This window comes from Schistocerca gregaria, chromosome 7 (genome assembly GCF_023897955.1).
Source record: "Schistocerca gregaria isolate iqSchGreg1 chromosome 7, iqSchGreg1.2, whole genome shotgun sequence".
NCBI lineage: Eukaryota > Metazoa > Arthropoda > Insecta > Orthoptera > Acrididae > Schistocerca > Schistocerca gregaria.
This window is the reverse complement of record NC_064926.1, coordinates 441,738,637-441,810,725: the sequence shown is the minus strand read 5'-3', so window position 1 is coordinate 441,810,725 and position 72,089 is coordinate 441,738,637.

Here is a 72,089-nt window from a genome sequence, read left to right as displayed (position 1 = left end):
ATATCAGAAAATGTGTGCTTGTGTTAAATAAATGGTGAACTGAATACAAAATATTTTCTTCCCCTTGCGCACTCTGTCGTGAAAATAACTTGGAACTGTTTTTCGCACTACGCTAACGAACTGTCTGGTTATACAGGTCTGATTGATCGTAGAGAATGAAAATCCTGTTCACATAAAATGACATCTGCGTATATACGAGCCTTCTGAGTATTACTCTGAGCGATTTCACAAATTTTATCTGAAATATCACAAATGTTGCTTAACAGTATAAGGTCAACTGTGCCAGAAGATAATTTCTTTTTATGAAACCTGTTATCAATTGTAGTTCTCTATTGTAATCAACCTCCCCCCATGAACCATGGACCTTGCCGTTGGTGGGGAAGCTTGTGTGCCTCAGCGACACAGATATCCGCACCGTAGGTTCAACCAAAACGGAGGTGTATCTGTTGAGAGGCCAGACAAACGTGTGGTTCCTGAACAGAGGCAGCAGCCTTTTCAGTAGTTGCAGGGGCAACAGTCTGGATTATTGACTGATCTGTCCTTGTAACAATAACCAAACGGCCTTGCTGTGCTGGTACTGCGAACGGCTGAAAGCAAGGGGAAACTACGGCCGTAATTTTTCTCGAGGGCACACAGCTTTACTGTACGATTAAATGATGATGGCGTCCTCTTGAGTAAAATATTCCGGAGGTAAAATAGTCCTCCATTCGGATCTGCGGGCGGGGACTACTCAAGAGGATGACGTTATCAGGAGAACGAAAACAGGTGTTCTACGGATCGGATAATGCAGGAGTAGGTTTAATAATGAATAGGAAAATAGTAATGCGGGTAAGCTACTACAAACACCATAGTGAACGCATTATTGTGGCCAACATAGATACGAAGCCCACATCTACTACAGTAGTACTAGTTTATATGCCAACTAGCTCTGCAGATGACGAAGAAATTGATAAAATGTATGATCAAATAAAAAAAATCATTCAGATAGTAAAGGGAGACGAAAATTTAATAGTCATGGGTGACTGGAATTCGGTAGTAGGAAAAGGAAGAGAAGGAAACATAGTAGGTGAATATGCACTGGGGCAAAGAAATGAAAGAGGAAGCCGCCTGGCAGAATTTTGCACACAGCACAACTTAATCATAGGTAACACTTGGTTCAAGAATCATAAAAGAAGGCTGTATACATGAAAGAAGCCTGGAGATACTGACAGGTTTCAGATAGATTATATAATGGTAAGACAGAGATTTAGGAACCAGGTTTTAAATTGTAAGACATTTCCAGAACCGATGTGGAATCTGACCACAATCTATTGGTTATGACCTGTAGATTAAAACTGAAGAAACTGCAAGAAGGTGGGAATTTAAGGAGATGGGACATGGATAAACTAAAAGAACCAGAGGCTGTACAGAGTTTCAGGGAGATCATAAGGGAGCAATTGACAGGAATGGGGGAAAGAAATACAGTAGAAGGAGAATAGGTAGCTTTGAAAGACGAAGTAGTGAAGGCGGCAGAGCATCAAGTAGGCAAAAAGACGAGGGCTTGGGTAACAGAACAAATATTGAATTTAATTGATGAAAGGAGAAAATATAAAAATGCAGTTAATGAAGCAGGCAAAAAGAAATACAGACGTCTCAAAAATGAGACCGACAGTAAGTGCAAAATGGCTAAGCAGGGGTGACTAGAGAACAAATGTAAGGATGTAGAGGCTTATCTCACTAGGGGTAAGATAGATACTGCTTACAGGAAAATTAAACAGACCTTTGGAGATAAGAAACCACTTGTATGAACATCAAGAGCTCAGATGGAAACCCAGTTCTAAGCATAGAAGGGAAAGCAGAAAGGTGGAAGGATTATATAGAGGGTCTATACAAGGGCGGCGTACTCGAGGACAATATTATGGAAATGGAAGACGATGTAGATGAAGATGAAATGGGAGATACGATACTGCGTGAAGAGTTTGACAGAGCACTGAAAGACCTGAGTCGAACCAAGCCCCCGGAGTACACAACATTCCATTGGAACTACTGACGGCCTTGGGAGAGCCAGTCCTGACAAAACTCTACCATGTGGTGAGCAAGATGTATGAGACAGGCGAAATACCCTCAGACTTCAAGAAGAATATAATAATTCCAATCCCAAAGAAAGCAGGTGTTGACAGATGTGAAAATTACCGAACTATCAGTTTAATAAGTCACAGCTGCAAAATACTAACGCGAATTCTTTACAGACGAATGGAAAAACTAGTAGAATCCGACCTCGGGGGAAGATCAGTTTGGATTCCGTAGAAATGTTGGAACACATGAGACAATACTGATCCTAAGACTTATCTTAGAAGCTAAATTAAGGAAGGACAAACCTACGTTTCTAGCATTTGTGGACTTAGAGAAAGCTTTTGACAATGTTGACTGGAATACTCTCTTCCAAATTCTGAGGGTGGCAGGGGTAAAATACAGGGAGCGAAAGGCTATTTACAATTTGTACAGAAACCAGATGGTAGTTATAAGAGTCAAGGGACATGAAAGTGATGCAGTGGTTAGGAAGGGAGTGAGACAGGGTTGTAGCCTCTCTGCGATGTTATTCAATCTGTATATTGAGCAAGCAGTGAAGGAAACAAAAGAAAAATTCAGAGTAGATATTAAAATCCATGGAGAAGCAATAAAAACTTTGAGGCTCGCCGATGACATTGTAATTCTGTCAGAGACAGCAACGGACTTGGAAGAGCAGTAGAACGGAATGCATAGTGCCTTGAAGGGAGGATATAAGATGAACATCAACAATAGCAAAACGAGGATAATGGAATGTAGTCGAATTAAGTCGGGTGATGTTGAATGTATTAGATTAGGAAATGAAACACTTGAAGTCGTAAAGGAGTTTTGCTATTTGAGGAGCAAAATAGCTGATGATGGTCGAAGTAGAGTGGATATAAAATGTAGACTGGCAATGGCAAGGAAAGCTTTTCTGAAGAAGAGAAATTTGTTAATATGGAATATAGATTTAAGTGTCAGGAAGACATTTCTGAAAGTATTTGTGTGGAGTGTAACCATGTATGAAAGTGAAACATGGACGATAAATAGTTTGGACAAGAAGAGAATAGAATCTTTCGAAACGTGGTGCTACAGAAGGATGCTGAAGATTAGATGGGTAGATCACATAGCTAATGAGGAAGTATTGAATAGGGCTGGGTAGAAAAGAAGTATGTGGCACAACTTGACCAGAAGAAGGGATCGGTTGGTAGGACATGTTCTGAGGCATCAAGGGATCACCAATATAGTATTGGAGGGCAGCGTGGAGGGTAAAAATCGTAGAGGGAGACCAAGAGATGTCTACACTAAGCAGATTCAGAAGGATGTAGGTTGCTGTGGGTACTGGGAGATGAAGAGGCTTGCACAGGATAGAGTAGCATGGAGAGCTGCATCAAACCAGTCTCAGGAATGAAGACCACAACAAAAACAACAACATCGTAATCAAAGTGAATGTTGTTCGTTAGAATTAGATGCGGTCTGTTGAAATAATTACGAACTGTTATGATCATCATCCTTACGGGTTGTGACATTAGCCTGGACTGGCTTATCGCCGATGATAAAACTCTTGTTTGCTCATACTAACATCTGCATCCGTGCTGAAATCCTGAATGTGACTTCCATGCGACTTCCACGTAGATTCTGTGTTTTCTTTCCTGCGGTAATGGACATCGTCTTCCTGTAATTGCTAATTTTGGGTACTGACTGTAGGTTGTCATAATTATAATATATTATGTTATGTTATCATTTATTATACGATATTATATTATAGTTGCTTTGAAAGAGATAAACGGAATGATGATATATTGTATGATTTCAAAGCGGTCCGTAGCAATACTAGATCGAACAGAAGGGTGGGCAGTGAGCAGTATTCGTAGTTGGCTTTTGAGCAGTATTAGTTACACAATTCAAAGATTTAGTCTAAGGGAAAGCGCCTTGTTATTCAAAAAAATTTGCCTTGTGACGTATTGACAATCTAATATTTCTGGTATGTGTCACGGAAGGAAACAAACTCTGTGCTGAGATGGGTCTGAGTGTGGCGTCTGGTGTTTGATTGTTCGCATCTTTTATCTGAGGGAAATATAAGTTATTTGCTGAGGATTGATTTTGCTGTATGAATATGGTCTGCAAAACGGTCGGTGGGGAAGAGCATCTATCAGCACAAAGGGTAACTGAAGGAGAAGTGTTTGCACACGATGAAGCGGAAACGTGTGGTGTGAACGGAAGGTTTTCATCACAAAAGGCGTTGTCGTATTTTTGTGCTGACAGAAAGATTCTTTACTGTTAGTGTCATCATGCTTAATATGCGGCTTGATAACTTCACTAGTAACCGTTTTAGACAGCATGGGTGTTTCAACAGGGCGGTATTGTCGTTATTATCACTGAAAAGTAATTTAATTTCTGACATGGGAAAGTTAGCTTTGTTATCACATTTGGTAGGCACAATGCGTTCATTAATGTTTTCCGAGATTATCAAACTGCTGTCGCTAACTGTAGCGTCTCCGGAAAATCTAACAATTTCATGGCGCTTAATAGAGGTCATGGATAATTTCTCCGTAAAATATTGCTCTGTATTGTCGATGGAATTTTCAATAGGATGTGAAGTTTGCGACGTGCCAACGTCTCTAACAGAATTCATACTAGCGTCAACATGGGTTGTAAGACTAGTGAGCAACTGCTGTTCTACTTCCTGCCTTTGTACTGCTAATGACCGTAAAAAGTGATTGTTTTCCTCTGTGCCTTTACGGAGAAAGTCTTTGTATCGCTTTTCTGAGGTCTCAGTGTGAATTTAAAGACGTACATCTAACCGAGTGTCTTGTTGATCTATTCTGTCATTAACTGATTGGATTTCATCTGTAAGCTTTTTATAGGTTTGACTGCATTGATATCTTACAGCATTAATGTCATCTTTCTAATGTTTGGTGCTCTCTGCGTATTGAATGGCTATAGCTTTAATTTCATCGCAAAGACGTTTTTCACTGACCTTGATATCTGTATCTACCTGTCTGAAAAAGTTATCAGTCCTTTCTGTGTACATTTAAGCTCGCCACGTGTGCTGCAAATTTGTTCATTGATTTAGTGGTGGCGCCATCTTGTTTTTTCTTACGCTGGAAAATTGTTCATTCATATTATTAAATCGTTCATTGAACTGAGTGGTGTTGTCATCTTGGTTTTCTCGTGTGCTGGAAAATTTTTCATTGAACTGAATATTCAGTTTAACCTCCATTTGCATGAGATTTTAAAGCATCGATTCCGGGCGTCACCCGTATTGTGATTTGAGGTGTGGAGACATCATCTATTGCATGGACGTCTCATTTGTTGCATTATATGGATAATTACTGCTAATGGAATGTGACGGATTTTTATAAACAGGCTCAGTACTTTGCAACTGGTTCAACTGGCTCTGAGCACTATGGGACTTAACATCTATGGTGATCAGTTCCCTATAACTAAGAACTACTTAAACCTAACTAACATCACACAACACCCAGCCATCACGAGGCAGAGAAAATCCCTGCCGAGAATCGAACCCGGGAACCCGGACGTGAGAAGCGAGAACGCTACCGCACGACCACGAGATGCGGGCAGTACTTTGCACTACTCTGTCCTGTGACATACTATTGACATTCCGATTGACTGCAGAAGGACTGCGAAGTACATCGGTCTGATTCGGTAAAAAATCCTGATCTGACGCTTGCGTGTTAGCAATATCTACCTCAACTTCGTCCGCTATTCTGGAATCGACAGTGTGAGCAGATGGTAAATGAGGTGCAATCATACTGTCAGTAAACTGTACATAATTTTGGGAAACGGAATTTACGTTTTCTGTGGTGCTTTGCAGTAGTTGTACCGCAGAGTCGACACTATCATTCTCAACAATGTTGTCAATAATCGGAGAATCGTCAGTTTCGGTATCTTTAATTGTCAGATTACGCCCCGGAACCATGACACTTTTGCGCGGCATCCTAAACGAAATAGAGGGTGCAAAGCCAAAGACAAAAAATACTGAAAAATCAAATCAGTAGAAAACAAGGCGGAGCATAATAATGCCAATGAACTGTGGAAAAATTTTGTGCAAGTTAGTAAATTGCCTTGTGCCAAAAAAAAATCAAACTGCTATTATAGCTACAGAGTGGTTGAGAGAACAGATATATGAATACTTTAAATATCAAAGATTTCACAAAGCAACCGACTGGCAAAGCTGTCGCCAAGTGTAACCATCTTTAAAAAAGAAGCTGTGCGATTACACTGAAGGAATGTCTGATCTGTGGAATGGATACAACACTCGAATTTCAGTGTAGCGTGTTATAAGTGCCAGCGGTGAACTTACCCTGTGTTATTGTCAGCAAAAACTTTGTACGAATTGATGGGCAATGCAACAGCTAGTTCCAATAAAGAAATACAGTCACTGGAAAATACATTCAGCCCCTTAGGCACTGAATCCTTGGGTCCTATTAAACATGATAACTGTGGTCCCTGTGCACATAACAAATAAATTAAACTGTCTTACCTCAAAACCAGCAACTGTGGAACGCGATATATTCTGGACTCTCATAAAAAAAATTAAGTATACTAGCTACAGGCTCAACAGTGTGCAATGCTGGCCATAATACTTCGAAATGTACATGAAATTCTTTTGGCTGATTAAAGAAAACATAGCACAATTATATTGCAAGTTAAGTTTGTCTTTTAAAAACATCTACGAGTACAACTGAAGTTACACGAATATAACACATATACACTCCTGGAAATTGAAATAAGAACACCGTGAATTCATGGTCCCAGGAAGGGGAAACTTTATTAACACATTCCTGGGGTCAGATAAATCACATGATCACACTGACAGAACCACAGGCACATAGACACAGGCAACAGAGCATGCACAACGTCGGCACTATTACAGTGTATATCGACCTTTCGCAACAATGCAGGCTGCTATTCTCCCATGGAGACGATCGTAGTGATGCTGGATGTAGTCCTGTGGAACGGCTTTCCATGCCATTTCCACCTGGCGCCTCAGTTGGACCAGCGTTCATGAGGGCGTGCAGACCGCGTGAGACGACGCTTCATCCAGACCCAAACATGCTCAATGGGGGACAGATCTTGCTGGCCAGGGTTGTTGACGTACACTTTCTAGAGCACGTTGGGTGGCACGGGATACATGCGGACGTGCATTGTCCTGTTGGAACAGCAAGTTCCCTTGCCAGTCTAGAAATGGTAGAACGATGGGTTTGATGACGGTTTGGATGTACCGTGCACTATTCAGTGTCCCGTCGACGATCACCAGAGGTGTACGGTCAGTGTAGGAGATCGCTCCCCACACCATGATGCCGGGTGTTGGCCCTGTGTGCCTCGGTCGTGTGCAGTCCTGATTGTGGCGCTCACCTGCACGGCGCCAAACACGCCTACGACCATCATTGGCACCAAGGCAGAAGCGACTCTCATCGCTGAAGACGACACGTCTCCATTCGTCCCTCTATTCACGCCTGTCGCGACATCACTGGAGGCGGGCTGCACGATGTTGGGGCGTGAGCGGAAGACGGACTAACGGTGTGCGGGACCGTAGCCCAGCTTCATGGAGACGGTTGCGAATGGTCCTCGCCGATACCCCAGGAGCAACAGTGTCCCTAATTTGCTGGGAAGTGGCGGTGCGGTCCCCTACGGCACTGCGTAGGATCCTACGGTCTTGGCGTGCATCCGTGCTTCGCTGCGGTCCGGTCCCAGGTCGACGGGCACGTGCACCTTCCGCCGACCACTGGCGACAACATCGATGTACTGTGGAGACCTAACGCCCCACGTGTTGAGCAACTCGGCGGTACGTCCACCCGGCCTCCTGCATGCCCACTATACGCCCTCGCTCAAAGTCCGTCAACTGCACATACGGGTCACGTCCACGCTGTCGCGGCATGCTACCAGTGTTAAAGACTGCGATGGAGCTCCGTATGCCACGGCAAACTGGCTGACACTGACGGCAGCGGTGCACCAATGCTGCGCAGCTAGCGCCATTCGACGGCCAACACCGCGGTTCCTGGTGTGTCCGCTGCGCCGTGCGTGTGATCATTGCTTGTACAGCCCTCTCGCAGTGTCCGGAGCAAGTATGGTGGGTCTGACACACTGGTGTCAATGTGTTCTTTTTTCCATTTCCAGGAGTGTATTAATTGATCCACAAACAATGAGATTTATTCAGAAAGTATTATCTAACCGCAATAAACAAGCGTAAAATAGATTAATGTAGGTACTACGAGATCATGGAAGCAGAAGTCTTCATGCAAGCAAGTATAGCCTATCACTGGTCACGAATTTCTGCCATATCTTCGGCAGCATACGAATCTCACGGCAGAAGAATTGGCCTTCTTTGTAGGAGCTCCATGAATCGATCAAATTTTGCATTTGTTCGTATGACCAGACATGCTGGTCAGTCAAGCCATGTGCTTTTGATCAAAAGAGATGGTAGTCAAAGGCAGAAATGTCTGGAGAATAAGGTGGGGTTTTTAGGACATCCCATGTTCAACGTCTCCAAGTATGATTCGAAGGGTTTTGCTACATGGGATCGAGAATTTTCACGCTGCAAAACCACGTTTTCATGTCTATCGCTGTATTGTGGTCCTTTGTCTTTCAGTGCTCCACTCAAAAGCATCAACTGCTTTCGATAACGATCTGGTGTGATTACTTCTGTCGGTTTCAGTAGCTTAGAAAATCTTTTCTCTTCCTCCCTCACGTCGGTCTCCAAAGTGACGGTTCTTGAAGCGTCGAAACCATTGTCTGTACGTTCGTTCACTAATAGTTGCCTCGCCATAGGCCTTACCTAACATTTTCTAAGCCTCAGCCGCAGATTTCTTCATGTTAAAGTACAATTCTAAAACTTCCCACAACTGACGAGAAACGGGCTCTTAAGCTGACTTATTCATTCGAGAATAACTTTATGGTGGAATCACAAATCTTCTAATATACTTATAGCGCTATGTTTACAAATGTCTAAGCATATTGTACGACAGCTGAGCCACCACTGGCCGCTCCTGCCGTTTATTGCAAAACAGCGGAAGCAAAGCTGTGGACCCAATATTGTAATACAATGTGAAGAGAATTATGATACGTTTCTGGCATTAACAGTTGTGTTAAATGATGTGCAGTTACTATTTCAATCTTGACATGCAAGTCATGAGTGAAGAAAGATGACTGTTAACCAAATTAACGAAGACACCATAGCTAACATCGAAAGCTGTTACAAAGAACCGTTCTTTTTTTTTTGTCTAGTAAACCTGATAGACGTTGTAAACCGTGTTGACTTGCTTTATCTCCTATACCTAAATGCGTCATATGCCAAAGAGATTTTCTGTTGCATTGAAAGAAATGAAGGTAACACGGTTACTGTTCGTGCGCATCGAGACGCGTTTCTTTTCGGATCGAGGCAGCTGCGAACATAAAAGTGCTCAAACATGCGGAACATTATAATGTGTCCTGCTTATTTCATACGAGGCACTGGCCATCCGTCAGGACCGAAGGTTCGTTATGCACCCATGTCAAAGGCTTAGTTTTAACTGCTCGTTCACGGAAGAACGGCCGGTTTTATGGACCAATTTCTTTAATCCTCTTACATGGAAGCCCATTTTCTCAAGAGAGATAACAGGATTAAGTCGTCAACAAGCTTTACTTCCCTTCTCTTCACTGCTGTGTCGGACCAGTTTCCCAAATTTGCAGCTTAAAAGTGGGGTCAGGCCCCGGCTGAAAATAAGAAGATTGCAACAGCAAAAAGCTTCTTCTTACTTTAGTAGAGGACCGAATTCTTTCGAAACATTGCTTGGTCTACAATGGCAGGGCTTGTGAACTTCGTTCAGCAGGGACTGTATGGATCGGCACACAAGAGTAAGTGACTACTTGTCTTATTTTTTACTCATTGCAGTGTTCAAAAGGGGAAAAATTATAGAACATTTTACTCATCTATCCTACATGTGCACGCAGTTAACTAATATTTGAAAGTTTATTTGTCGAGAGCCACTAGGAATGCTGCTCCGAGATTTTAAAAACTAATTTCAACCATAGTGGTTAAAACAGATATGAAAATGCCTCATGCAGTAAGATATGAAGGTTGACGAAAAAACTGACATTAATTTTAAAGTAACAAAATAAAAGAGTGCGAGACAGACAGGAACAGCAGTTTCTAGAGCATAATATGACACACCGTAATTCCATTAGTGACATTAGTTAAATTACTGTGACCGTATCACTACACAAACAATATTTTAAATATTACTACTGAAGCACCTACTCTACGTATTACACGTCCTCCCTGCTGTCATTATTTCGTTAACAGTGTTCCCAAAAGAATGACAGCGAATGTTGTCTATTCCTGCAACAATTTGCAGAGAGTGGAAGTGTGTGATATATTGCTGTCCTTCGTTTATAAAGGATCAACTGATTTCTACTAGCTCCAGATTTCGACTTTGGTCTGAACTTCTTCCATCATAATGTACTTCATTTCTCGCCGTAATAAGAAAATTAAAGCGTTTGACAAGCTTTCTGTCTCAGGTGTCTCATTCTACAGCGTAGAACCTCTGTGAATAAATATCTTTGTTCGCGTTGGGTGTTTCTTTTAAACGTTTACTTCTTACGTGTGTGACGATATGCGTGTAATAATAGGCAAACAATCTTCAGGAATATCGCATTGAGTCGTCAATGAACTAGTTTCTCACACAGGCAGGTAATTTATGGTGGTGTACTTTGTTGTACTAGAGTTCATTCGTATTTATAGTAGTTATATAACAACGGGTCTAGGGCCCAATCCTTGAAGGAAAGAGGAACAACAAGACAACATCTCTGTAGTCAGACTGCTTCACCAGTTCATGACGGAAAGCCCAGTGTAAATGTTGAAAACCCTGATAATGGAAATTTTCCCCCCTAATTACGTATCGCAAATAAAAACCGAAATACAGTCAGTCGACAGATTTTTACTCATAAACTACATATTGCAGTCATGGCCATAACATTATACAAGTTTTTCGGCTGATTTTTATAAGAAATGTTGCATGCTCGGTTAATTTGATACCCATACAACTTCTTAAGTTTTAGGTTTTGGATTTCATATCTTTCTTGAATGAACGTTTTTAAAATTTGGCTTTTCATTTAAACGTATAAAAATGACCCTTTCTTACAAAACAGACGACAGTTCTAAATCCATGTATCTTCTCCTGTACCATGTCCAATCCCCAACCTTTCAATTGTACCGCCCCTCACCCCCATCCCCCACCATAAAATCACCACCTGTCCAGTATTTTAAAGTCATAGAAAATATCGATATAGACGAATGTGAAGGCTTAAGTTGTAGACAGATATCCCAGGTATATTATTTTATACAGTTTCATGTATTTAACTGTACAGCAGACACACTGGCTTTTATGTATGGTATGCTTTTTTATGTTTTATAGATCTGAAGCTAGCTTCCAGTGGCAGACACCGGTCATGATTGTTATCAGCTGTGACTAAGGTAAATAAACAGTTACTACACTCTTAATTTCCAGGTATCTGTTTAAAGGATGTAAACCTAGGTCCACTTACTCTTGGCACCATTCAAACAAGACGTGGATAACTGTTTGTATCTACTTAACATCATTGTTAACATTTTCTACCTTTTTTCTGCAGTTGCTGCTTTAATTGAGCTTGATGATATAGATAAGACAAAATCCGTCTTTTGAAACTGGAAGTTTTATTTGTATCTCTCGAACATGTTTCGCTTATTAATGCTGAACATCATCACTGTCTATAACACAATTACAATTATTTAATTACACATATCCTGCTAGAAGATTTGTAGCTCATTTAAATTACCTGTTTAAAAATAAACTGTTGCGCTGTTTTGTACTTACATTCTTTTTTATGTTACAAAACACTGAATTTTTCTTATCTCTATGATAACGTATACTTTAACAATATTCTGAGTTACCTTTCACAAAGATTTATGGTTGTCATTCATCTGCTTGCCACCAGAACGCTATAATAATGTCTGTCACATGTATGCCCTATATATATACGATGAACATTCCTTACCATCATTGGCAAATTATTTGTACACTATCCCTAAAAGTCGTTTCTCTCTGAAGTACAACTAGTTTGTATTCCTATATTTGCAAATAGTCATTTCTTGCAATTTCACATGTTATTCAATAGCTGACTTTCGCTGGCCAGCTTACATAAATATCAGCAAAATTACACGTTAAATTTCCAAAAAATTCCTACAGGAATGCCATTATTTTCCTTTGCAATTGAAATTTTTGTGCTGTATTTCCTGCACTGAAGTAAATTTTATTTTTCTTTATTTCACAGATCCTTCGAATTTTTTGTGTCAGCAGCACAAGGTCGACGATATAAAGTCAGTACGTAGTAAAAATATTTCTGTTTCTGATAAATCAGATATGTGTACAGTATTTAACAATAATTTTCTGAGTATTGCTGGTGAATTAAATAAAAATTAGGATTCTACAGAGAATCATATAGCTCTCTTGGCAAATGCCTTTTCGAGATTGATGTCTGAAATAGTCCTCTGTGATACAGACAAGGGGGAGATTGAGTGAATAATTAAAACACTGAGGACTAAGGACTCTCATGGATATGATAGAGTGGCTAGCATAATATGAAAGTATTGTGGTGCACATGTTAGCCCTGTATTTAGCCATATCTGTAATTTTTCCTTCAGGAATGATCAGTTTCCTGAACGATTAAAGTACTCAGTAGCAAATCCGCTTTATAGAAAGACAGAGAGGGATAAACGTAGACAATTTTAGACCTATTTCTATGCCATCAGTGTTTGCTAAGGTTATTGAACATCCTGTGCATGTAAGAAAAATTTATAATTTTATGTCACGCAACTTGCTATCAAATGTACAGTTCGGGTTTATAAATCGTTTAACAACTGAAAATGTTATATTCTCTTTTCTCTGTGATGTACTGGATGGGTTAAACAAAAGGCTTCGAACGCTAGGGATTTTTTATTTATTTAACTAAGGCATTTGATTGTGTTGATCACAAAATATTGCTCCAGAAGTTGGACCATTACGGAATAAGGGGAGTAGCTCACAACTGGCTTACTTCTTACTTTAGCAACAGATAGCAGAAGGTCATTATTCACAGTATTTGGAATCGCTGTGATGTGGGGTCTGAATGGGGTACAGTCAAACTGGTGGACAGGGGGGGGGGGGGGGGGGCGTGTCCCAGGGATCAGTGTTGGGGCTACTCCTGTTCCTTATTTATATAAATGATATGCCCTCTAGTGTTACAGGTAATTCTGAAATATTTCTGTTTGCTAGTAGAAAATAAACTTACGCTAAATGACAGAAAGATTCAGTTTTTACACTTTCTAACATACTATTCAACAAAAATGCGAAGTTTTAATATGACAGAATGGGCACATGACTAGTGAAACTGAACAGTTCATATTTCTAGGTTTTCACATAGATAGTAAACTGTTGTGGGATCTCGTTCTAAGACTGAATGCTACCATTTTTACTTTTCGAACAGTATCTGAAGTAAGTGATCGTTCCAAAACTTTCAGTTCAACAATATTTTGCAATGATCACAGTATACAACTAATTTACTGAAAGAGCTTAAAGTATGTCTTCCTTCACCAGTCAATCAGGCCTAATTGATTTCTTAGTTTCCAACATTTACATCTGTGCCGCGAGGAGCGTTCTCGCGGTTTGAGGCGTCGTGTCACGGACTGTGCGGCCACTGCCGCCAGAGGTTCGAGTTCTCCCTCGGGCATGGCTGTGTGTGTTGTTCTTAGCGTACGTTAGTTTAAATTTGTTTAAGTAGTGTGTAAGTCTAGGGACCGATGACCTAAGCAGTTTGGCTCCTTAGGAAATCACACACATTTGAACACATACACAAATCTGTGAGATCATATTCTCATGAAATTTGCATTTGCTTTTCGATATATCGTATATGTGACCAGGCAGATGTGCAGTTGTGTAGATCCGCAGCTTTCATAAGTTTTGTATATGTTTACTTGATCTCTAGAATTATGTTCAATCCCTAATGATGTAGTGTTACCACTTACATTGCATTCAAATGGCTCTGAGCACTATGGGACTCAACTGTTGTGGTCAACAGTCCCCTAGAACTTAGAACTACTTAAACCTAACTAACCTAAGGACATCACACACATCCATGCCCAAGGCAGGATTCGAACCTGATACTGTAGCAGTTGCACGGTTCCGGACTGCGCGCCTAGAACCGCAAGACCACCGCGGCCGGCACTTACATTGCGTTTGAGTTTCGTATAGCAGGTGTAATTTCGAGTTTTAGTTACTCTAATAGTAAATTCAGGCAGATTATAGCGCAGTCGTTAGGCATTTGTACAGGTTAGTTCATACATTCTTTGCGTGTTTCCCTTGCGTTATCTAGGCACGGACTCGTGTTTCAGTAACTGCTGTTCAACATCGATTAGAATGGACAGGGACTGTGATTGCTGTGTTTGGATGAGGGCTGAATTGGCATCCCTTCTCTCACAGCTGCAGGCGGTGCTGACTTCGGTCACAATGCTTGAGGCTGTTGCCAGTGGGCACCACCGTGAGAAGCCGGGTATCACGGGGATGTCAACCTCGTTCCGTCTGTCCCCTGTTCGGTCTGCCACTGTAGTTTCCCCATTTGCTGCCTGCAGTGGGGCTGAGCCTTCACCTGTGGTTGATTGGGAGGTCGTTCCAAGGTGTGGAAGTCAGTGAAAGAAGTCCCCAGAGGCTGATCAGAAAGCCTCCTGGGTGTGTCTGACAAACAGATTTCAGGTACTGTCTCTGGCTGAGCCAGATGCAACTGCCTTCCTTGTTTCAGAGGATGATACTCAGCCTTCAAGGTCCGGGCAATCGCAGAGGGTGGGCTTATTGGTAGTTGGGAGCTCCAACGTTAGGTGCGTAATGGGTCCCTTAGGGATATGGTGGCTAAGGAGTGAAAGAAATCCAGTGTGCACTCCGTGTGCTTTTTGGGTGGAGTGATTCCTGATGTGGAAAGGGTCCCTCCGGGTGCTATGAAGAGCACAGGGTGCCTTGACTTGCGCCATAGGTTGGTGGGGTTTCGGGATCCGCTGAATAGGTCAGGAATTCACTACACTCAGCTGGCGGCTACACGAGTAGCGGTGGCTGTCTGGCGTGGACTGGGTGGTTTTTTAGGTTAGAAGGCCTCGGTATAGTACGGGGTTGGCTACAATTTCAAAGGGTGCATGGCAAATACAGGACGTGCTTGGATCAAGGAACAGTCGGAATTGTAGTTGTAAATTGTTGTAGTTGTGCTGGGAAAGTCCCTGAGCTTCAAGCGCTAATAGAAAGCACAGAAGCTGAAATCGTTATAGGTACAGAAAGCTGACTAAAGCCTGAAATACGTTCTGCAGAAATGTTTGCGAAGTCTCAGACGGTGGTCAGGAAAGATAGATTAGGAGGTAGCGGTTTATCTTGTAGTGAAGTCGAAGTAGATACTCCGTGCGAATTGGTGTGGGTGGAGGTTATACTTAACGGCCGAACTAAGTTAATAATTGTCTCCTTCTACCGACCCTCAGACTCCGATGATATAGTTGCTGATCAGTTCAGAGAAAATTTAAGTCTCGTAACAAATAAATACCCCACTCATACGGTTATAGTTGGTGGGGACTTCAACCTTCCCTCGATATGTTGGCAAACATACTAGTTCAAAACCGGTGGTAGGCAGAAAAAATCCTCCGAGATTGTCCTAAATGATTTCTCCGAAAATTATTTCGAGCAGTTAGTCCACGAACCCACGCGAATTGTAAATGGTTGCGAAAACACACTTGACCTCTTAGCCACAAACAACCCAGAGCTAAAAGAGAAAATCATGACTGATACAGGGATTAGTGATCACAAGGTCGTTGTAGCTAGGCTCAATACCGTTTCTTCCAAATCCACCAGAAACAAACGCAAAATAATTTTATTTAAAAAAGCGGATAAAGTGTCACTAGAAGCCTTCGTAAGAGACAATCTCCATTCCTTCCGAACTGACTATGCAAATATAGGCGAGATGTGGCTCAAATTCAAAGATATAGTAACAACAGCAATTGAGAGATTCATACCTCATAAATTGGTAAGAGATGGAACTGATCCCCCATGCTACACAAGACAGTTCCGAACGCTGTTGCAGAGGCAACGAGAAAAGCATGCGAGGTTCAGAAGAACCTCGAAATCCCGAAGATTGGATAAAATTTACAGACGCGCGAAATTTGGCACGGACTTTAATGCGAGATGCCTTTAATAGGTTCCACAACGAAACATTGTCTCGAAATTTTGTAGAAAATCCGAAGAAATTCTGGTCATATGTGAAGTACGCAAGCGGCAAGACGCAGTCAATACCTTCACTGCGCAGTGCCGATGGTACTGTTACCGACGACTGTGCCGCTAAGGCGGAGTTATTGAATGCAGTTTTCCGAAATTCCTTTACCAGGGAAGACGAATGGAATATTCCAGAATTTGAAACACGAACAGCTGCTAGCATGAGTTTCTTAGAAGTTGATACCGTAGGGGTTTCGAAGCAACTCAAATCGCTTGATACGGTCAAGTGTTCAGGTTCAGATTATACAGGTTCCTTTCAGATTACGCTGATACAACAGCTCCCTACTTAGCAATCATATAAATCAGCTTGCTCACCGATAGATCTGTACCTACAGACTGGAAAATTGCGCAGGTCGCACCAGTGTTGGGTAATAGGAGTAATCCATCGAACTACAGACCTGTATCATTGACGTCATTGCAGTAGGGTTTTGGAGCATATCCTGCATTCAAACATTATGAATCACTTCGAAGGGAGCGATCTGTTGATATGTAATCAGCATGGCTTCAGAAAACATCGTTCTTGTGCAATGCAGCTAGCTCTTTATTCGCACTTAGTAATGGCCAGTATAGACAGGGGACCTCAAGTTGATTCCGTTTTTCTAGATTTCCGGAAAGCTTTTGACACCGTTCCTCACAAGCGACTTCTAATCAAGCTGCGGACCTATGGGGTATGGTCTCAGTTGTGCGACTGGATTCGTGATTTCCTGTCAGGAAGGTCGCAGTTCGTAGTAATAGACGGCAAATCATCGAGTAAAACTGAAGTGATATCAGGTGTTCCCCAGGGAAGCGTCCTGGGACCTCTGCTGTTCCTGATCTATGTAAATGACCTGGGTGACAATCTGAGCAGTTCTCTTAGATTGTTCGTAGATGATGCTGTAATTTACCGTCTAGTAAGGTCATCCGAAGACCAGTATCAGTTGCAAAGCGATTTAGAAAAGATTGCTGTATGGTGTGTCAGGTGGCAGTTGACGCTAAATAACGAAAAGTGTGAGGTAATCCACATGAGTTCCAAAAGAAATCCGTTGGAATTCGATTACTCGATAAATAGTACAATTCTCAAGGCTGTCAATTCAACTAAGTACTTAGGTGTTAAAATTACGACCAACTTCAGTTGGAAAGACCACATAGAGAATACTGTGGCGAAGGCGAGCCAAAGGTTGCGTTTCATTGGCGGGACACTTAAAAGATGCAACAAGTCCACTAAAGACACAGCTTACACTACACTCGTTCGTCCTCTGTTAGAATATTGCTGCGCGGTGTGGGATCCTTACCAGGTGTGATTGACGGAGGACATCGAAAGGCTGCAAAAAAGGCAGCTCGTTTTGTATTATCACGTAATAGGGGAGAGAGTGTGGCAGATATGATACGCGAGTTGGGATGGAAGTCATTAAAGCAAAGACGTTTTTCGTCGCGGAGAGATCTATTTACGAAATTTCAGTCACCAACTGTCTCTTTCGAATGCGAAAATATTTTGTTGAGCCTAACCTACATACGTAGGAATGATCATCAAAATAAAATAAGACAAATCAGAGCTCGAACAGAAAGGTTTACTCGTTCGTTTTTCCCGCTCGCTGTTCGGGAGTGGAATGGTAGAGAGATAGTGTGATTGTGGTTCGATGAACCCTCTACCAAGCACTGAAATGTGTTGCAGAGTAATCATGTAGATGTAGATACGCAGAGCCTGTTATGACGCGAGCTGTGACATTCATTGGCGCCTTTTCTGCTAGCGCCACCTCGCGACGCGGCCTGTAGTGTAAGAACGGAGCCAAAGTTGCGGTAGTACCTACCTTGGGCTTGTACGTGATGGACACACCTAACATTTATAATGTCATTTCTCTTGGACGCCTATGTGCTACTTACGAAAATTTTGTAAGGCCTGCGTGTTACAGACAACTGTTAATATCATCATTGTTTGCCTTGTTATTGTAACCTGTATGTGCCCTAAGGTATGTAACTAAATATTTATATGTATACAGGTTATATAAGTGGAATCCAAGCCCACTTTTTTAGTGTTTTATGTCCTCCCTAGATCCGATGATGGCGGCTTTAGTTTCGCCGAATCCGATAATCACGGAATAAAAAGAATTCCTGTGATCTTGGCTACCAGTCTATTGTTTTACATGTTGTTGTTGTTGTGGTCTTCAGTCCTGAGACTGGTTTGATGCAGTTCTCCATGCTACTCTATCCTGTGCAAACTTCTTCATCTCCCAGTAACTATTGCAACCTACAGCTCTCTGAATCTGCTTAGTGTATTCATCTCTTGGTGTCCCACATTTCAATAGCTTCTATTCTCTTCTTGTCCAAACGGTTTATCGTCCATGTTTCACTTCCATACATGGCTACACTCCATACAAATACTTTCCGAAACGACTTCCTGCGCTGCAGTCTGGAACCGCGTGACCGCTACGGTCGCAGGTTCGAATCCTGCCTTGGCCATGGATGTGTGTGATGTCCTTAGGTTAGTTAGGTGTAAGTTGTTCTTAGGTCTAGGGGACTGATGTCCTCAGAAGTTTAGTCCCATAGTGCTCAGAGCCATTTGAACCATTTGAACGACCTGCTGACACTTAAATCTATACTCGATGTTAACAAATTTCTCTTCTTCAGAAACGATTTCCTTGCCATTACCAGTCTAAACTTTATATCCTCTCTACTTAAAAAGCAAACAGTGAGTGACCTCTGTTGCCCACTGGTTTGTATATAGTGCAACGTGAAAAAGGAAAGAATCTTAGAAATGAGTATTCAAAGCAGTCGGGTGATTATAGCCCAGGAACAACAACTTTAACTACAAAAAAGCACAATAATGTGAAATAGTTCAAAAGTGGTTCAAATGTGTCTGAGGACTATGGGACTTAACATCTGAGGTCATCAGTCCCCTAGAACTTAGAACTACTTAAACCTAACTAACCTAAGGACATCACACACATCCATGCCCGAGGCAGAATTCGAACCTGCAACCGTGGCGGTCGTTCGGTTCCAAACCATAGCGCCTAGAACCGCACGGCCACACTAGCCCGCCTGTGACATAGTTATCGATAGAAAAAAAACATGAATTTACAAACACCAGACATTACATTTAAATTAGTAATAGCAAGAAAATTACTGTCGGCTCACGGTGGATCAAGAAAAATAGCAGGGTTAAACTAAAAGATTAAAAATGAGAAGACAATATAGGTAAATTTATTGGGCGTTGCGAAGCACTGGAACAACATCACGCATTGCCGCTACGCTGTACAAGCAAATAGCACATTCTGTGCGGTCGCTTCCACGCCTCAACAGCTGCGGCGGTGTCGCCGGCTCTTGCCGCGGGCGGCCATGTATTATGGAGGCGCAGGGATCGAGGCCTCGCATTGTCCTCCGCCGCTGCCGTCGGCTCGCGGGCCATGATTTATGGAGGCCCCAGGCAGCGCGCCGACGCCGAAACATTCATTACTCGCCCGCCGACAACGGCTCGAGCGAGCGAACGACGCTTTCTGCTCTTTAGCGCCCTCCTTCCCGCGTTCACGAGATATAATCTGTGTAGTGGCTCCAGCCAACTTCTAGTAAGGCACCGTCGGTTTTATTGGCGCCGTATGCAGCACTATGTAGTTAATTATTCCACTGACTAGGATGCAATTAGCGGTTAACTGTTCCAACCTGCATAGTCTGTAGGGGAAGATACCGCAACAGAAAGAACTGATGGCAGAGCAATCCACGGCAGAGGGAACAAACCAATTGATGCGTTCTCGACGTTATTGATTAATGGCGTGCTTCCGGATGTTCAAATAAGTTATTTCCATTTTCTGCACATTATGTCGAAGACCACAAAGCTGTCCTCTTCAGAAGTTTCTAGTTGTGCTTTTAACGCTATTTTACACTATGCAGTGCCAGCCGGAGTGGCCGAGCGGTTCTAGGCGCTTCAGTCTGGAACCGCGCCACCGATACGGTCGCAGGTTCGAATCCTGCCTCGGGCATGGATGTGTGGTGATGTCCTTAGGTTAGTTACGTTTAAGTAGTTCTAAGTCCTAGGGGACTGATGACCTCAGATGTTAAGTCCCATAGTGCTCAGAGCCATTTGAATGAGCCACACTATGCAGTTTCAAGTGTAAACTCGCAGCAGCGCCCGAGGCGTACATGTATTGTAGATTGACTACACTGCACATATGGGACATTCGTGGCGCGAATACTGTAACAGCAAAGTAAAGTTAGTTGGTTGATTTGGGGAAGGGAACCAAACAACGAGGTCATCAATCCCATCGGATTAGGGAAGGATGGGGAAGGAAAGTCGGCCGTACGCTTTCAAAGAAATGATCCTGGCATTTTCCTGGAATGATTTGCGGAAATCACGCTAATCTAAATCAAGATGGCTGAAGGCGGGTTTGCACCGTCGTCCTGCCGAATGCGAGTCTAGTGTACTAACCACTGCGCCACCTCACTCGATAGCAATGTAAGGTCGTTGTTCATTCGTAAGAAAAATGTCTAAGTAGTCATCGTTTCTATTTATTACATAATTGCTGTCTCTTTTGTATCTCAGTTATGTCATTGCTGTCCTGAATTATGGGCTGAACTGTTCCTTTTAAGACTTGCTCGCACAACATATTTTTATCGAAATTTCTTTTTATACAGCATTTTGCACTTGGAGGACGCAGTCGCTTTTTCACATATTTATTGCCGTGACAGCGGCTGTAACCGTTAAGAGACGGGCAGAAGATCGAATACGACGGCGAAAAGCCAGACGCAGTTGCGTTCGAACCCAGCTGTGAAGAAGGGTTGAAGTCTGGAACTTAATATAAACCCTATTAATGAAGGAGATGAGGCCAGAAGATCGACAGGAATTTCTGAACTTCGAGAATGGACGTGGCTTGTTTTGGCTAGCTGCTGTCGATGATAGAGGAAAGAATTTGCTCAAGCGACACAGTACTTTTTGGTGGCAATTTTACCTACCCGGGGGTAAGAATAAAATCATGTGTGTAGAGATATGACGATAGGACTATTTCCAACAGCGGGATGCTGAAATAAAGCAAAACTTTTCGCCATTTGAACTCTACGTATACTAATAGAAAATCACACACGTGAAGTTGTACTACAGATGTACATTATTATTATACAGCGGGTTTTGAGGATCATACAGGCTCCTTTCCTCATTATGCATCTTGATTAGGACGCTGAAGCTTGTTTGTTGCAGTCCCTTTCTAGAATACCAAACAGTTAGCACATAGAACGCTTTTTACTGCAAAGAAAAGGAAAAGTCTGCCTGCCAAAGTTATCGTACATGTTTGATTACTACATTTATGCAAAAATTTGCTCACTGTAAAATGTGCATATGCTTCAGTATGTTACTTAAAGTATGCTACTGGCCACAGATGCCAACAGTAAGCGAAAAAAATTAACGATAACAGGCAATAAGAAAACTCGGATTACCCCCTTCTGCGCGTACGATCACTACTGATGTCAAGTCATGTTTCAGTATTTTTGACTGTGTCCAACTCTGACATGTTGAATCTATATGAAAATGATACTAACTTCCAACATTTATACACTCCTGGAAATTGAAATAAGAACACCGTGAATTCATTGTCCCAGGAAGGGGAAACTTTATTGACACATTCCTGGGGTCAGATACATCACATGATCACAATGACAGAACCACAGGCACATAGACACAGGCAATAGAGCATGCACAATGTCGGCACTAGTACAGTGTATATCCACCTTTCGCAGCAATGCAGGCTGCTATTCTCCCATGGAGACGATCGTAGAGATGCTGGATGTAGTCCCGTGGAACGGCTTGCCATGCCATTTCCACCTGGCGCCTCAGTTGGACCAGCGTTCGTGCTGGACGTGCAGACCACGTGAAACGACGCTTCATCCAGTCCCAAACATGCTCAATGGGGGACAGATCCGGTGATCTTGCTGGCCAGGGTAGTTGACTTACACCTTCTAGAGCACGTTGGGTGGCACGGGATACATGCGGACGTGCATTGTCCTGTTGGAACAGCAAGTTCCCTTGCTGGTCTAGGAATGGTAGAATGATGGGTTCGATGACGGTTTGGATGTACCATGCACTATTCAGTGTCCCCTCGACGATCACCAGAGGTGTACGGCCAGTGTAGGAGATCACTCCCCACACCATGATGCCGGGTGTTGGCCCTGTGTGCCTCGGTCGTATGCAGTCCTGATTGTGGCGCTCACCTGCACGGCGCCAAACACGCATACGACCATCATTGGCACCAAGGCAGAAGCGACTCTCATCGCTGAAGACGACACGTCTCCATTCGTCCCTCCATTCACGCCTGTCGCGACACCACTGGGACGTGAGCGGAAGACGGCCTAACAATGTGCGGGACCGTAGCCCAGCTTCATGGAGACGGTTGCGAATGGTCCTCGCCGATACCCTACGAGCAACAGTGTCCCTAATTTGCTGGGAAGTGGCGGTTCGGTCCCCTACGGCACTGCGTAGGATCCTACGGTCTTGGCGTGCATCCGTGCGTCGCTGCGGTCCGGTCCCAGGTCGACGGGCACGTGCACCTTCCGCCGACCACTGGCGACAACAATGATGTACTGTGGAGACCTCACGCCCCACGTGTTGAGCAATTCGGCGGTACGTCCACCCGGCCTCCCGCATGCCCACTATACGCCCTGGCTCAAAGTCCGTCAACTGCACATACGGTTCACGTCCACGCTGTCGCGGCATGCTACCAGTGTTAAAGACTGCGATGGAGCTCCGTATGCCACGGCAAACTGGCTGACACTGACGGCGGCGGTGCACAAACGCTGCGCAGCTAGCGCCATTTGACGGCCAACAGCGCGGTTCCTGGTGTGTCCGCTGTGCCGTGCGTGTGATCACTGCTTGTACAGCCCTCTCGCAGTGTCCGGAGCAAGTATGGTGGGTCTGACACACCGGTGTCAATGTGTTCTTTTTTCCATTTCCAGGAGTGTGCTCATCTTCTCTACCCCCTTGGTTGCATGGCGTTCAGACACGTACAGAACATCTGTCTGTCCGTAATGTCCCAAATATTCTGAACACAGAAGAAGTTCACTTATCTCATTTTCCAAAATTCGTAATTTTCAGATGCAGCAAACTAACGTTAGATATATTGTGATTCTCTTCTGTCCTCATTTCTTTCAAGGCTGCCCGTCTTCCACCCGACTCTGCTTATAAAGGGCTCATCTGGTATTTTGCCTCGTGCGTTTCTATTCCCTTTACACTTTCTGTAAGCAGCCCAGCTAATTTTCTTTTGACCCTCTCTGTCTACTCAGCTGGCAATGGTTAGTGTATCTCCATCCTCCCAATTGTAGTAATGGGTACAGCACAGATTTCAGCTTTGATGCAGTCAGCACCAATATACTCAACTGTTTACATGACTCACAGTTATATTAATCCGTGAGAAACGTGTTCCATGCTCACCTTACTGTGAAGCGACGTCAGAATGATGTGTCACTCGATGCAGCACTGAAACTCGATAGCAGTCAACCCATTAAGCCGGGAGTGACGTCAGTTTTTGCTGTATGTGAGCGGGTGCTCGGATTTCACGACATATTCAGAAAAAGCAGCTTACATTTATGGCCAGCAAGAATATAAATATGAGTTCTGCTTGTTTCACTTGAATCAATTTTAGCTGTGCTCTTAGCTCTGTGTCTACCTGCAACCTCATAAACCTCGCCATATTCCGAAATGGGACAAATATTTGTGACAAGCAAGAGTACAAATGTCATTGCTGATCGTTTGGCTTGCAGCAGTTAATTTTTTCTTCTTTTGGTCAGAACAAACACACCCTCTCCGGAGAGACAGCGCATTTACATGCACAAAACATACTTCTATTACATTAATACAAAAAGTCCCAGAATCTGTTACAAATGAAGAGATTAAGAAATGGCATAATAATACTAAGTCGAACATGAGACTAGCTTCCCCATGTCAACCAGGGCGTTCATGCGGAGGATAATCTCCACAAAACCCACTCATGTGTGCTGTTACTTCAATTTCACCCAGGTCTTTTTGAATACTATAAGTCGTTAGCCCGGTATTCCTGATATTCCTGCCGGCCGCTGTGGCCGAGCGGTTCTAGCCGCATCACTGCGGAACCGCACTGCTGCTACTGTCGCAGGTTCGAATCCTGCCTCGGGCATGGATGTGTGATGTCCTTAGGTTAGTTAGGTTTAAGTAGTTCTACGTCTAGGGGACTGATGACCTCAGATGTTAAGTCCCATAGTGCTTGGAGCCACTTGAACCATTTGGACCTGTTCTTCCTACTAAAAGCACCTGATCATTATCACCAAAATTTTTGCTTAATCCTCAGTGCTAATCACCAATCTAAGTTTGGTACTAGATTACGAGATGACTGTGACTAGATACCGTGTATGCCAGGAACGGCCCCCTGGGTGAACGTAACGTGTCTGGTACAAATAGAATACAGAACTCCTATATGAGACCTGAAGACCTAGAATGACAATGTTGATTAGTTGGTCAAGACTTGGAGATAGGCTGGCAGTATCCCCATTTCATTGCCGAACAAGCGTGTCCTGGAGGGCATTAGCGGTCCCTGGTGGAAGTATTAGAGCTGAAATACGTAGAGTACCACTCCTATTCAGGGTGTCTCATGTTGCAAGTACTCTTCCATTCAGCGAGCTTTATGGAGTCGCCCATCATCATTCGTGAGAGGCCACACAGATCCACATGACCAAGTAAATGTGCACAGACTGTCGCAGTATTCGAAAACTTTCTGTGAAAGATACCCAAATGTTGGTCACCGCGGTTGGCATAGGGAGCACCCTGCTTTGAACAGCTGGTGCCCGCCCGTGCATTTAGTAACGATACTTTTATTGCGTACTTATATCAGTCATTGCCTTTCCTTCTCGTACTCTACAATGATCTAGGAGTTTTGAAACGGGACTTTTTGTCCTGAATGAAGTCCTATAAAAATACCAACGATGTAAAGCGACTGCCTGCGTACTCTGAATAAAATCACTGAAATTGAAAGGAGGCTACTGGGGCACACTTATATGTGGCACCCGAATATTGTAATTACACTAATCTAAACTAAAATGAAACTACTATATTATAAATGATGTATGTCTCTGATGGGCCGCAGAGCCAAAAATCCTGCTTCTGGTCTATGATTGGAGTGTTGGAGAAATAGAGAGCTTGGCGCACAGCAGTAGATAACTGACTGTGAGCGAAAGAGGATGGACTAGACCATTTTTGTATTGTGCTCTGTGAAGTCATCAAGTGTCAGATTATAATGTAGGAATTACGAGTACATGTATTATTGGAAATACAAATGCGGAAGTAGAAGTCTCTTCGCAACCACGGTAAAGATGTTAAATATTTATAACTCTCGTTTTGCCAGCGCGTTAGTGTAGAACAGTTGACTGATCATTGGCAGTTGTTCAGTAACTCCAGAATATACGTAAACAGATGTGATCTAAAGGCTCGTTAGATGTTTCCCTTTTGGAATGTTCCTAAGATTTGTTAGCACAGGTATATGTAATTTGACAATTTGTCTATATGCTTTTTTGATAAGTTTAGATAATACTTGATGTATAACTCTCATTGTTAGTGACTCAATTAATAGAAAGGATGTAATTTTTCCGAGTAATGTAATTTCAATTGCCAGATGTTTTGGAAAGCCAAACATAACTTCGAATACAATTTCACTATTGAAAAGATCAGTGTTAGTAATTCACCTAATTCAGTACCGCCTCGCAGTCCAGGTCATACGTTTTTCAAAGACATTGAATTTTTCTCAAATGTTCTCATTTATCAGCCAAAGGAGTTTCACCTACATTTCAAAGTAATACGGCCAGTACTGCACACCGCTGAGCCTGTAGCTAATGTATTTTATTCTACTTCATGAGAGACCAAAACATACCGCGATCCGCCGTTCCGGCCTTAGAAGTAAGACAATTTATTTCTTTGTTTTGTGCACAGGGACCAAACCTACAAGTTTTGAACAGGGCCAGAGGATTCAGTGCCTAAGGGGCAGAATGTAATTTGCAGTAATTGTATTTAGTTTTTGTTATTGGGAGTAACATTGCCCAATCACTTCGTATAAAGTTTTTGCCAACAATAACACAGAGAAAGTACACCACTTGCACTTACAACACGATAACTCCAGTTTTGTACGCTTTCTCAGTTGAGGCATTCATACAACGTAATAAACAAAATCGATAAAGAACACTATCCATTCATTCAATGAATCCCAAAGAAAATTTTTAAAGAACGTTACAAAATGTAGAGTGGCTGAGATATTTGATACAATAGCCAGACGTCTCACCACGTCGTCAACTGTTCGATTCCACAACTTACACTACTGTCCATTAAAATTGATACAACACGAAGATGACGTGTTACAGACGCGAAATTTATACGACAGGAAGAAGATGCTTTTCAGAACATTCACACAAGGTTGGCGCCGGTGGCGACACCTACAACGTGCTGACATGAGGAAAGTTTCCAACCAATTTCTCGTACACAAACAGCAGTTGACCGGCGTTGCCTGCTGAAACGTTGTTGTGATGCCTCGTGAAAGGAGGAGAAATGCCTACCATCACGTTTCCGACTTTGATAATGGTCGGATTGTAGCCTATCGCGATTGCGGTTTATCGTATCGCGACATAGCTGCTCGCGTTGGTCGAGATCCAATGACTGTTAGCACAATATGGAATCGGTGGCTTCAGGAGGGTAATGCGAAACGCCGTGCTGAATCCCAATGGTCTCGTATCACTAGAAGTGGAGATAACAGGCATCTTATCCGCATGGCTGTAACGGATCGTGCAGCCAGGTCTCGATCCCTGAGTCAACAGATGGGGACATTTGCAAGACAACAACCATCTGCACGAACAGTTCGACACGTTTGCAGCAGCATGGGCTATCAACTAGACCATTTCTGCGGTTACCCTTGACGCTACGTCACAGGCACGAGCGCCTGTGATGGTGTACTCAACGACGAACCTAGGTGCACGAATGGCAAAACGTCAGCCATGTTTAAAATCTTGAAATCATTTTTTTCTGTTTACAGCATCATGATGGTCCCATCCGTGTTTGGCGACATCGCGCTGAACGCACATTGGAAGCGTATATTCGTCATCGCCATATTGGCGTATCACCCGGTGTGATGGTATGGGGTGCCACTGGTTACACGTCTCGGTCACCTCTTGTTCGCATTGACCGCACTTTGTACAGTGAACGTTACACTTCAGATGTTTTACGACCCGTGGCCATACCCTTCATTCGATCCCTGCGAAACCCTACATCTCAGCAGGATAATGCACACCCGCATGTTGCAGGTTCTGTACGGGCCTCTCTGGATACAGAAAATGTTCGACTGTTGCCCTGGAGAGCACATTCTCCAAATCTCTCACCATCTGAAAACGTCTGGTCAATGGTGGCCGAGCAACTGGCTCGTCACAATACGCCAGTCACTATTCTTGATGAACTGTGGTATCGTGTTGAAGCTGCATGTGCAGCTGTACCTGTACACGCCAACCACGCTCTTTTTGACTCAATGGCGAGGCGTAGCAAGGCCGTTATTACGGCCAGAGGTGGTTGTTCTGGGTGCTGATTTCTCAGGAGCTAGGCCCCAAATTTCGTGAAAATGTAATCACATGTCAGTTCTAGTATAATATACATAGCTGCACAATAGCAACGGTTTCACCTAATAAAATTATAAACAGCCGACCAGTTGCAATGGGTAAAGAAATTCTTTACCTTGGTTTCGACAAACATAAATTTGTGTTCTTCAAGGGGTAGCAATTTTACATTAGCAAGGACAATTGTCGGCATAGATCCACGTTGTGAGCTCTGCAAGATCCACGAGCTATTTTATATTTACGTGACAATCAGTAATTCTAGGGCTATATTTTGTTTTTGACACGTGGATCTATACCGACAATTGTAAAAACGGCGATGGTACATTAGTCCTTACTAATGTAAAATTGGTACCTTCTGAAGAAGCCAAATTTATAATTGTCTAAATCTAGGTAAAGAATTTCTTTATCTATTGCAACTGGTCGGCTGTTTATAATTTTATTACGAGTGTAATATATTTTTCCAATGAAAACCAGTTTGTCATCTACATTTCTTTTTGGTGTAGCAATTTTAATGGCCAGTAGTGTATTATAATTTCAAAGCTGCAAGAGAAAACGCTTTAATTTTCTCATGTTGGGGAATCAGAAGGAGCGATATGGTTTACATGGTAAAAATATCCTGAAACAAAGGTCGCATAAATGTTTCTTTTGTTATAAAATATGTTCATTTTGAGCTGAAACGTTATGTCAGGTGTCATGTTAAATGGCTTTAAGCAACTTGTGCACGTGGCTATGTAAATGGAGCGCTTACAAGTACATAGCCATGTGTACAAGGTACTTTTTGGTTTTAGGAGTTTTATTTACGACAAACCTTTGTATAATTTGCTATACTTTAGCCACCAACTCAAAATGAACATGTTTTATAGCAAAAGTTTTTGAATACCTGGAGTTGACAGCAAAGTCTGCCGAAACCGGTTGTTGTAAGTAAGGAAATATTTATTCGATCTTGGCCTTAGAAAGTTTATACCATTAAATTCGAAACTCAATATGTGGATAATCTGTATTCTACTGACTTTTGCATAGAATTAACTTTTTACGAATATCACTCATAGAATATTGTAAACACAGAAAATACTGCCAAATTGAAACATATTGTAGTTAAAATTACAGGTTTCCGCCAAATATGGACTTTCTTACTTTCTTCCTGTTTGTAAAAAGCTTTGAAAAACATACCATAAATCCAGATATATTTACTTCAACGTTTTGAAAATATTTCGCAAGTTACCCGTTTTCATATACTGTAATATAGTAGTACAAACGTTGTTACGCAAACAACTGTCGTTATTTTCGAATGAGTTCACAATGAAAGTCACATGATGTGGGTGCGCTGGACACGAACAGCATAAGGGAACACTTACCACAATGAAAAATGTACAGTGGCTTTGACCTACTATGGAGTGAGAAACAGAAAGCAAAGCATAATTACTCCGTACTTTTCATTGCGTCTTCCGAATTTAACTTGCTATGACAGTAATGTTACAAATCAATTGTAACTCATCGTATCACGAATGATCTCAAGAGTGCCACGTGACGTAACGAGAGCGTGGGCGGTCGAGCAAGGACGAAACCAAAGAATGAGTCGAGACCAATAAGTATTTTGATGACGAAATAAGCGCTGCTGTTAACATTATTTCGGTATCAGTTTTGTCACGAAGTATTTAAAAATTCAACCGTGAACTAAAGCATTAAGCTAATCTCAAATAGAGAGAAACCTTGTGACTGTTATTCCTGTCATACAGAGAAATCGAAATCAGTAAACATATTTTGGCTGCTGTCATTTTGTGAGGAAGTAACAATTTGTTAAACATACTGAATTTTGAAAAAAGGCGCTTCTTGGTTCTGGCGGTTTTAATGGAGCCAGGACAGGGATCCTTTGTAACGAAAGCGAAGCGGCCAGTTTGAATGGCCCAGCAGGCGATAACTAGCCGTTAGCCCGCCCATCAGGTTGGCATCAACACCACATTCTGACATTGTAGGTATACCAGGTGGCAGTGGCATTTCCGCAGTGGTAAGACCGTTTCCCATCAGCTCACCGAAGTTAAGGGCTGTCAGGCTAGGCTAGCACTTGAGTGAGTGATCGACCGGGTCTGCAAATCGCTGTTGGCGTGCGGGGCTCTCTCAGTCCTAGTGTAGCTGTGAAGAGCTACTCTACTGAGAAGCAGCGGCTCGTAACGAAAACTGACAACGGCCTGGAGGGTGATCTGCTGACCTCCATATCCGCATCCACTGACGCATATCCAGGCGGTCGTTCGATATTGTTGGGCCTTCCGAAATCTGTTCGGACTCAAGCGTAGTAATGTGAAGCGCAGGCCTGTTAACAAAACCTTGAGCACCACTCCATTCTGTCAGATGGTCTGAGAGCAGCTGCTTCATACGCAACTAGGTCTTCGCTGAAGGCATTCATCCAAATGCTGTTCATTACTTTAGTAATGTCACGCAATGTTGATGGCCATTTCATTCACTTGGCGACCTGGAGTATTTCACGATACAGCAGCAAAGCAGCAGCTGCAGCAATCAGATAGGAGTCATGAAAATCTTCCCCTCTCCACCCCGAGCCCCAGCCTCATCCTTTTCTTGCCTAAATCTGTTATCGTCCAGCCATCTCTGTCTAAATATTCTCATTTAAGTGAGTGTTGCACTAGTTCTCTACTTGTACTCCATGTCGCTCTGTGACTGAACTTATGTCATTGGAGACTGCTCTCGGTGAATTTTACCTGGTTCTAATTTCGAAAAATACCACAGTTTTCTTTTTTCTAAGTCATTTATTTATTAGTGCTTTGATTCCTATCACCTTTCCCCAGTATACATACAAATCAGTAGTCCGCTGCAAGTAGGGACACACCGAGCTAGGTGGGGTACTCGTTAGCACACTGGACTCGCATTCGGGAGGACCATAGTTCAAACCCACATCCGGCCATTCTGATTTAGGTATCCCATAGATTCCCCAAATAGCTTCAGGAAAATGCCGACATCGTTCCTTTGAAAGGGCGTAGTCGACTTCCTTCCCCACTCTTCCCTAACCCGGTGGGACAGATGACCTCGCTGTTTGGTCCCCTACCTTGAATCAACCAACCATGTAGGGACAAATTCGATGACTTCCCATGGTCTGATACTGAATAGGAAATCAGTCTGAAATCCTGGCGGGTTCTTAAAAATTATCTCGCCCTCAAAGTTGGGCAAGTTCCTTCATTTTCACCGCCTGCGGAATGAGGTTTCTGCCAGACAGTTAAAGTGTGGTGGCAATGGCAGAAAGTTCTATATGGCCTTCACTGTTCTTTGGGCGTTTCTGTTGAAAATGGCAGCTCAGCCTCAGCGATTGAGGAAACCATAATCAGTCAGCAGGTAGCAAGGGGTCGGCATGCCTATTGCAGCGACAGGGCTGTATTTGCATTGCGAGCCGAACCAGTCCGAGCACCACGATCCTGCTGACGTAGTGGAAAAACAGGGCTTCGGCAGGATCGGCTGGATGATTTCCAAACCCTCGAGCCACGGACTGGAAATAGTAGTTTAGCGCAAAAAATGAGCTTGTAACTAGTACAAGTACCAGTCAATTCTAGCACAGATATTCGCAGTCTGGGTGCGCCTACTACATCTTCACTTACATCTACATACATATTGGTACTCCAAAAGCCACCGTAGAGTGTGTGGCGGAGAGTACCTTGTACCTCTTCTAGTCATTTCGTTTCCTATTTCACTCGCAAATAGAGCGAGGGAAAAACGACTGTTTACATACCTCCGTCATAGTCCTTACTTCTCTTATGTTTGTAGTCCTTATGCGAAATGTACGTTGGCGGCAATAGAAACGTTCTGTGGTCAGTTTGAAATGCTGTCTCCGTAATATTTGCCTGTTCATCTTACCTACTGGTAACAAATCTAGCAGCCTGTCTCTGAATTACTTAGATGTCTCCCTTTAATCCGCCCTGGGAGGGAACCTAAACACTCAAGCAGTACTCGAGATCGGGTGGAACCATTGGTCTGTAGCTGTCTTCTTTACAGGTAAAACTAATTTCCCTAAAATGTTCCACAATAAATCGACGCCGACCATTCCCCTCCCTACTTCATCCCTTACATGTTCGTTCAATTTCATGTCGCTTTGCAACACTACTCATACATGCTTAACCTACGTTGCTGAGTCAAGCAGCACATTACTAATACTGTCTACGAACATTGCTGGATTATTTTTCCCATTTATACTAACATTATTCTACAATTTGAGCTTGCTGCCATTCGTTACATGAACTAGAAATTTTCTGTAAGTCATCCTGTATTCTCCTACATCCAGTCAACTACGGCACCCTACCGTCCACCGGGGCGTCATCAGCAAACAGTAGCAGATTGCTGCTCACCCATTCTGCAGATCTTTAATGAATAGAGAGGATAGCAGTTGGTCTGTCACACTTCCATGGGACATTCCTGACGAGACCCTTCTCTCTGATAAGCACTTGTCGTCGCTGACAACGTACTAGGTTCTCCTACTTAAGAAGTCTTCGAAGCACTCTAATATCTGGGAACTTACTCTGTCGGGGCCTTTGTTAACAATCTGCAGTGGGACTCCGTGTCAAACGCTTTTCGGAAATCTAGGAATATGGAATCTACCTGTTGTCCACGGGTCACAGAATATCATGGGAGAAAAGAACAAGCTGAGTTACGCACGAGTGATACTTTCCCAATACATGCTTATCTGTGATTGATTGATTAACTGAGAGGGTTTATGGGACCAAACGGCGAGGGCATCTGTCCCGCGATTCCGAAGTTACTCACAAAAGAAAGAGAGTCAGCTAAAAGTGGACGGATCCAGTCAGGGGAGTCAAATTATCAAACAATGAAGTTGAAACACATACAGTAAAAGGCATACAAGATGAGGCCATGGGGGAGAGATGTCCCAACCACAATTACCCTGCCCCTGCTCCAGGAATAAAGCAAAACCATATATCTAGAAATGAAAACCACTTTCCCATCGGAAATGGGGACCAGTTAAACCATCCGTGAATCGTCTGTTAATATTAAATTGAAAGAATCTCGAAGACTGTACTTAGCACAAAGGACCAAACGATGGGGATCCGGAAAACTGCACTTAGCATAAAGGGCCAAAATAAGGGGACATTCCACCAAGATGTGGCGTATCGTCAGTCTGTCTCCACAACCACATTATGGGGGTGGTTTGCTACACAAGAGGAAACAGTGGGCGAGTTTGGTATGACCAACGTGTAGACGACATGAAATAGTGGATTCCTTCCAAGAGGAGTGGAAGGAAGAGCGCCAAACTTCACTAGACTCCTTGATTGTGCAGAGTTTATTAGTATGAACAGTACTGAACCCGATATGGTTCCACGTTTGGGAAAAGAGAGATTTGAGGCAGATCCGCATATCTACAGCTGGAATCATGAACGGAAAGGGGGGGTATCTATATATTCTCTAGCCAAACAGTCAGCCAGTTCATTCCTTGGGATGCGAACATGACTTGAGACCCAGAGAAAGACAAGTGGGCAGGTGGCACAGCCAAGGGCACAGAGAAAGTCATAGATAGCACAAACTAAAAGGTGACGAGAGAAGCATCGGTCAATAGCCTGCAGGCTGCTCATTGAGTCTGAAAAAATTAAAACACTGTGGAGGGAGGCCTGAGAAACACAATGGAGGGCTCTGTGAATAGCTAGAAGCTCTGCTGTGAACACACTACATGGTACCATCAATCAATGGTTTTCTAAGCCAGTAGGAGATGTGAAAGCGTATCCCACCTTATCGATTGTCTTAGAACCATCAGTATCGAAGATGGTAGCACACTGGAACTCTGCAAAGGTGGCCCATACAAGACGCCAAAAAACCGTAGGGCACCATCCAATGAGGGGGGGGGGGGGGGAGTTTGGGTGGAAATACATGGGGTACATCCAATGAGGGGAGATGGAGATTCCAACAGGGGGAAGTGTGATGGATGCCAGCTGGGAATCCCACCCAGGTCGGTTGTCAGGAGGGAGACATCCCTCATTGGCTAACAGGAGAGGGTACATAGGATGGTCAGGGAAATGGCGAATTGCGATTGCATAAACACCAGTAGATGGACCCATCATATTTATAGAGGGGGAATCTCGGCTTCTGTGAGGATACTGTCAGTGGGACTAGTGCAAAAGGCACCAACAGCCAGACACATCTCACAATGGCGAACAAGATAAAGCAGCTGCAAAGTGGAAGGAGCTGCAGAGCAATAAACCTGACGGCCATAATCTAGTCTGGACGAGACCAGAGCTCAGTAAAGGTGGAGAAGAGTGGTTTGGTCTACACCCTAAGATGTGTGGGCCAGGAGGCAGAGAGCATTAAGCTTCTGCATGCATGTTGTCTTTAGGTGGCAAATATGGGGCAGCCATATCAGCTTTTTATATAAAAAAAATATAAGGTCCAAGAAACGGGACTGTTCTACAACATTAAGTAGATGGTTTCCTAAACAAAGTTCTGGATGGAGGCGTGCTGTGGGTCACCGACAAAAATGCAGAACCTGCGTGTTAGAGGGAGGAAAGTGGAAGTCATGGGAGGTGGCCCACGCAGAGGCTCGTTGGATGGCGCCTTGGAGTCGGTGCTCAGAGGATGGTACCGAGTGGGAACTGCACCAGAAGCAAAAATCGTCCATATACAATTCTGGGGTAACCAGAGGCCCAGCATAGGTTGCAAGCCCATTGATGGCTTTGAGGAAGTGGTTGATAGCCCAGAACACTCTGGGATACCATTCTCCTGAATCTGAGGGTTACAGAGTGAAGTGCTAACTCGAACCCAGAAGAGCCAGTGAGATAAAAACTCGCTGATAAAATCGGTAGGGGGCCACAGAAGCCCCAGTCATGGAGGGTAACTAAAATATGATGGCGCCAAGCTATGCCATATGCCTTATGTCGGTCAAAGAACACTGCGAGAAGGTGACAGCAGTTTGTAAAAGCCTGTCTGATGGCTGTTTCCAGTATGAGTAAATGGTCAGTTGGAGATGGCCTTGTCCAGAAGCTACATTGCTATGGGGACGGAAAGCCCCTAGGTTCGAGTACCCAACGTGATCTGAAGCTAACCATCCTTTCGAGCAGTTTATACTTTCGTGAGGCTAAACGAGTGGTAACTGTCGAGAGACATTAGGTTCTTTCCAGGCTTTAGGTCGGGGATAACTACACTGTCTCGCCATTGTGACGGAAAGTCCCAGTGAGCCAAATGTGGTTGAAGACCCTGATGAGATGTTGCCTGTGGGGAACGTCCAAGTGTTGGATCATCTGGTTGTGCATGGAATCCGGACCTGGAGCCATGTCTCATGAAGATGTAAGAGCGTGCAATAACTCCTATTCAGTGAAAGGTTCATTATAGGATAGTGTGGTGCAGTAGAAACAGAGGGGGACCTGTTCAATTCTGCATTTTTACCAGAAATAGATAGCAGGAGAGGAAGAGGACGCAGATGCCATTGCAAAGTGTGTCGCGAGGTGTTCTTCAAAGACTAATGTATCAGTGCACAGGGAACCTTGAAGGTTAAGGCCCTGGACAGTTGATTGTCGCTGGTGGTCCAGAAGAGTATGGAGCTTCGACCAAACCTGCGCTGAAGAGGCATATGTCCCCAGGGAGGAAACATAGCGTTCCCAACATTTCCTTTAACTCTGCTTAATAAGGTAACGAGCCTTACCATGAAGAGGCCTAAAAGCAAGGAGGTTGTTCTGTGAAGGATGTTGTTTAAATCACTACAGCGCCCATTGGCGGTCCTGGACAGCGCATGCTACATCCTTGTCCAGCGTAGTACCGGTCAACAACAAGGGGGACCTGTGGATAGGGGCACAGCAGTCCCAGCAGCACGAACAATAGTGGCAGAGATGCTTTGCCTGACCGCATCAATGGAATTAGAGAGGGAGGTATCAAACTACACAGAAAACATATATAAAGTCCAACTGGTCCTGCAGTATGCTCAACATGGGGATCTGTCTGCCCGGTGGCTGTAGGGGAGCGATAGAATTTCTAGGAAGTGGTCACTGTCATGAGGATCATCTTGGGCTCACCAACGTAGGGAAGCCAAGACAGCAGGGGAGGAGAGCGATAGCACTAAAAGTGCCATGACCAGTACTGGAGTGGGTCGGGAAACCATCATTGAGGAGACACAAATTGACTTCCTTAACAAGTTGGTCAATTAAGAGACCCCACCCATTGAGTGGGTCGGAAAACCATCATTGAGGAGACACAAATTGACTTCCTTAACAAGTTAGTCAATTAAGAGACCCCTACCCATTGAAGTTGCACTCTCACACAGTAGGTGATGGACACTGAAGTCCCCAGGGAGGGGAAATGGGTACAGGAATTGGTGGATTAAGGTAGACAGTTGAACATAAGGAAGTGGCCTACCTGGAGGAAGGTAAATATTGAAACTTGTTATTGCCAGAGTCATGTGAATTCTAACCGCTATTGCTTCCAGGTTAGTATGTAGGGTATCCAGTCACTAATAACATTGGAGCGAACCAAAGTGCAGACCCCACCAGATACTACCCTGGGGCATGGTTCTGACAGAACGCCCAATAACCATGAAATGGTGGAGAGTGGTCATCACAGAAATGTGTTTCTCGAAGAACAAGAAAGAATGCAGAATAGGTGGAGACAAAATGTTATATTTCCAGTAGGTGAGAATAGTATACATTGCTATCTTACTGGATTATCATGTGGTGAGAGTCCAGGTTAGACATAAAGAAGCTGAGAGGAGATCACGTCACTCAGTCAGTGGTCGTCACAGAGAAGGATGGGGCCACATCTGTAAATAAGATGTCAGACTCAGATTGTGAAAGGGGGGGGGATATGGCACCTCCGGGTGCACCATAGTGGGAGGGGGTTTGTATTGGGAGTTATGTTTCTTTTTCTTCTTCTCTTTCAGAGGTGGGAGAGTGAAGGGCACAAAGGGAGTACAGGTGTCTTGAGCCATAAGAGAGCGGGCATTCTTGGGGTGTCTCATGGCTGAGTGGTGGTAGGAGCTTTTTGGCCTTGAAGGAGCTGGGAAGAGGGATCCTGGGGGTGTGGGGTTGGGAGGAAGCCCGATCACCAGCAGAAGCCACAGAAGGGGGGCACTTCTTGAGCTGGGGAGGGGGAGTGGCTCCCAGACAAGGAGGTCAAGCAAACCACAGAGAAGGGGAAGGGGAGAGCGTTATGGGGCTGGGATAAGGAAGAGGTAGGAGCAGAAAAGGGTGTAACACAGGCAAAAGTGGAAGATAGTGACACTGTATGGAGTCTCTCATACTTTTGGCGAGCTTCAGTATAAGACAGACGATCCAGGGACATACTTTTGGATCTTCTCTCTTGTAAGCCAGGCAATTCAGCGAGTGAGGGGAGTGGTGGTCATGACAATTGTAACACACAGACACAAGAGCTTCCCTCATGGGCCGGGTGTCCACAGTCTCCACACAGAGAGTCCGCTGTATAATTGGAAAACATATGCCCAAAATGCAAGTACCTCATGGGTGGTGGGATGTACAGCTTCACATCATATCAGTAACACAAAACCTTGACTTTCTCTGGGAGGGTATGCCTTCAAAAGCCAGAATGAAGGCGCTGGTGTTGGTGCAATTGTCTTTGTGACCCTTCTGCACACGTCAAACAAAATGAACTCTGTGTTGCTCCAGATTAGCCTGGAGTTCCTCATCAGTTTGCGGGAAGAGGTCCCTATGAAAATCAATCTCTGGACCATATTCAGAGACCGGTGGAAAGTAATAGACACTGGGACATTGCCAAAACGATCACAAACACGAAGAGCTGCAGATTGAGCAGCAGAAGACGCTTTGATCAACAGGGAGCCTGACTGCATCTTGCTAAGAGACTCCAACGAACTTGTCCTCGATATTCGCCACAAAAACAGTGGTTTTGTGGTAGTGATTGTGTCCCCACAGACGAGGTAGAGAGGAAAGTGTATCCTCCCAAGACAGCAAGCATGGCCCTCCTCCCAGGGTGTAGCCAGGTAAGGGAAGGCTGCCGGGTCATACAAAGCAGCATTCAGTGATCCCTCGCCGTTCAAAGATACAGCTGTTTGGAAATGGCCAGATTTTTTTCTGCTGGATGCGCTTCATTTTCCAAGCATCTGCCCTGATACCACACATTCTGACTGCGGGCTTTCCCCGTGGGAGGAACCCAGCCTGGTGTGATGGCTGTTGCCAGAGTTGCAATGCTCCAAGAAGACAAGCAACCACTCCTTGGCGTACATGGAGAGGGAATAGCTCGGTTATAACTAGTGTGATCCCTGTGTTGTCAGGGGGCTTTGCCAGATGGGTACATAACAGCCATACCAAACAGACTGACTACACATGCTGGTAACCTAGCAGGGTGGAAGGGGCCTACAGTGGGGAAGGCAAAGGGGAAGGAATGGGGGAAGAGGAATCCACACTGTAGACACTAGGGAGGGAATTCTTCCCCAAATACTTCACTCTAGAACCAGAAAATTTAGAAGTGGAGGTCAAGCCTCAAATGGGGACCTAATCGCCAAACAGGATGAAAGAACGGGCAAAAGCAAAAAAATTGGAAGCAGTGCAGTGGTTATCCAGGTCGATATAAAACAGAACACCGAGATGGGGAAGGAAAGGACAACGGAGAAGGATCGGGGATACAGAGGGAGGGCACAGTGAAGGAAATGCAGCCACAGAGGGAAGAATTGGCTACAGTAGCTGAGGACCATGTGTGCGCCATGCACGAATTCACGAAAGAACTGTAAGCCCCGAACTGTAAGCCCCCTGATGGGTATTAATCTGTGGGCAAAAGCTTCCCGTCTCTAAAAATTTATTATATTCGAAATGAGAATATTCTCAAGATTTCTGCAGAAAATCGATATTAAAGATATTGATCTGTAACTTTGCGTGTCCGTTCTCATACTCTTCCTACATGCACGAATTATGCAAACTAAAGAAGCGGCTCATGTCGTAAAGTACTCTTCGTAAAACCGAAATGAGATTATCTCTATCAGGATACTTATTTACCTTTCAGGTCTTTTAATTGCTTCTCTACGCCAGGGCCCCTTATATGGGAGACGTTCCGCAATTAAGTTTCGTCATTGTTTTTAAAGAGAAGATAGTACACCAGCTGACACAACCACACTCCATGTGAATCCACAGTCGTTGCTGGTTCAGCGACGGATGGGACATCAGCGAAGGAGGGATGATACATGGTCAGAGAGCGGAAAAAGTGCGAATAACAGCAGACGGCCGTACCCGAGATTATTCTAGTACACATCACGACGGTAGAGGACGTATACTCACAACGTGGTCGCCTATGGAAGTGGGTGCTGTTACGCACTGTGAATGGGCACATGGGACTAGTGTGTCCATCATTCATGACGGACTGTTGACTGTGTAAGCTGAAAAGGTCATGAACCATAAAATTTTGGTCACCACCGTTGCAAGTTCAGAGAAGGCGCGGGGTAGCAGAGCGGTCTCGGGCGCCTTGTGACGGTCCGTGTGGCTTTCCCCGTCGGAGGTTCGAATCCTCGCTGGGGCATGGGTGAGCCTGTGTCGTCCTTAGCGTAAGTTAAAGTTAGGTTAAGTAGTATGTAAGCTCAGGGACCGATGACCTGAGCAGTTTGGTCCAACAAGACCTTACCACCAAGAAAAATTCAGAGAAGGAAGGCAGGGTGTGTAGGATGAGGGTCGAAGTGGGTTTCTCTCGACATTCACGAATACAAACAACATTTCTTGAGTAAAGGACATGGTGTTATTTGACACGAGTCTAGTACATTGGATATTGCTCATGCTCAGGCCCGTCACAGTATCCGTGACTTGCTGAGTTACCGAAACTTGTCTGCAAGAGGGATGCCGAGAAACCTGGCCCTGGATCACAAAAGTGCAAGAATGGGAATCAGCCTCTGTCACCTGATGGGGTATTGGCAAGAGGGGAATTAATTCCTGTTCAGAATCCATTGCCACTTCAGTGACTTTGAAGTATTGCAGTTCACCAGAGAAAATGGTTCAAATGGTTCATTATGGTACTTCAAATCTGAGGTCATCAGTCCCCTAGACTCAGAACTGCTTAAACCTGACTAACCTAAAGACATCACACACAGCCATGCCCGAGGCAGGATTCGAACCTGCTACCGTAGCAGTCGCTCGGTTCCAGACTGTAGCGCCTAGAACCGCTCGGCCACCCCGACCGGCGAAGACGTTATGCTCTTGGACTATACCGCTAAACCACGTACAGCAAGTCCCACACAGGAACAGAATCTTCGCTTTGAGTGGGAGACTGGATCATCTGGGCTATAGCCCTGATCTTGCCCCAGCAGATTTTCACCTGTTCGGTGCATTGTAAGCTGCACTCTAGGGACGTCACTTCAAAACCAGTGGTGTGGTGAGACATGCTTGCGACTGTTCCTTGCATCGCAGGCCAACGAGTATTACCAGAGTTGTTTCTTCAAACTGATTGCAAACGAGGACGAATGTCACAATTTCGCTGGCAACTAGATTGAAAAGTGGTGCCTATAGTTAACGATGTTATGGTGCATTTGTTTCTCGCATTAACGCTTTGGTGTGAAAAGTGACGACAAAATTTACATTCCGAACATCCCTTGTACTACCTCCTCCATAGGGGAGTCAATGCGATGGTCAAAAACAGTATATTTAATTAATTAAATTTAATTAATTAAATTAAATGCGAAACTTAAAAATTTAGCTTACCTTTTGCTATCTTTGACTACATCACCAGACTGGTCAACCAATAACTCGATGGAAGCCTTCGACCTGCTTAGGATTTTATGTAGTGCCAGAATTTTCTTCGGTTCTCAGTATGATCTCTTGCTGAAGTGTGATGGCGGTGGTTGTATGTTTCGCACATCGAGCTTTTACAGATGCGCCACTCTCCATTACATTTTGCCTCTTATCAATTGCAAATCTTCTTTTGAATCGAGAATTGAAAAATTTTTGCTTCCTCAGCATTTTCCGAATTTTTGTTATCAAGACTGTACTATGATGAGATAACTACGCTAGGCGCCAGAGTGATATTGATCAACACTCAGCCACCACGAGTTTGGGCCTACACCCTAACTTCTGGCGCTTAGTCCTCCTCCATGCTTTTCTATTAATGGACCGCCATCAGGATCACTCCTGCACCACCAGACTCCTGTTCTAGGCCTGAGTGAAGGGGAGGGGGGAAGGGGGGGGGGGGGTTGCAGCAGACTGTGAGCAGGGCAGTACAACCGAGCGCCCTATTATGCTGACGCGGGCATCATAGCGCCACACACCTCCTCTCTGCAGTGGCGCGTTCGAACCCTGCAACCTCTAATCCCCTGCAAGAATTACGCCAGACGGTCGCGCAGCGGGCGCCTACCGCAACCAGCCACGGTAAGTGGACTCCTGAGCGTCAGCATACCTGGAGAGGCCGTGGCGTGTACGTCATACCAGGTGACACTGTAGGTCTTACGGCTGCGAGCAGCCTCCTCCGGCTTGGAGCGCGTAACTATTTCGGACGAGTTTAATAATTCTTGACTGCACTTTCAAATACATGCAAGCTCTCGATAGCACAAGGCAATATTGATACTTTTAGTGAGTACCTATTCAATTACATATCGATTCCCTGTGGGCCCTGCACGGAGCCAAGAGCTCGCCAAGTGTGGCGGACAAGCCGACTACTATGAAGTGTCAGGCTCGTTGCGGGCCCCGTATACCTCGTGGGTCCCAGTAGCTGGATGCTGACATCACGGCCAACCTCTTGCTCGACAGCTGGCCACCACAGCAGCACTCTACGGGACATCGACGAAAAGCGCCAAGGGAGGCGTTGCCGGTGTGTTGCAGCACTACGAGTGTGGTAGCTCGAATCTCAATAAAATGTCTGACTTTCCGGTACTACCAGCGGCCAGCAAATTCACCATGACTTACCGCCGCAATCCAAGCCTGCACAATAGTGGTCCTGTACCCAGGCCACTACTGTTAATTTATTTTGACGAAGTAATCCTCACTGGCACATGCTACTATAGCCACCTGCTACTTCAATTAATGTTAAGTATTAGGATTTTCCAAATAACAATTTTGCAGAGTGAGATTTTCACTCTGCAGCGGAGTGTGCGATGATATGAAACTTCCTGTCAGGTTAAAACTGTGTGCCCGACCGAGACTCGAACTCGGGACCTTTGCCTTTCGCGGGCAAGTGCTCTAACATCTTTTTTTTTATCTCATTTTGTTCGTTATTGTTCGTGGCGGACGTCACCTGACGCCCATTGAAGTTCGTTATTGATCCATTCACTCAGTTTTTTTATTACAGAGGGCAGCTAACCCTCTGACCGAACACGCTGAGCTACCGTTCCGGCAAAATTAAATATAGCACTCGAGGGTAGATATGAAACAACGAACACTCGTTCCGCAGTTGCTCACGCTAACCGTGGGACCACGGCGCTCATACCATCTGAGCTACCGAAGCACGACCCACTCCTGGTCCTCAAAGCTGTACTTCTGCCAGTATCTCGTCTCCTACCTTCCAAACTTTACAGAAGCTCTCTTGCGCACACTCCGCTGCAGGGTGAAAATCTCATTCTGGAAACATCCCCCAGGCTGTGGCTAAGCCATGTCTCCGCAATATCCTTTCTTTCAGGAGTGCTAGTTCTGCAAGGTTCACAGGACAGCTTCTGCAAAGTTTGGAAGGTAAGAGACGAGATACTGGCAGAAGTAAAGCTGTGAGGACGGGGCCCGAGTCGTGCTTTGGTAGCTCAGATGGTAGAGCACTTGCCCGCGAAATTCAAAGGTCCGGAGTGCGAGTCTCGGTCGGGCGCACAGTTTTAATCTGCCAGGAAGTTTCAATAATTTTGCACACAATTTACGTCTGCAAGAGATGTGTGCAGAGAAGAGTTTTAACACATGCCTAAACTTTGATAATATTTCGATATATTTTGCATACTTCACATATGGAGAAATTGCGAAAATATGCAGGTTCGAGTATCCAGAATTTTAACTTCAATTATCATTTGATCCTAATTCTTCACTTTCCATTAATTTTTTAAAACTACATGATCCGTTAAGATGTTCTTGCCTGCCTGGAAGTTCTACGTTGCCTCCGTCTCATTGAACATAATGCTTGAAGGTGTCTGTAGAATACCGAACGACGTGGAGCAATGGTTAGCACACAGGCCTCGCATTCGGAGGGCGACGGTTCAAACGCGCCTCCGGCCTTCCTGAATTGTTTTCCGTGCTTTCTCTAAATGTCTTCAGGCAAACGCTGGGATGGTTCCTTTGAAAGGGTGTAAGGATTTTGTTTCACACAGAAAATTGAAATTTTGGTAATATTTTGGTTGTGACACGGAAAAGTAAAACTTCAGTAGCATCTGAATAAAAGTGGTAATATCTCTGCCGCGGAAGAGGTTGCATTGCGAGAGAGTGATACAAGCTTTACTAGTGGGGGAGTGCAGTCTTGGAGGGAGACAGAGAGAGAGAGAGAGAGCGAGAGAGAGAGAGAGAGAGAGAGAGAGAGACGAATCGTCGAATTTTATCTTGTGGTCTGGTCTAGTTAGACGTGTTTAGGCCGTGCTGTGTGCCGGAAATAACTTTCTTATATTATTTTTCATTTATGGAGAGATATTTTGCAAATTTTTTTTAAGAGCGCTTTTGCCGATACGTCCATGCGCAGTGATTAGTTTGGTCAGGGATTAAGAAATGGAGATTTTCATGACGATGTAGCAATGTGTGATATACTGACTCTTCCTCAACGATGGACAGAATACGTGTTTGTAAGAGAGTACAGAGAATTTGATCAGATTTTACTTCTATTATTCTCTCTCTCTCTCTCTCTCTCTCTCTCTCTCTCTCTCTCCATCTCTCTGTCTCTCTCTCTCCCCCTCCCCAAACCTGCATTCCACGTACAAGCAAACATTCTACCAACTAGCAAAAATACAAGGAATCTGACTTCGAGAATAATTTGAAATATAAATAACCACCAAAAATGTCCTGCCTGAAAAGTACGTCTCTGTTGAAATGTTAATTATATCGCAAGTAAATTTTATATGGCCGACCTGTTTGCGCAATGAATAAATGCTGCAAACTATGGCTGCTGCTGCTATGCTGGTTAAAAACTAAAAATTCAAACTACTAGCAACGCGATGTGCAATGTGTACTTTAAACTATAGAGACATCTACAAATCTCATTATTGCAACGATCATGGTCAGTTAAAAGTTACGTCACTGAGAAACTCAACAAAGCCAAATAATATATGTGAAGCTTGAAATGAAGAGACGAATGCCGATTGATGGAAAAACAATAAATTAATGTATTAAAAAAACTTTACCTCAATAAGGCAAAATATTTTAACACGTGAAATATTAGAAATTCACTTTACATTAGTAGTGGAAAAACCAGAACAAATTCTCTTTACTTTGTTACATGAAAAATCAGTAAATTACACACTGTTACGTTATCATAAAAACCTCCAATTCTAAATTCCTGACCAAAATTATTACTTCGCCTGTCTGTCTCGGAAAATGCTCTATAACAATACCTTTTACAAAATATATGTCCATAAATGGAAAATAATATAAAAAAATTATTGCCACCACTCAGCACGACCTAAACACATCTTGCCGGCCGCGGTGGTCTCGCGGTTCTAGGCGCACAGTCCGGAACCGTGCGACTGCTACGGTCGCAGGTTCGAATACTGCCTCGGGCATTGATGTGTGTGATGTCCTTAGGTTAGTTAGGTTTAAGTAGTTCTAAGTTCTAGGGGACTAATGACCACAGCAGTTGAGTCCCATAGTGCTCAGAGCCATTTGAACCATTTTTAAACACATCTTGATGCATCACAAGATACAACTCGACATCTCCTCTCTCTCTCTTCAACACTACGCTCCACTCACAAAGGTACCACCCGTCTCTCTCAGCGCAACCGCTTTGCCAGAGGTGCTGCCCGCTATTATTCCGATGCTATTGAAGCTCTACTTCACCACGTGACATCCTAAATATTACCAAAAGTACAATTTTTTTGTATAAAACAAAACCCTTACAAGGGCACTGCAGATTTCCTTCCCCATCCTTCCCTAATTCAAGCTTGTAATCCATTTCTAAGGACCTCGTTGTCGACATAACTTTAAACACTAATTTTCCTCCTTCTCCTCCTCTCCATGTCGAAAGTACATCCCATTTACCTAATCGCATCTAATTAAGGAAATAACATACTGAGGCGCAGCAGTTTCTTTGTCTTGTATAAACTTAAAATCTAAGTTACAGTAGAATTTAGAAATGTGTTTTGTTGTACAGGTTTCATTTTTTGATACACGCAGGCCGGTCTCCAGTGATGTGAAACAGAAGAAAAACGGAAAATTCTCAGTGGGTCACGTGTCATCTCTAGTGGCCTTTTCCTCACAATAATACTTCTTCCGTGAAAATGGAGCCTTCGCATGTGTAAACTTTTCCCCCTTGAGCGTTCTTTCCCTCTATAAGTATGTTGATTCTCTCCTACGGCCCGCCAACGTTTCATTCCCATAGGGAAATGTCACCCGCCCACACGAGACGACACAAAAGCGGCTCCCAGCTGCTCACAGCGACGTCATTGAGTGCTAAGACGGACCCTTCTGCTGGACCTTTAAACCGTGTAGTTCCATCTGCATGCGTATATCAGAATAGTCTTACCCTAATCCAATGAAAATAGCCTTCAGTAACACAAAAAATGTATGTTTCTTCGCTAATTAACATTAGTCAAAAGTGCCTGCTCCACATACTTCTTCCCGATATGGTTGTGGTACTCGAACTACTGAACTGGGACACTTTTCTCTTTTGTATAAATTCTAGATGTGCACTTTACTGTGTATTCTATACAGACATTCGTGACATCTGCCGTGACATCTGCTTTGCATAGTGAATGGCAAGTAATGCCCCCATGAAACTTCGTTACTCAATCATATCATGGCCATCCAGTAACAGCTTGTTTCACCCCCCCCCCCCCCCCCCCCCCACCAAATATAATATATATTGACTGGAGCGTCATCTCTTCGATTTGGAAGTAATCAGGAATAATATTCACATTAAAAACGTAACTACAACTTGTACAAAAATCACGCTGCAGCTCTATTAGGCGAGGCTCTATAGTCGCAGAGGGAATGATGACTCATGATTTTCAAAGGGTACACAAAGAAACCTGGAAAGAAAGCTAAGGATTAATTTGAAAATAGATTTGAAGTTCAGGTAAACCAAGCTGGCCACGGGGTGTCAAACTGCATGCTTGTGAGATGTGCGAGGCGAAGTCTGTATCGGCTTTGTTCGGCCCTTCTCGAAAGTACTGTGTTCAGCGCGTCAAAGTAGTACGATGTGATACTGCTTCTTCCCGCAAATGGTGCGGTATTTGTTTGTGGTTTAAGGAACAAGAAAATAACGGGGATTGTTGCAATGGCAAATACACTCAAAAAGATGAATGTCTAGCAACGTATTGTGACGAGCATTTAAGTATGAATGGAAATTACAGCACTTTTTTTGAAGAGAAGGATGAAAATACTCCGTATTTGTTACGGATTGGCATAATTTCCATGCTCCACAAATATGATATAGAACGGCATTACACCATAATGTACAAGAAATTTAAAGATTTAGTTTTCGATGAACGAGAGAACGTCTTGACTGACCTAAAAAATGTGCAATGATGCACAGCGGGTCTTCAAAATGGGTATGAGCACTATGGGACTTAACATCTGAGGTCATCAGTCCCCTAGAACTTAGAACTACTTAAACCTAATTAAGCTAAGGACATCACACACATCTATGCCCGAGGCAAGATTCGAAACTGCGACTGTAGCAGTCGTGCGGTTCCGGACTGAAACGCCTAGAACCGCTCGGCCACCTCGGCTGGCCGCAACGGGTCCATCTCAAAGTGAGGCACCCATGAAAATCATTGTGTTTGTGTTGTTCGTATTTGTACGTGTTTGCTTGTAGAAGGTTGGTTGGTTAGTTTGGGGAAGGAGACCAGGCAGCGAGGTCCTCGGTCTCATCGGATTAGGGAAGGACGGGGAAGGAAGACGGCCGTGACCTTTTAAAGGAACCATCCCGGCATTTGCCTGGAGCGATTTAGGGAAATCACGGAAAACCTAAATCAGGATGGCCGGACGCGGGATTGAACCGTCGTCCTCCCGAATGCGAGTCCAGTGTCTAACCACTGCACCACCTCGCTCGGTGTTTGCTTGTGGAAATCCAATGTGTTCCAGTATGCTTTTTTTAATTTTTTGCGAGCAACCAGCTGTAGCTACCTGTCATTAAACACAAACTACAAAATAGCACTTAAAACTGCCCTTTATAATAAGCCTTTCCGGGATGGCGAGTTCATTAAAAGTGCATTGTTGAGACTAAGTCTTTCACGACGAACAATAACTAGCCGCATAGATATCGCGGCAGCGGATATCTAGTCAGTTAATTCACGATGACGTCGATTATTACACTTTCAAATGATTTTGACGGTTCGATCGACGTTTTGGACGAGGCACAACTTCCAGTTTATGTTCATGGAGACATGACAGAAGAACTGTTAGGTTTGGTAAACGTAAATGTCGTGTGACTAGGACCTCCCTTCGGGTAGACCGTTCGCCAGGTCTTTCGGTTTGACGCCACTTCGGCGACTTGCGCGTCGACGGAGATGAACTGATGATGACTAGGACAACACATCAGCCAATCCCTAAGCGGAGAAAAATCTCCTACCAGAATCGAACCCGGGCCCTTAGGATTGACATTCTGTTGCTCTGACCACACAGCTACCGGATTTGGTGCCAATGAGAGACACAACAAGAGGGGTCTTTGACTGCTCGTACAATTGGCTAGCACATGTTAGTCTCAGTTATCATGGAAGGAGTGTCAGCGATACGAAGGACACAAAATGGACTCCTAGCGTGGTTGCGCAAAAAACGACTACGACTAACAAGATAGGTCACGTCTTAAGGATAGTCCGTGGACTAAGCACCATTTGTATTCTCAACAGAATGATCTTCTTGATGTCATATCCTACAGCACAAAGTGTATTATACACTTCCTCCTGCTTAGGAAAATGGAGAAAATCCATTGTTCTTTTTGCGTTTCATGTGGTTTACGGTGGGCCTTAAGGTCTTATGTGGCACCACTAGTAAATAGGTCATTCCTTGCAAAACTCAAAAAAATGTATTTATTATTTTTTCGTACCAAAACCGAGCCGCGGAAACCAAGACGGCTATGCACAGTAAATGACTAAAATTATCTACGGACCTCGATAATTTTCTTGATGTCTTCATCCGTTTCTTACATACGGAGTTTCATAGTTATCCTATCTGTACACATAAAATACTCACTTAAAACGCGATGTGAGGTGAAAACTTAGTTTATAAGGTGACGTAGCGCGGAGAAACAGAGTGTGAAATGTCTCAGTTACAATCAGAAAGGTTCCGAGAACACCAAGTTGTGCTACAGAAGCACAAGCAAAATTTTTGAGCACCTAAGACCAGGCCTGAGCTGCAAAATTACTTTTGCTTTATTTCAGTTTCGCATCAGCAAACTACCAAAATTTTTCCCGGCCCATGAGCTTCCACACACAAGTTCTACTGTGTCAGAACAACGGAACCAGAGCAAAAATACTCCTGTCTGAGCACAAAAAAGCAAATGTGATCCAGTTTAAAAGACTAATTGAAATGTGGAGTAGTAGCTGCCTCAATCTACCTTCATCAGCACCTTGAAAAGTGTTCAAAAAAATTTTGGCGTGCAAACGATTCACGCTTTTTGTTTGCTGATAGAGAAGCGGTCAGTGGCAGTGGGAAAGAGATGGCAGTGGGAAAAAGACTCAAATTAATTAATATCGGAAAATAGTGGACAATGGTTGAGGTATAGAAATAGCGAGGGAGACAGTGGCAATGTGAGAGAAAGAGGAACACAGTGGTAGTGGAGCATGTTGCAAATTACAGAACGGTGCTATGAAAAGAGTGAAGGAGGCAGTGCCAGTGAGAGGACAAAGAAAAAGGAGAAAGTTAATCGTACATGGCTAAAATAAGGCAAAAACGAAGAGACGAGATTTAATACTATAAACTGATTTTATTCCGATAATTAAACAGCGAGATCTCTCATTTTAATAAGCAGAAGAATTTGCTTATTGTTATGAGGAAATTAATTACTGATGCAGAATAACTTTCAAAAATTTTGTCATTCCCTTGTCGCTTTCAAAATGTCCTTACCTTCTCATTGATATTAGTACAAAAAAAAAAAAATGAAGTCTGAAGAGTACCCACCTCTTGCCACATTTGTGTCGAAAAAAAGAATGATCATTGCCTTCACAAGAACAGAGTGCTATTTTTAACACCAGGCAACTGAAAACGAAAAACCGAAACACATGTATTTCACATTGTCTTCAGTCTCTGTCATCTAAGCGCCTTCGACTCCAGCAATGTAAAGTTGACCCCAATACACACAAAATTAACTGCTCTACTTCGATTCCACGGACCTTAACAAGGATCCAGTCAATTTAGAGTTCCCCAGGTCGCAACACAATTCAGTTAAATTTTAACAAGCCTTTACCGAAATTTTTTCTAGTGCCTGCTCTCTCTGTATTTTACGCACAACATAAAGGTTTCACAGAGCTCGAAAAATTCTAATAAAATCTAATATCTGTTCAGTTACGGTATTTGTTAGCTCTGATTGTGAAGGTGACTGAAATTTATGAACCATGGTTACAAACTGAGAAGGCATAACTTTGAAAACTAAACTTCATATTTCACCACAACCCAGAAATAAAAAATTTAAATGAAAACTCACTATGCTTACAAAGCGAACTCTATAATGTTAGAAACATCACTTTAATATCTGTTAATAATGCCAATATCACTGTAGCTTAACCATCGATATTAGTTAAACATTAAAGTTTGTCAGAACATAGTTAATATATAAATCTACTCTGAGAGAAAAATGGCTTTTAACGACCATTTCTTATATTGAAGATAGGTTAATTCTTAATTTTAGAGAACGTTATTGGTAAACAGTGATCTGTCGGTTGAGAAAATTATTAATAAATAGTCTCGATGATACAACCATCTATTAAGAATGTGACCGGTTTCGGCCCGTAGTAGGAGGTCATCCTCAGATAATGCGGTGTAAAGATAAAAATTAAAAGTGCTGATTTACCTAGGGAAGTCAGAAAACGTTAAGAAGAATATGTATTAACATGATATATCATTACCCATCCAGCTGAGGGTGATGACTCTTGGAACACATATTATAACACATATTTCTGTAACAATAAGATCTTACAGCCGAAGAATCCATTTATATAACAATAACGTTGTGAAAAGTGAGCCTGACATTGTGCATTTTTCGGTAACCAGAGATCTTTGTTGTTTTCCCGGTCGTCACGTCGTCAACATTCAGGTTGGTATTATGCAGATACCTGTTCTACCGCTTGACAGCTATTGTCTTCATTTTTGCAGATGTTTCGTTTCAAAATCTGAAGATCTGCCTTATACGAGGTAAGAGTCCTCAGGCGGTCTTTCTCTGGTGTTTCACCAAATATTTGTAATTTCCTCCTTGCAATATGTGACTGGAATCAGCCATATAGAATAATCAAAATTTCTAGGTGTATGCATTGATGAGGGGTTGAACTGGAAAAACACACTGAAGATCTGCTGAAACGTTTGAGTTCAGCTACTTATGCTATTCGGGTCATTGCAAATTTTGGCGATATACATCTCAGAAAACTAGCTTACCACGCCAGTTTTCATCCTCTGCTTTCGTATGTTATCATACACTGGGGTACCTCATCATCGAGTAAAAGAGTGTTCATTGCACAAAAGTGTGTAATCAGAATAATTGCAGGAGAGCATCCAAGATCATGCTGCAGACACTTATTTAAAGAGCTAGAGATCTTCACTGTAGCCTCCCAATATATATATGTATTCACTTATGAAATTTGTTATGAACAAACAGAACGAATTCAAAAGTAATAGCAATGCGCATGGCTACAACATTAGAAGAAAGGATGATCTTCACTACTCAAGGTTTAATCTAACTTTGGCTCAGAATGGGGTAAATTATGCTGCCACAAAAGTCTTTGGTCACTTACCTAATAGCATCAAAAGTCTGAAAGATAGCCATATCGTATTTAAAAGGAAATTAAAAGAATTTCTTAATGGCTACTCCTTCTACTCACCAGATGAATTTTTGTATATAGTAAGTGGGTAATTTCCCCAACCCCCACGAAAAAAAATTAAGATATTAAGTGTCATGTAATATTTTGTGTAATGTAACATCTTGTATAGACACCCTTTATTAACCTGACACGTTCCACATCATTACGAAGTGTCATATTCATGATCTATGGAACAAGTACTAATCTAATCTAATCCAGTCCAATCTAATCATAACAAATACCCCTCATCATTTCTCTCATGTGGCGTCCACTGTTGACAGCAAGTGTTGTAAAAAAATGGGCACTTAAAATTCCGATTTAAAAATTGTTTGTTTGTGATGGGAAACATTCCGGTACTTTCTGCTGGCAAAGGGAGTCGCATGAAAGACTTCACGAGCAGTAATTGTTTGGGCTTGAGGCAGCTGCGTAGCACCCAAACGAACTTGCAGATATCTGCTGAAACACCGGGGAAAATTCTTAAGGGAGACAGCAGGATACTGATATTCATGCGAACCCCTACAAATCAGTCCGACCATCCCTTCAGCTACAGTTTTCACCCACAACTCATGATGTATAACGTACACAATTACTGTCTGCACTCAACTTCGTGTTACAAATATACACTCCTGGAAATGGAAAAAAGAACACATTGACATTGGTGTGTCAGACCCACCATACTTGCTCCGGACACTGCGAGAGGGCTGTACAAGCAATGATCACACGCACGGCACAGCGGACACACCAGGAACCGCGGTGTTGGCCGTCGAATGGCGCTAGCTGCCCAGAATTTGTGCACCGCCGCCGTCAGTGTAAGCCAGCTTGCCGTGGCATACGGAGCTCCATCGCAGTCTTTAACACTGGTAGCATGCCGCGACAGCGTGGACGTGAACCGTATGTGCAGTTGACGGACTTTGAGCGAGGGCGTATAGTGGGCATGCGGGACGCCGGGTGGACGTACCGTCGAATTGCTCAACACGTGGGGCGTGAGGTCTCCACAGTACATCGATGTTGTCGCCAGTGGTCGGCGGAAGGTGCACGTGCCCGTCGACCTGGGACCGGACAGCAGCGACGCACGGATGCACGCCAAGACCGTAGGATCCTACGCAGTGCCGTAGGGGACCGCACCGCCACTTCCCAGCAAATTAGGGACACTGTTGCTCCTGGGGTATCGGCGAGAACCATTCGCAACCGTCTCCATGAAGCTGGGCTACGGTCCCGCACACCGTTAGGCCGTCTTCCGCTCACGCCCCAACATCGTGCAGCCCACCTCCAGTGGTGTCGCGACAGGCGTGAATGGAGGGACGAATGGAGACGTGTCGTCTTCAGCGATGAGAGTCGCTTCTGCCTTGGTGCCAATGATGGTCGTATTCGTGTTTGGCGCCGTGCAAGTGAGCGCCACAAACAGGACTGCATACGACCGAGGCACACAGGGCCAACACCCGGCATCATGGTGTGGGGAGCGATCTCCTACACTGGCCGTACACCTCTGGTGATCGTCGAGGGGACACTGAATAGTGCACGGAACATCCAAACCGTCATTGAACTCATCGTTCTACCATTCCTAGACCGGCAAGGGAACTTGCTGTTCCAACAGGACAATGCACGTCCGCATGTATCCCGTGCCACCCAACGTGCTCTAGAAGGTGTAAGTCAACTACCCTGGCCAGCAAGATCACCGGATCTGTCCCCCATTGAGCATGTTTGGGACTGTATGAAGCGTCGTCTCACGCGGTCTGCACGTCCAGCACGAACGTTGGTCCAACTGAGGCGCCAGGTGGAAATGGCATGGCAAGCCGTTCCACAGGACTACATCCAGCATCTCTACGATCGTCTCCATGGGAGAATAGCAGCCTGCATTGCTGCGAAAGGTGGATATACACTGTACTAGTGCCGACATTGTGCATGCTCTGTTGCCTGTGTCTATGTGCCTGTGGTTCTGTCAGTGTGATCATGTGATGTATCTGACCCCAGGAATGTGTCAATAAAGTTTCCCCTTCCTGGGACAATGAATCCACAGTGTTCTTATTTCAATTTCCAGGAGTGTATATTTGTCTAAGTTACTCTAGATTAACATTGGAAGTAAATAAAGATCATGTTCTTTTCATATGGTTATTTCTACATATTTGATAAACGCATCGGATGTATTTATGCAATATGTCAGGTAAAAAGTCCTGGGTGACTGGAATTCGAGTGTAGGAAAAGGGAGAGAAGGAAACGTAGTAGGTGAATATGGATTGGGGCTAAGAAATGAAAGAGGAAGCCGCCTGGTAGAATTTTGCACAGAGCACAACTTAATCATAGCTAACACTTGGTTTCAGAATCATGAAAGGAGGTTGTATACATGTAAGAACCCTGGAAAGGTATCAGATAGATTATGTAATGGTTAGACAGATATTTAGGAACCAGGTTTTAAATTGTAAGACATTTCCAGGGGCAGATGTGGACTCTGACCACAATCTATTGGTTATGAACTGTAGATTAAAACTGAAGAAACTGCAAAAAGGTGGGAATTTAAGGAGATGGGACCTGGATAAACTGAAAGAACCAGAGGTTGTACAGAGTTTCAGGGAGAGCATAAGAGAACAATTGACAGAAATGAGGGAAAGAAATACAGTAGAAGAAGAATGGGTAGCTTTGAGGGATGAAGTAGTGAAGGCAGCAGAGGATCAAGTAGGTAAAAAGACGAGGGCTAGTAGAAACCCTTGGGTAACAGAAGAAATATTGAATTTAACTGATGAAAGGAGAAAATATAAAAATTCAGTAAATGAAGCACGCAAAAAGGAATACAAACGTCTCAAAAATGAGATCGACAGGAAGTGCAAAATGGCTAAGCAGGGATGGCTAGAGAACAATTGTAAGGATGTAGAGGCTTATCTCACTAGGGGTAAGATAGATACTGCCTACAGGAACAATGGTTGGTATGGAGTTCTTTGGTAGGGCATTCTGTTACCCACCTGTGCAGCCGATAATTGCTGGATGTTCGTTGCCATATTTGCATGTGTTTGTGTGTGTGTGTGTGTGTGTGTGTGTGTGTGTGTGTGTGTGTGTGTGTGTGCGCTGCAGTACGTCGTCCCAACAAATCCTACATGTGATCGATGGAATTTAAGTCGGGGGCCAGTCCATTCGCCGAATATCGTCCCTTTCCAAGACCACCTCTACCTGCGCTCTCAGATGCGGGTGCGCATACTCGTTCATAAAAATGGAGTCGTGCCGATTGCACCCCTGGAAACATGTATACAATACCTGGACCACCAAAACGATCATGTTTGACATTATTCCTAACTGCATTACGAGTTCGCAGCTCTCTTGACGAGAGCATACGTCCAACAATGTCAAAAATGAATGTTACTGTGTATGCGAAAGGCTAGTGTATCACATACTAATATTGCTTATGTAAGTTTCAGAATCTATATTTTACGTTAAGAGTACCAACAATATCGGAGACAAAGTTTTCAGACGCTATAATAAATATTCTGTGAAAAGAACGAGGACTGGTCATAATCCCATATTATACATAGATGTCTACATAAAACGTTGCAAGATGGAGAAAGATATCATTCTTTGTCATAATTTCTCATAATGTAGTAAATAATAATCAAAGATAATGACTTACTTCTTAAAATGTTTTTAGTTGAAGTGATAAAAGAGCCACTAGAAACAAAGATATTAAACTTAAGTGTAAACACAGCCAAGAACAAAAAGTTCTACATGGAGTGTTGTCTTCATGTAAAATTATTTTTTTGTTTAGATAGAATAATTTTTTTTCACAACCAGCTACTAGTTAAGAAGCGGTTAATGTTAAATTGTGTATGTTGCAAAAAAAAATAGTAGTTTCGATAAATATGATGCCTTAGTTTACAAACTGTGACTCTGATATGATGTACACAGATAAACAGATATACTATCAAAATTTGTGTAAAGTTTTTGAAGAAAAAAAAATTATTTGGACAAAAAATGTAAAATGATTTGAAATTTAAAAAATTATGATGAGAAATGAAATATTACACTTCCTTAACAACACAGCTACATTACATATAATGGTACCTGTCCTTGAAACTATCATTACAGGATATTTGGAGCAAATGTGACTCATGTGTAATGGTACAGTGGTACATAGGTAATTTGTTAACGATTATTTTAATGAGTTTTATATTAGAAGAATGAAGTCATAAGATATCGAGTAAGTATTTCGGAATTACCAATAGATCACTTTATTATACTGTAATGTACATATTAATTTGCGGCGATCAAAGTTGTCAATTTCTGTTCCTCTTGTGACGAAGGAGTAATTCATTATGAAAAAAAGGTAGTACTGAACCACCGAAATAGAGGAGCTGTTACTGTACACTTTTTAACTGCCAAACACTTTCAATTGTCGCTTCCATTTCTGTAACTTCTTCGGTAAGCCTTTCTTTGGAAAAGCCGTGCAGCAGTCAGAACGCAATGGAGAGACTAGTCAGCGAAGAGTGATTGAGTAAAGCTCTAGTGCGTTCTACATGATTTGGATATTTTGTGCTAAATATTGTGTACATTATGGAAGAAGGGGGTAATCAGCACTTACGCTTGCAGTAAGTCGCCTCATGCAAATTGTAGAAATAGCTGCCGGATATTTTCAGGCAAAATATGGTGCAGCAAGAATGGCTCCATCGTTACATCACGAATGGTTTCAATAGGTAAAGAGTACGACGTGCTCTGTCTATCTAAATAATATTGGACATGAAGATACTATGAAAGCACATTTGCACCATATTCCCAACTGAATTATATCTGATTAAGCAACATACCGACAGTTTATTTCATACTTAATATTGCAACATGAGAAAGAGACTTTTTGGGGGAAAAAAAGTGGTGAGAGGTGTTTTGGGACAGTACAGTAATAGTTTGTTGTCAACGTCTTGCATACTTTTCTCAAGTACCTCATAAGTAATTTTACTCAGATGACATCTAAAATTATTATTAGTTAATTGAAAAAGAGGCTGCAATTACCGTAAATTTTGTGTGGTCAGTTTCCACAAGGAAGCACAGAAATACAAATTTGATGGGTCGCGATTTAACAGAATTTGACGAAATGTGTTTGTTCAGTTTCCGAAAATAAAATTAAATTCAATCTGATAATTAAAGCTAACGTCATTTTCATTTCAAAAGTTTCATGAATGTGACTGTTTAAAAGATATAAGTTTAGTATCTTGTGAGTTTTGTTCCATTAATAAAACTAAAACAGCATTTATTAAAGACAAATTAATTTAGTATTTGAAGTTCAGTTAAAAGACGTGTTTTCAAAATCTGTCCCTTCAGGATTGCGAAACGCATTTAGAAGGTAGAATTACCCATCTTCATAACAAAAATGTGAAAGGTGGACTGGTTCAGTTGTAAATACTGACACTTAGTTTTCGTGAGAAAATGTAACTATCGCAGATATCATTAAAGTAAGAGTGTAGTGTTAAGTGTTATTTCTAGAGTGAACGACCGCCCAAAATTTCTCCTAAATGGTCGGGAATAATTACGATAGCCTTAACAATAATTAAATACGTTTACACAAGTTAACAATCATAAAAGGGTTTGGCCGGCCGCGGTGGTCGCGCGGCTCTAGGCGCGCAGTCCGGAACCGTGCGACTGCTACGGTCGCAGGTTCGAATCCTGCCTCGGGCATGGATGTGTGTGATGTCCTTAGGTTAGTTAGGTTTAATTAGTTCTAAGTTCTAGGGGACTAATGACCACAGCAGTTGAGTCCCATAGTACTCAGAGCCATTTGAACCATAAAAGGGTTCAGTTTAAGTAAAAATTATTCTCAAAGTGTAAATTTTAGTGGTAGTTTCCGAGTTCGTAGTTAGAAGCTATGATAGCGACTCAAGATTATAGCAAGGTTTTTTTCTTTCTTCGAAGAGACATGATTCTATATAGCCATAGGTTATGAAGTACTAAGTCCTAATTTATGTCATTTCAGTAATTACAGCTGCTGCAGCAATATTTGTAGTAAGCATTTCTAAGGACAATTTTATAACGAAAATAGATGTTTTGCTTATGTTTCAGTTGACGTCAGCATCCGAGGTTCTTGTTTCGAGGATAACCACAATGAAAATTTATAATACTCCATGGCTTCTTTTCCGAGGATACTGCAGCGTAACGCTCTATTTTGACATATCGAGTTTTAATTTCTATGTCCTGAAATCCGGAAAGAACATCACTGACATTCCTGCTAGGTAATAAAGTTATATATTTCGTAATATTTGCACGGTCGAAAGACTAGTAAGTAGTTTTTGGTGGGTTTGGCGCCAGTTTACAGTATATATCAAAAGATAATTTCTTCGAAGCTTTCAGAACTTTCTTTGATACAAAATAAATCAAACAGATAATGCCCTCGAAGTTTACAGAACTTTCTATGATACAAAAGAAAAGTTATATACATTTCCGCTTCTGAAAGTAAGTATAATTCCACGTTAGTTACTGTGTTTTATACATTAAAATATATTAAAGTTGGTATGAAGATGATTGATATATAAGAAACTGACAAGATAAATTAATTGTTTTTCAAAAATCCAGATACTGGTATGACATTTATAGAAAAACTAACTTTCGTAACGGAACCAAGAGACGATTTAAGTATCTATGTAAACTGAACTACCTTTATCTATGGAAAAATTTCACTACATTGTAAAACACTGCATAAATATACAAAAACATGAATAAGATACTATACACATGCGAAAATAGGTGTAACCAGGGTAGAAAATAAATTGGTATCATAAGTTTCTCAAATCTAAAAAAGTTACATAAGCTCTTGGATTATTATAAAATCTTAGTTGGAAGATTAGAAGAACTAATTAGACTCGAAAACACTATGGACAGAATTCGGATCTGCCACGTTAGATCCTTGCACTAACGCCGCTGCTCAGTGGTTGCTGGTTTTGTGTGGTATCCGACATATTCGTAATACTCTGAAAACCTATATCTCGAAAACTGTCCTACTTTTGACTTACATTTCTTATTACTACGTTACTGTAGATGTTCTCTGACTGTCGCGCCCTTAATACGCCCTGTGAAAATGACTGACGCAGCTTTCTGCTCCGTAGCGAAACCCTCACGAACACCGTTAAAATTTGACGAGAAGCGGAACGTTCTTAACATTTTTCATAAATTTACGGAAAAATAGGATTTGTACTTCTCTAAGAAACTTTAGTCACTAAAGGTAATGGGGGTTTGTACACGAAATCTGTAGCTGAATCGGTCGCGCTGGAGAATGGTAATTCGATATTATTTGGTTCATTGTTCGTATCTCACTTTGGTCCCTTTTTGCGAATTTTTTCCTTCAGTACGAATATATATATCATTTAAATACACAATTCGTGAAATATATGGTACGAAAACATATAAATAATTTTTATGAAAAGTGTATGTTTTCTTGTTTCTAATTACATATCGGCCACAAATTCCAGCTATCACTACTATTGCAGCTTCTTAACTATCGATGTTTTAAGCCGCCAGACGGACTGGAACTGGTACACGAAGCTTTGTCACACGTTACTGCCGAACACTGGCGGAATGGAGAACAGTAAGCCATAAATTGTGGTGCTTTGATAACTTCGTGATTTCTGTTACTGAGTGCCTCGTTGTGAACGTAGCAGATACTGTTCCAGTTCTGAATTGTATTTCTCGGATTCTGAAATGGAAGGAGTTGAAAGATTGTCAGACGACTGACGGTAAGTAGAACCTTTAGTGGCTTCAGTACTTAATTATACTGTGAAATCTCTGCAGTGCTCTTTTGGGTCACTCACAGCTCAAGCAGAAAAATTACGGCGTGTTTACGTTAGCAATTTTCATCACTCTTGTGTTTAAATACAATACTTTGTTAGCTAAGAACTTTAGCATGTCTGCTCCTCTAACAAGCATATTGCCCGAGTTTTGATGTATATTATTTCATTTTGTTCAAAACTTAAATGTCATTCAAACCTGTATTGTATCTCCGTACCGAGCGAGGTGGCGCACTGGTTAGCACACTGGACTCGCATTCGGGAGGACGACGGTTCAATCCCGTCTCCGGCCATCCTGACTTAGGTTTTCCGTGATTTCCCTAAATCTTTTCAGGCAAATGCCGGGATGGTTCCTTTGAAAGGGCACGGCCGATTTCCTTCCCAATCCTTCCCTATCCCGAGCTTGCGCTCCGTCTCTAATGACCTCGTTGTCGACGGGACGTTGAACACTAACCACCACCACCACCACTGTATCTCCGCTCGACAAATTTTACGTCTTAACCGCAACTGTTCACATCACTGCAGGTTAGCTGGGCCAGCTGACAGGCTATTGCTGTCCAGATTAAATGAGATTGTAAGGCTTTTGCAGCCGTGTTATCATTCGGTCGATATGCGCGTAACGCAGCGAGTAAAACATATCCTTATTATCGTAGTTGATTGTACTCGAGGGAGCTTGGCTTCCGCTCAACACGAAAGTAAATTCAGTGAGATTCTAGCAAACCCTAAAAAAAATGCACAGTGTAATGTTGTCAACACGTTTATTCATTACAGGGCAACATCTGTTTGTACGTACTACAGTCGTTTGGAAGATGAGCAGATTCGGTGGCTATGGACTGAGCTTAAGTTTCCCTTGTAAGACAAATTAACGGTGGACACAGAACAGGTTCACCAGAGACTATACTCGCAGTATCTGCAGAGGCCTGGACGGAATGCCCTCTCCCCCTGACACACGGGTACGGAGCGACTTTGGTCGGCTCGCCAGCGCTGCCGCTGGTTCCTCAAGCGGCTCCCCGAGGGCGCTGTTGGTCATGCCCGCTAGGCCGTCACGGCAAATCATCGCAGGAATTGAATTACCCGCGCAGTGCTACAGCGAGGGCAATCAGCATGCAGATTAGTCCGTCTGTCGTTGTATCGATCAGGGCCACGCGCCGGCTGTGACTGGACGCACGGGAACGCCTCGGGCTCACGCAGACCACACTGCGCTCTAATTGCTGCGGCGAGGAGTCCTCGCGTCGCGCCCGGACATTTGACCGAGAGGCCGGCAGCCGCGCCATGTAATTGGAAGGAAGGGGAAGGGGACCAGGCAAGGCTACACAGTGTATTAAGGGTATAAGCGGAGATATATGTGCCCACTCCATTGTGTTAGTTGCTTTTCCTTTGCGTCTAATATCTTCCCCCAAACACGTCACACAATTTACTATTGATGTCTCCTGCCCGGTCATCGGTCATAACCGTACCGCTAAGCGGACTCCGCCTGTCATTTTACACTAGCCGTTTTGAGTCCAAGTGTCCACACTTTTTAACACCATAACTCTAAGGCTCTATTAATTTATTTTGCCATTTTGTTTTATTCAACATTGTGCAGTTAAACTGTTGTAAATATTATTTGACTGTATCGCTACGATAAAAGTGTTCGCTTTTTTTCCTTTGTAAAACCTTTGATGTCATGGTTTGATCCTATGTAAGGTAGTGTCTCTATCAGTTAAGGTATTTGCTCATTTGGAGGGAGACAAAGCTTACTGTATATAATCGCAACTTTTGCGTGCGATTGTTTGTAGAAGTGTCAATATGTGTAATTGATCTGTTTTGTTCAAAATGTTTGTTTGCTACTTTGTATTTGTTGAGCCTCACTTAGGATACTTAGTTCTTTATATGTATAGAAGGTGATGTAGTTCCCCTCTGGTATGAACAGTCGCAGCTCGCGCAAAATGTGGGTGGCAGGGATAGAAAGGTGGAACAAACAATTAGTCTGACACGAACTACTTAACCGCCAACAGCTCATGTAACAACAATGGATTCTGCTGGTGCCGAGAGAGGCTTTTTGTGCCGTTTTCCAATGTGCCAAAGCCTCCGATGGATGGGTTAATAGGGTAGATCTGTTTTGGAAATGGTATCTGTCACTGCCACCAAGAAATGACAGAGGTTTATCATTATCCGCTACAGAATCCACCTGCCAGGACGTTCTCGCCACCACATTGTGCAATCACTGCAATGGAAATAAAGAGTTGTAGGAATGTAAAGTGAAGGATCAGTTTATGTGGATCTTTTATTTGTTTCCAATATTAAACCAAAACCTATACTTTGAAATCTTACCTTGAATTATCCCCAGTCACATAACCACTTAGGATCCTTTCCATGCTAAATATGCTTACCGAGTGTCCATGTTGTGAAAATACTAAAGCCCAGTTGTTAACTAAATAATTCCACTTAAATAGAGTCAGAAGAAAGTAATTAACTTCAAAGTTAATGTGCCAAAAGTGTGTGAGATAGTAAATTATGTTTGCTGAAGCTATTTTTCCAATTGAAACTGCTTATTTCAATGTTTGTGGGCTTTCAAAAAGCATAAAGTGAATAATTGATTTTAAAGAAATGAAATAGTAAAAGCAGATATTAAAACAATTTGCTGTCAGTTTGAAAAATAAGTGTTTTCAAAACTGTGGCTCACAGTGTTTTTCATAGTAAAGAATCATAGTTCAGTCTGTTGAAAAATGCAAAAAGGTGAGTCATTGTCTCATAATTATGTCAGTTTGTGTCTCAGTCCAGTAAAGGTTAAAAACTACCACTGTTGTGTATTCATATTTGCTAAATTCTTTGTCCCTATGTGTGTTAAAGAATATATTGCCAGTTTAACAGGATCCGTATTCTGTCGTTTGTGCTCACTGATAGAAAATTATTAACAGAAAGAGCTTTACATATAAAAATAGTAACTTACTTTCTTCAGAGATCTGTGAGAAATTATTTGCGAGTAAACTCTAATTAATTTTCATGTCAGGTAGAACCTGTTCCCTAGGTAAAAAGAAAATTTGACCGGAAAGTGATTCAGCTCCGACGAAGAGGTGAACGAAGAGGTTCATAACTTTCTAAACAGCATGGCGGCGAGCTGGTCTGACATGGGCATACAAAAACTGCCACAGCGTCTACAAAAATGCATCGACAGAAATGGTGATTATGTCGAAAAATAGCTAAATGTTCTAGCTGTAAACTCATGTAGACCACTATAGAAATAAACAGGTCTATGTATTTGTAAAAAAGTAGAAGACCTTACTTTTGGGATTACCGTCGTATTTGGTACAGATAAACTAAATTCATGCCAAATTTTATAATTCTACAGTAAACTTCAATAGTAATGTTATTGAAACTATTCGATTTGACTAAGACCTGAATGCAAAAGTGTGTGTCATTATATGTTGTGCTTATGCAAATAAGTTTGTTCTGCTATAACTCTCTGCACTCTCTTTAACGTTAACATAGCTTGCGACTGGGTTCATTGCACTCTAGTGTGGCGAAGTATTGGCTGTGTTTTTCCAATGAAGTTACTTAAACCTATTTTTTTTTCAACAGGAATGTTACACATTCTTATACCTAATTAGGCTAGCGACCGTTATCTTTATTATTTGGACAGTTTGAATAGGTAAATGTTATCTGTTACTTGTTGTATAATAACGTAATTCTGACTTTCACGCCCGATAGGCAACCTGCTTTAGGCACATCACGGTCAAAACAACAAAATTCCTTTCAGAAGGTATCATTGCACTGCTTCTAAATGCCATAGTTGGTTTAACAACATAGTTTCATTATACTTACTGTCTCCAGACTTTGAAGTTATGGTATAACAGTAGCAGGGGTAGTGTTATACGTGGCTTATACCGTTACATGACTATTAGTTCTGTTGGGACATAGTCCTTAGTAAACCAAATTTGGTAATTGATAGCACATGCTAGTGAAGTAGTGATAGAGTTATAAGCTCAACACCCTACCTGCTTCCCAGGGGAAAATGGCCATTAACGGCTTGTTCTTATCATACATACTCGGAGGTACCAACCAACATAAAAACATACTATTCTTAATAGACGTAAATATGAGCCTACAAATGTTGTAAATATCTGCACTTATACCCTTAACGCTCTTTGTGAAGCTATAGCACAATTCTGTCATGTTATTGGTACGAAAGTAACGACGCACACCTCTTCTAATGTGATTTCTTTAAATTTAAATACAGAACGTATTTTAGGAAGACGTTATCCCATTGTCAGTTTCTATGAACAAGTACAATAAAAACCATTATGTCATTATTTCATGTCGCGTGGAGTGGCCGCACGGTTTGAGGCGCCGTGTCACGGCCCCTCTCGCCGGAGGTTCGAGTCCTCCCTTGGGCATAGTTGTGTGTGTGTTGTTCTTAGCATAAGTTAGTTTAAGTATTGTGCAAGTCTAGGGACCGATGACCTCAGCAGTTTGGTCCCTTAGGAGTTCACACACATTTGCTATCACGTATTTAATATACATATAACGGAAATCTGACCTCCGAGTGGAAAAAATTGCGCTTAACATTTCTTTAAAACGAAACACTACTTTATGTGACAAGAATGTCACAAAGCGCCGTTTTCCCGCTAAGGGTCCATCAAGATTTTGATGCAAGTTATGTTCAGAGACGGTGTTCATACTGCTCTGTGATGAATATTGTTTTGGGTATGCTGCTGATCTATGGATTTCAATTGTCGGGGAAGGTGAATCATTCGGTGCTTGCCGTTTGGCTGAAGCTGTAGCTATTACTCGTGAAACACATAGTTCTTTTGAGCAGTTCAGACAGGGATTATTGACCCAGTAGTTTAGTCCCTTTAAACACATAATCATTATCATCATCAAGCATTTTAGATAATTACGCAGACAGCAGGTGTGCATTAATGTGAAGGGAAGACACTTTCAGCAGCATCTCTAAAACAATACTCATCACGTGGTAGTTTAAATGCTGTCTGTGAACAGCACAAGCGACAAAACATTCATGCGTCCGCAACGGAGAAACGGTGCTCCTATGACATTTTTGCCACATGACACTGAGTTGTTTTTTATCGCTTCTAAACACTCAAAAATTTTGTATGTGCAGTTGTTTTGCACCATTTTATTGTCCACGTAGCATGAGGTACTTTAAATGTATTATTCCGTTACGCACAGACAAAAATTAGCAAGTAGGAAACATCCATTGTTGAACGTACGACTCTTCATTAGGCCTATATACATCTTTAAACGTTCGTGATGATGCTTACCAGTCTCATACAACTCTGTTCACTGAAGAAAGTGAAGTGCTGTTCGTTTATTAAAGACAATAATGTCTCGCTGTCTACACATCAGTGCTAACCAGCCGTGACCTCAAGGACCTTCGAACATCTGTATCTCTATGTGACAGTGAAACTCAATAACAATGTCATACCCATGTTGAAATATTCGTACTTATTGTGGTCTGACAGGACGTAACATTCACTTATAGATGCGAAATGCGTCGAAAAGTGCCATATATTATACACTGTTGTGGAAAGACAGAGTAACGTACGTTAACACACCTCTGTGTAGCGGTAGTAGTCTTTATTGTAGAGAATAACTAGAACAGTGCCTTGTCATCTGCTAGTGTTAAGCGATATAGCACAAGTAGAAAACTCGTAATCTTGCCAGTGTGTTACAAATGTCAGAGAACATGCTACAGAACTGAAATGTTTGTGTTTATTCACCACGTATTCCTCACTGTTCAAAACTTTACGCTTACGCTTATCTAATTTTTTCACCGGCAGTCTTCTTTGGAATGCGGCATGTCGCTGAACGACAGTTCACGTTTTTTTAGTTACGCTTCTAGTCGCCATGGAAGAGTTCGTAATGCACGAAAACATGCCTATATGGGCTTCGATGAGAGCGCCGAGTATTATATAGAAATGTGAGTTTGATGGAAATCAGATTTCTGCTGACGCCATATTTACATCCGCTGCAATGGACTTTTTTTAAGCACGTGACTGTACTGATATTCAAATGTTCATTTCAACTCTATTTATTCTCGTATCTCGAACCGAAGACTCGTTGTAGCCATGCAAGTGTTAGTTGGAAGATTAAAAGAAAAAGAATTATTCCACATATGCAACCCTTAGCAACGATAAATTCCCGTTGCAAAATATGCTCGTTATATATATTTTAAATTACAAACTAGAAACATAAAATCTTAATTACCATTAAACAGATAACTTTGGTGGCTGCTTTTCATGAGAACATCGCTAAATTAGACCCACAAGTGCCCATTGTCCTCTTCTGCCTATTCGTTTAACACGCTGACTCGTTCATTTCTCAAACCGCATTTTATTTCTATTGCACCTTAATTTGACAGCAACCAATCTTTTTCTTCTCAACGCAATGTATTCAGTCTGTCAGCGATGCTGCCCAAAGAGTGCTTTTCTTTCTTAACATGCTTTGATACCGCTAATGTACCAATTTTTTTTTCAAAATCAATTTTATAGTTTCTTCCTGTCTACCCTATAATTTAACCAAGTCCAAGACATATAGTGAACCGTACGACACCGTCGGGCACCGTTAACTTCATGTATGAAAAGAAAATTTCCTATAACTAAAACTACGTTCATAACAATTAATTACGTCACACTTAAATGTTTATATTCCTTGTATTAAAAAGAGTTGAAGTTTTAACGTAAAATTTTGTAAATGCAGGTCTGTTAACTTTGCTAAATATGTACCAGCGACCTGATGAAGATGTCTACTCTTTGCTTTGTATAATATCTCATTTCTTCTTCAACCTGGTCAGAGTTGGCGGTAAGTTGTGATGTATGGCATTCGAGTCATGTTTTGAGGCTGTAGAAAGCAGCCGTATTCTACGAATTGTTAGTTCAAACTGTGTCGTCGTAATCAGAATCAAAAATAAAAGTTCTTGTACTTAACTTCATTTAGTGATTTGAGAATCACCTGATTTCTACGCTCCAATGATCACCGAATTTTCTACGTACTAGAAAAACTTGCGGACATTATCATGCCTATAAAGGAAACAAGATCAAGACAATCAGCTAAGCAAAATTTTATACTTTAGTATGTGGATATGCCTTTCGACACAACTCGCTTCAGAATAATGATTAACATTCGCTCTGAGGGCAAGTAATGGAATATGCTACATTGTAGAGCACATTACAACACACATACTTCAGTATAGAAAGACTTTCGTCGCGTATATGTTAGTATGTGAAATTAAGTGAAACAATGATTAGCGTTTTCCTTGTTTGAAGAACACGATAATGGGGTCATGTCTTCCTGATGCATGTTGTGTTTTTAAATTAAATAAATCACGCAGCTGGGCAATTTGTGAGTCATAATATCTGCACTGAAGCCAAGAGACACCCTCATATAGACTCGAGGACTACAGAGGAAAGGGTGTTGAAGATTATCGAACGGTCTCGACATCATTGGTTTTGCCGTCGCAATGTTCAATAGAACGTGTTCAAACTTTTATCAACAATAAAGTCTATTACCGTTAAGCACACGTGTCTTAACGTAAATTTAATCTATATTTCCACAACGCATATGATATTTGGCGCTTGTCAACACAATCCGAGTCAGCGGAAACTAGATCTTCATCGAAATCAAACTTCTACGTAATACTCGGCGTTCTCATAAACTCACGTGCCTTCATGTTGACGTTCATTATGAACGCAAACAGCTGACGTAACTTTTTCAAGGAGACAAGTTGAGTGACTTCCAAAACGTGCATTGTCTTTCAGCGGAATGCCTCATTCCTCAGAAGGTTGCTGGTAGAAAAACAGTAATTCATAAGGTTTCGAGGAGCAGGAAATGTGCCGCACACTTCAACCGAGGCCAAGAAGCCTAGGAATGTACAAAATGTTAGGAAGAAGAAGCAGCTGCTGCTAGGTAGTACCCATAGGTGTAGGCCCACAGTTACAGGAAACATAAGGTGCAGCGTACCAGGCCACCAGTATCTTCAAGCCAAATGCAGGGCTAAGTCATGTGATAGAGGATTTAGGGTCTTTACGTAAGGACTTTACAAAAGATGACCCTGTAGTAATACTGGGTGGGGCAAGAAACACATTGGACAGGAATGGGGCAAATGACATAGGTGGTGACCTGGAGAAGATAGCTTCTCTGACTCATGTCAAAACGTACACTTTGTTCAGCTGTTCCTGCGTCATGATCGACCACAGCTTGATGGAGCTATGAGGCGAATCAGTGTGGGGTTCGGGATGCCTCTGAGGATAGCCAACTTTTCTAATGTTTCTCTGGTGCCCGCCTGGACTATCAACATGTGGGGTTTCACTAGGCATGGCCTACACCTAAACAGGACTGGGAAGGGAAGTTTGGTACAGCTGATTCATAAAAGTATAGGGGGGGGGGGGGCGGATCTCGGGCCACATGTGGTCAAATACCAGTTGCCATTGGTAGGAAACGCAGGTATTTTTAGGATAAATGCGGGCAAGAGGTTCCCTTGCCTGAAGAGTATCTACAGCAGTTTAAAAAATACTAAAGTAATCACTCACAAGACAGATTTTCTAAACATTCATGGCGGTGTCTGTTTGTTCTATATCGTGTCTCCCTAGCAATTTCGCGCAACGACGCTCTGAGCGTGTTTTTTAGGGAATTGACTAGTTTGAACCTGGGACCTGTTGCTGGTAAGAAGACGCCAGACCACACATGACATGTAGAATTCAGAAGAGTTCAGTGAGACTAGCGATGATATAATCAAATACTTAATGATCTCAACGTCAGCTCCACTGCACTCCCTGTAAAAGAATCTTAATACTAACTAAATTAAGTGGAAGGGGTTAAAGGCTTTCTTATTTTTAGTTAGCTGGTAAAATAACGTCGAAAAAGTAGTTACGTTTACCATTGGAAATTTTATTCTACTCACAAAATATTGTTTATAAATTGCACTATTGATAAAAGGAGATGTTTTAATACAGGATGGTAAAAACCAACTGCGTTCAACAAAAATGTGAACGAATATTCCCTGAATGGGTTTCCAAGTTCTACAATGGATCGAAGGATCACTTATGCATATCACATCTATAATCTAGGTTTAAATTAAGTTTCACAAAAGAGAAAAACTATCAAAATGGTCTACAGTGACCCTCAATTATCTTTAATGACTTATCTAACTTGTCGTAAATTACAGTGGCTGATGTGGCTTCTCAATAACTATATAACAGAAAAATCATCGCGTTTCAGATTTTTACTTCAAGTGGCAAATGTGAACACCATGAGCTTTAATTGACGATCGACACTAGTATTACGCAAAAAAGGGGGTGTAACAGATGAGACTTCTGCAGTTCTGAGTGAAGCCTCATGCGCTCAAAAATGCGGCATCGCGTGCGTTCATTACCTTTTCGGTGTTTAGACAGCGTCAGGGCGGCGGCCGGCGCAGCACAGCTCCGCTCACCTAGCCATCACGCAAGCAACTCCGCCTAACTTCTCCTTACTACAATTTATCGAAGTTGGTTTAAAAAAACTATCTGGCTATTTTTTCATCTGACCAATCAGGGTCTCAATGTTAACCTTAAGCTCCGCCTACAAAAATTCTGTCTATCCAATGAGAAACGTTATACTTTTCGTGGTGGGGCGATGTTTTTAAAGTTTGCAGCGTAACAGAGACGCGAAAAAGTCTCACGCTAAAACCTGCAGCTGGTGTAGTCCTTTTAGCGTTATCGTAAGATCTATACTGTTCTTCTGGAGGGCTCTAGCTTTTAACATGGGCTAGGGGGAGGGGGGGGGGGTGGTCCTTGACGTAACAGAGACGTGAAAATGTCTCACGCTAAAACGTGCGGGTGGCAGTCTTAGAGGTCGGCTGGCGACGTGGGTGTCCAGTTCGTCCCTTATCGTAGGGCCTTCTAGCTTAACACGGTTCTGCTCTCGGCTTATGGTCTCATTTCACCCCTCGGAACTGCATTGGTCTCACAGTGGGAAAGTACGACTTGCATTTAGGCATTCGTGTGTTAGTCTGTGGTATTCCATTTGCTCACTCGTTACTCGTATTACTTTGGTTAATTTAATGTCACGATTTATTCGGAGCTATGTGACATACTTCTGGATTTGCTTCTCATGTCAGGGTTTTCATGGAAGGTGTTGGACTTGCCTGACACCTTACAATTTTAACACTTCAAATATCACACATACCAGATGTCACAAAGAAAAACAAACCACTGGAAAAACATGGGGCATTTCACAGACTTAACAATCCTGCATCAAAACATGCATTCAATAAAAATTAAATACATTAGAAATTGAGTCTAATCTTTGAATTGCACAGTAGTGTGTGTAACTGAGCACTGCTACAGAGACACAGAAATCCAACAAATTGTAACGTTATCATTTTATGAAAGGACAAACTCTTACTGCAAAACTGCTTCAGGGATGGAGGATCATGTATTTATATCAGAAAAGGAACTCATTTCAAATCAAGACATGGCCTCAGTACAGTAAGTGAAGACAAACACTATGAAATATCAAACACTTAAATGCCTCGGTTCCATGAAAAGGAGTCTGCATGATCCACAGTTCTTAATTTTCTATCATAGGTACGAAAAGATCTGTAAGAAGGTGCTGATTGCTGCAAAAACGTCATTTAATGACAAGATAATATATAATGCAGAGAATAAAAGCAAAGTAGTCTGGGACTTTGTAAAAAAGAAAATGGAGAAGGCAAACAAATGCAGAATAACATACTGCTAATGGAGGGGGATAAGGTAATAAATGATCCACAACACTTAGCAAACTATGTAAAGGAGCAATTTTCAAGTACTGCAGAGACGTTACAGAAAAAGTTCCCCCGAACAAATATAACTCCTGTAATAATGTTGCACTAAATACAATTGTGTTACTTACAGTAACAGAGAATGAAGTCAATAAAACTGTTCAAAAACTAAAAAATAAAAAGTCTGTAGGTTTAGATGAAGTATCAATGTGTGTATTGAAACAACGCATATGGATTATACAGGCCGCCTTAACAAGTATAATAAATGAATCCTTCACATCAGGGACATTTCCAGAGCAGTTAAAACAGGCAAGAGTTGTACCTTTGCTTAAGAAAGGTAGTGCAGAAGGCATAGAAAATTACGAGCCAATTTTCCTGCTGTCAAAATAACACAAGCGATTTTGAAAGACAGATTAATGAATTGCCTGAATAAATACAATCTTTTAAGGGAATCACATTTTGGTTCCCAAAGTGACAAAAAGTACGGAGTCAGCCATAGTAGAATTCACAAAAGTTGTTTCCTCATGCTCTTGATAAAGATGAGTGTGTCATGTGCATATTTTTGGATCTTTCTAAGGCCTTTGATACAATCGACCACAAGATTATATTAAATAAATTAGAAGCATTATTATTACGAATGGTGCCTAATGATTGGTTTTGATCGTACCTAGAACGTAGAGTACAAATAGTAGGGATAACACTTACTTGAAAAAATCTAAGCATTTAGTAAAACACCTATCACAACCAAAATACATTAATATAGTGGTTCCACAAGGTAGCATGTTTGGACCAATACTATCCCTGATATACATCAATGACTTTCCCATTAGCGTTACTCAGGGTGAAACAATTCTCTTCGCTGATGACAGCAATATCATAGTCGCTGAGAAAACAAGAGAACTCGTTGCAGAGAACTCTCAAGGAAGTTTATGATTGGTCAATAAACAATAAACTGACATTGAACATAAAGGAAACTAATGCCATGAGTTTCAGTTTGAAGAGAAAAAATGACAATATTAAATCAAATGTAGATGGCACCTCTATAGACTGTGTAACAAATGCAAAATTTATAGGAATGAATATTGACTCTCAGTTGAAGTGATGTGAAAGCACAAAGGTACTTGGAAACAGAATGTGATCAGCATGCTTTGCCCTTAGAATCCTACCATCAGTGGGTAACATGCAGTGTCTTTTAGTTACACACTATTCATTGGTACACTCAGTTCTTAGCTATAACTTACTTTTTTGGGGAACAAATGCACAAAATATGAACACAATTTTCAAACTCCAGAAATGAGCCATAAGAATAATAACCAAATATAGTAGTTGAGCATATTGTAAAGTCCTGTTCAAAACACTGGCGATCTTACCTGCTCCATGTCAATACATTTACCAGTTACTTGTACACATCAAAGTAACATTGGTAATTACTTTACAAAAAGCTTTGTCCATGGCCATGGAACAAGTGCTAAACTCATCTTACATTTACCAAGAAAAAATAAACATGAAACTGAAAACAACAGTTTCTACCAAGGAATAAAACTGTACAATAAATTACCAAAACAGATTTGCAAATATACACATATTTAAAAAGTCAGCTAAAAAGTATCTGTTATGCAATACATTTTATTCATTGAAGGATTAGTTAGATGAAATCGAGTAGGGTTTGGTGAAAAAAAGCTTTGCAAATAAATAACAATAATGATTATAATAAATCCAACATTCCACATAACACCTTTACACAAAGTTTTTCCTTCTTTTTTTCCTTTTCTGTAAATACTTAACCCCCAAGCTATGCATAGCACTATACTAACACCTCTTCCGCTTTCTGAGCTCAACATCTCACTCATTGTAGAGGGATGTTGACTTAGTTTTTCAGTATTGCAAATGGGTAATTGTGGTACGTAAAACTGTCCAGAGATCATCTGTGTGTGTAGTGACTGAAGTGTTATGAAACAGTGTGTGTGTAGTGTGTGCAGTGACTGATAGTGATATATGAGTGAACAGTGTGGCATTACATTATTTAGCATTTTTTTAAAAATATTTCATATCAGGGGTAAAGCTAATGATTGTCTCTAACTAGATGTCTGTATACAAATGTCTGTATACAAATTAGCTTATTTTAAATTGGTCTTAACTTGTAAATGCTTTTACATCTCCTATATCCTTGTAAAATGAGGTATAAGTACGAATACAGATGCTACTACTACAACTATAGTTACAAGGGGTTGGTCAATGAACCATATGAGGTGAACACCCACCAACATCATAGTTCTCTAGCACTTTTTTGATATCTGTAACCATGATTACTCGTTAACACTGAACACTAGCAGACGACAAAGTACTGTCACTGATGCAACATTAAGAAAAAATTAAGAATGTCGTGGTTTTCTGGTGTATCTGAGGAAGAGAGAAACCTTGCGAAAATGAAACGAAGCTACTTGAATTCTGTGGTTCAGATCATTCTGATATCGAATAATTATACAAGTTGAACTTTATCAAAGTTGGCTTGTACATATACATTACCTTATTACATTGAACACAGAGTGGACCATGAGATATTGGAAACTATTGTTTGAGGTAACTTGTTCTGCACTATATCAACTTATGTTAGTGTATGTTGTTCTCCAAGACAATTTGCATCAGTCACC